Source organism: Mirounga angustirostris, unplaced genomic scaffold, assembly GCF_029215605.1.
Source record: "Mirounga angustirostris isolate CCGP_5_RB_7025 unplaced genomic scaffold, mMirAng1.0.hap1 SCAF_8, whole genome shotgun sequence".
Lineage (NCBI taxonomy): Eukaryota > Metazoa > Chordata > Mammalia > Carnivora > Phocidae > Mirounga > Mirounga angustirostris.
In genome coordinates, this window is record NW_026991716.1 from 56505967 (window position 1) to 56578055 (window position 72089).

The following is a 72089-nucleotide window of genomic DNA, read 5'->3' on the forward strand; positions in this document are numbered from 1 at the left end:
AAATAAATTGAACCAGTAGTTTCATATTCTATGTCCCATAAAATAATATCATAGTCATAAAAACCACTTTTACGTAAGTTTTCCAATTGTCAGGGACATGCTCTAACTCATTTTATAAAGCTTGCATAAACTTGATTCTAAAAGTAATGAGGACAGTATAAGAAAATTTAAAAACTAAACTACACATACTGATGCAAAATTCTAAACAAAATATAAGTCCAAGAGAATAAAGCAAAATAGATTACCATGAAATAGGTTTAGGTCACTAATACTGACCTGGTTTAACACTGGAAAATTATTTTTTTGCTTTTATTATATCTTTTATTTGCAAACTTCCAACAATTTGAAGTTTCATGGTTAAAAACATCAATCCTATATCCTTCCAGCTTTAGGAAGTTGCTCTTACTAATAGGACCTTTTTAGCAGACCTGTTTTCTTCTCTGTCATTTTTTGTTTCCAGTTTTATTGAGGCATAATTGAAAAAAAAACACCTTATTTTTGATGCAAAATAATATTAGTATTACTATAAAGACAAAAAGCACTTATTTTTAGAGCTTAGCATCTATTAAATAATATATTATTCTATATGTTATATGTGTAAATCTGGGTAATACGGGAATAGAAGGGAAATCTCTTAACTGGATAAAGGTTATCGGCAAGAATCCCACAGCAGTATCACTTTACATGGTGAAATATTTCAAAATGGTAACATTAAATTAGGAATAATATAACAGAAATTGCTACCATCACTTCACTTCAAAATTTTATTTCATGACCAATCCAATTATAAAGAGAATGAGAGAAGAAAGTTTTGAGGACTTTCAGGAAAGCATATGATATGATCCTCTATATAAAACACCAAGGAAGTAAATACACACACACACACATAAATAGTATTATAGTATATTTATACATATATAGTATTATAGCTAAAGGAGTTTGGTTAGCGTTCTTAGTACAATTCAACATGCTAAGACCAATTGCCTTTCTACACATCAAGAATAGCTGGGTAGCAGAAATTTTCACATTCTTGAGAAGAATGTATAAATACAAATGTGTACAAGACTTTTATGGAAAAATAAAAACTAACGGAAACAGTAAAGAAGACCTAAATCAATGGAAATATATGCACACTAAATGATTGGAAGACTCATTATATTAAAAATAAAAATTATCTTTAAGCTGATATATCAATTCTAAAAAATTCCAATGAAATTTTCAATAGGTATTTTGTAGAATTTGAAAAGCATGTAATGAAATATATATGGAAAGGCAAACACTCAAGACTAGAAAAAATGATTTTTTAAAAAATACATTACCTGAGATGAACAAGGAAAATATGTCCCAGCAAATATCAAAACATAAAAAAAAAAAAAAAGCTATCTATGTAAGATACTGTGATATTACTTCAGGAGTTTCTTTTTAAAGAACTAGGAACAGAACACAGCTCTATTACTGAATGAATATGGATGGGCAGATTAGTAGGAAAATTACAGAATATTTAATAAGTCATGTTGGGATAATTGTGTATCCACACAGAGATATAAAATGATATAGAAGTGTTTCACATTCAAAAATCGATTCTTGGTAAATTAAATATGTACATGTGAAATGCAATAAGTTAAACATCTTTGAAACATGGGTCTTGGTTCTAGATAGCATAATATTTCTTTAAAAAAACACAATAACCAAAAAGAATAAAAAGCAAAGTTGTTATGCTGCAATGCATAAAAATCAAGGCACAGCTAGAGAAAATTAAATGGCAGTTGTCAAATTGGTAGAAGATACTTTTTATTCACATATAACCAATGGGAGAGGGGGAGGACAAACTATATTTATTTTAATTTATTTAGTCTTATGTGTGGGGAATAAGGAAATTAAAATATATATTTATTTACTTATCACCTATTAGTTTTAAGTTTTATACACAAAATTCTATGGAAAAATTGGCAAAGTACATGAAGAGGCATTTCAAAAATGGTATCCATGTATGGTCCATATAAAAATTAAAATCTGCATTTTTCTCCAGGGAACTCATAACTACTCTTTTCGTAGGTGTTGGCAAAGCAATGGAGAATTTATTCAATAAGCTGAGGAGAGAAGTTCGTGTGAGCCCCTGAAGATTCAATATGTGTGTTCCTGGCACACATGCAACTTATTCTTAAGGTTGTTTTAACATAGGCATTAAGGATCAAGAAATTAGATTCAAATCCTACACATTTATTTGACTTTTCTAACAACATAAGCTCATTATAAATTCAAGAGTATATTTAATCCTCTATGGGATCTTCTTGCATATTGCCCATGCTTGTCATTAAAAAAGCAAACATACTTCAACATACTTCAACATATCTCATTTTCCTTTGTTCATACAGCATTCAGCTGACTGATTAAACTATTATGTCTATATTTCAAATAATTTTCTAAAGCTATGTAAAAATAAGTCCAATACAATAAACTTATAACTTCAGTTTCTCTTATACTAAACCAACTGGATCATGACAAACTCAAACTTGACTAATCAGAATTTGGGGGCCATTATTCTTGGATTATATATGTTGTTTCTTGTTGCACCTTCCTTTACCCACTTAAACACAATAAGTTCTATGTACTAAATGTTTATGTCCAAAACTCATGTTGAAGTTCCAATCCCCAAAGTGAGTGTAATTGGAGATAGGGCCTGTGAGAAGATGATAAAATTTAAATAAGGTCATAAGGTTGAAGCCCCTAATCCAAAAGGGCTGGTGCTCTTGTAATAAGGGGAAGAAACACCAGAGCTCTCTCTGTCACATGTGAGGACATAGTGAAAAGGAAGCCATCTGGAAGCTAGGAAGAGTCCTGACTAGGCACAGAATTAGCTGACACATTGATCTTGAACTTCCCAGCTTCCAGAATTGTAAAAAATAACCTCCTATTGTTTAAGATACCCAACGTATGGTATTTTGTTATGACAGCCCAAGAAGACAAATATAGTGAGTAGTGAGTACTTAATGGTTTTTCTTTTCTTTTCTTTTTTTCTTTTTAAATATTTCATTTATTTATTTGAGAGAGCACGAGTAGGGAAAGGGGCAAAGGAAGAGGGAGAAGCAGACTTCCTGTTGAGCAGGGAGCTGTATGTGGGGCTCGATCCCAGGACTCTAGGATCATGACCTGATCTGAAGACAGACGCTTAACCAACTGAGCCATCCAGGTGCCCCACGAGTACTTACTTTTTAAAAAAAGAATAGGTCAGTTATAAGCATCTCCAGAGAGATATAATCATTCTAGCAACTTGAAATAAATATAAGACAAATTTATATGCATTAAAAAGCTTTCCAAAGTACAATTTTAGCAGGAGAAAACAGGGAATGGAAAACAGTGTGTTTGCACAGAAAATTAATACATATATTCATAATATGTCCCTGGAAAGATATCCAGAAACAGTTCCTGTCTCCCAGGAGAGAATCTGCATAGCCAAGAGACAAAGAAGGAAGTTCTCACTCTTTACTCTTCTGCAACTTTTATTTCTTTTCCATGTGAATGCAGAGTTCACTCAAAAAGGTAAAGCTACATAAAATTAAAAGGATTTTTGTATATATACAACCATGTAAATATTACATATAGCTATCACTATGATATTTTACAAATAAGCCAGAATATAATTAATTCAGTAAGTTCATCTCACGCACATAAGGCGGATGTATCTAACTTGCATAGGTCCTGGAGAATCAAGCACACTAGAAAATCTATATCCTCAGGAAAAAACAGTCCAATAGGAGATTATTTGAAAGCCAACAAGTAAATCCCAATATTAATTCAGCAAATGTGGAATGTATGTAGTAAGACTTCAAATACTCTATTTGGGGAAAAATATGGGTATGAAATAAAAATGAATTAGACCCCAAAGAACACCATAAATATTATGCAGTGGTATAAAATATGGCTGAGAATGCACTTTTTAAAGACTTAGTATCCAAACAAAACTTACTGTGTCTATTAACTGTACTAGTCTGAGGTCAATGGAATTTATGGAAAAAATTATAAAAATTATAAAAGTCATTAAGAGACTCGTAAGATTTAAGATGATGAATGTAAGAAATCATCTTTTCTTTGAAAGCCTAATTCTATAAAATTTTAAAAATGAAACCATATAGTGGTAGAAAAAATTTTAAATAGTGTTTCTAAAGTCTTCACATTGTATTCTCTAAAGCAATCAAACAAAATCTGATCCTGTTCTGTTGTTTGAATGTTACAGTTTTATATAAAACTAAAGCTAAATGTGACAGTCCATACAAAAATGTATAACAAATGACCAAATACAAAATTAACCTTGATTCCATTACATATATATTTCAAATTAATATAGCTAATGCGCTAACCAGGAATTTATAGTATTAAATAATTCAGCCTAAGATTTTAAGTGTCATGTCTCTCCCCAATAGAGATATTAGAGATCATTTTATCCTGAGGTAAGCCTGAACTACAGATAATATATTAATATCCCAATATTTCAACCTGTAAGCATTAAAATGTCATCTAATGAATTTTGTGGTTAAATATAATTGGATATATTTTAATCTATTCAATTGCGATTGAGTAATTTTGGTACTTTATTCCAAATTTTTAAAAAGTAATTTTTTCATGATAGATTACTTAAGGAATTATCTAACAACATAATTATAAATTAATATATGTTATTAATAGCTTAATCAAAAGGATAGTAAATCGATACGGGACTTCTCTGCAACTTCACTGTGGGTCTAATCAACAATATTTCATTTAGCCACTGCCTTCTTCCACCCCATCCTTCAAATATATGAAGTAGCTCATGTGAACTAGGACTGACTGATTTCAGGAAGAGTTTTAGGGACATGTGATTGAAAAGGTGCTACAGAAAGAAAGACACAAAAGGAGAATCTCTGAGTTTACTGCAATTATTTTACTACTAGCTACTTACAACTTAACCAATTCAAACAAAAATCAAGGCCATATTAGTCCTGTTTCTCTCCAACAAAAAATTGAATAAATAAAGATCTTTAAACTATATTGGTCAGAATTATTCTTAGTAGGTGTCAGAAATGTCAGAGTAAAATTTCTGCCAAGGAAAGATAATTATCAACCTGCAATGCTAGTTGTGCCAGTCAACGATGGAAACACAATGTTTCACAGAGCTTTCTTGGAATCTTTAATATTATTGTTAATTACTTTGAATAAATTCTGTGAACTTGGTTCTTTAGGGATGCTCCTATTAACCAAAATTATTATTTTTTTATTTATACAAGCAAATAACAATTATTTTCACTTAAAGACTCTGTACATATTATGCTCTTATTAGTAAAGTTAGTAAATGTTAAATGTTTATTAAAAATAAGATAAAATGTGTTAAAATACTTTTATTAGCCAAACAAACTAGTCATATAGCTATTATTGTGTATATGGTATATCAGGCTTTTAATGCACTATCTATGCTTCCTCTTGGTGATTTTTTTTCATAAGGCTTTCAAAATCCAAAAGCTTGAGAATACTTGATCTTTTACTAGTATTTCAATGGAAAGTAGCTATGAAATTACTTTATTTGTACAAATACTTTGTTATCTCACAGACTTGTGGAATTACATATTAAGACTTTGCTAATAATGCCTACCAGGGAACTTAATAATTAACAGCACCTCAGTTTTAAGATTCTCCAATAAATTTTTAAATTCTCCTTTAGTGGTTTATAGAGCTTAAGTAGCTTAGCTTTCAAAGAATAAAAACCAAATCTCATGATAACTGTATTCATTTCTGCATACCAATTTGTGCTATGGAAATGTGTGAAACTAATCTCACTTTAAACTGAGAGAGCTAAATGATTCTTCCCTATCATTGAAAAGAATATTAAAAATGATCTTTCTCCTCCCTCAACAAATGCAAACTCACTCTTCCAGCACCATCAACATACCAGCATGATTATTGCAGAAAGAAAGGACCCCATTTAGGCTATTCCAACAAAGTAATTTCTCATAGTTGGAATATCACAACCAAGGAATTTGGAAGACTCCTATGCAAACAAAGCAGATTACATCTGGAATAAATGGAAGGAAAAAAACATCTAGGAAATTTTACATTTATGGAAAATTTCTTTCTCTTTTTTGCTTTTTGATGATACAATTACATAAAAATGTGTACTCCTGGCTATTTAACCTGGACACTCAAATTATAGTAACAACAGCTAATTTAGCAATAGTGTACTACTTCATTTAAACATAATAATGGGTAAAGGACGGTATTATTGATCCCCATGTTAGAGTTACAAAAATGAAAGAATACTGAGTTTACATAGCTTTTTTAAAAATTAATTGATTATTTGAGAGAGAGCCGAAGCGGGGCGGGGGGGGTGGGGAGGGGTAGGACCCTGAGATCATGACCTGAGCCAAAGTCAGATGCTTGACCAACTGAACCACCCAGGTACCCCAAGTTTACACAGCTTTTAAGTGACAAAAAAAAAAATAGAATCTAAGGTCTCTAACTCAAAAGTGATTGTTTGTTATGGCATACTACCTACAATCATTTTCATTCTTTTTTGCTTCCCTTCTAGAGGAAAATCTAGGTTAAAATACTCTAGATGTAAAGTGGAGGCTCAAGTCTATTTATTTTAACATTATTTTCTCTTACACTAATTTGCCATAAGAGCAATTCTATAAAGGAGTATTAAATATGAAAGTCTAAGGGATAGTTTACATTTGTGATATATTTATGTTATATTTGCAGCAAGGCAACTACTATGCTTCTCCTTCAGTATTGATTGTTTTCTACTAATGGTCAATGCTTGGCTGTTGTGTCACAGTCACCTAAAGGATTCAAAAACCAAAGGAAAAAGGCAATTCTGATCCAGTGTTCACCTATAAAGCCTCATTAGTTCCTTGACTGCTGTTTCACTTGAATAACTTTGGAGTCCTATTTATATTAATCTCTCCACAATTTAAGATTAATAACCACACACAAAAAAAGTGGAACTTCAACTGCCAACAAATCAACCACCGGTATATTAATAACATGAACCCACTGCTATAATGGCCTTAAGTGGTCAGTCTGTTCAGTAATTAATGCAATTGGGTTTTCCTATTCTTGCCTTTAACTGATGGAGTTACTTACTGTTAAGATACAAGTAGATTTCTATTCATAGTCAACCACACAAGTTAACAATATTATACTTGGTTTTATGTTTTACACAAAAGATAATTTTGATGGATTATTAATATCTTGTGAGTATAATACTTAGAAGAAAAGTGTAATTTCAGACTGCAGAAGATAGAAATGGGACAGAAAACTTCTTGATCTTGCTTACATACTAAAAGTAGGAGGTGTATTTCAGCCAGCTGCTCAAATAGAGAGAAGACTAATAGAGGAATACCAGCCACTTCTGTTGACTACTCTGTCTCTAATTAGCGATGTGGATTTAAATAACTCACACAATATCTCTGCATTACAGTCCTACCACCTGGAATATAAGATGGTGGTTTTAGATCTTTCGTTCTTTACTAGAACAATTTTGCCCCCATGGGACATCTGGCAATGTCTAAAGACTTTTTTTTTTTTTTTTGGTATCACAAAAGGGCTGGGGTGGGAGTGGGGTGGGAGGTAAGGGCTAGAGATGCTGCTAAAGGTTCTATACTACTCAGGATAGCCTCACACAAAAAAGAATTATCCAGTCTGCTGTTCTGAGATTGAGAGACTCTGGTTTAGATGGTATTTATGATCCCTGTATCAATGATTTTAGGCTGGATTCCTTAAATTCTGCAACAGAGGGTACAGCAAAGGGCTGGCATGACTCTTTACCAATTAGCTGTGTTTTTATTGGTGGTTGTTTTGTCAAACCAAAGTTTTCTTCTTTTTTTAAATTTAAATTAGCCAACATATTGTACATCATTAATTTCAGATGTAGTGTTCAATAATTTATCAGTTGCATGTAACAACGATGTGATGCTCATCACTTCACATGCCCTCCTTAAAAATCAGTGACTTTAAGATCAAAACTTTTTGCCAGAATCTGTATAAATTAGCTTCAAGTTAATTATTCTTTGAAAGTACTATCTTAAGGCTAATCTTCCACTTTCCAGTGTGGATTTTTGTGGAAGGTTGTATTCTTTTTTATTTTTTATGATATTTATTCAGTCTTACAAAAAAATGTATCTCATATTACCACAGAAGTATAATATGAATATTATGGATAATATGTATTATATGTATTTTTTATAATCTGCTTCAAATTATTTCTAAAGTGTGAATAATATGTATATCTTTCACATACACATACACACAAATACCACTTATTTATAAATATATATTAAGAATTAAGCACTGTAGAAAGATATACATATGCATATCTGTGTATACATATGTAAAATATGAAACTGTATCTGTTAAGATATACTGACCTATCAATATCCTTTTGTGGAGATTTTATACACATACACACAATATTTGATTTCATTCCTTTACCTCTGTCCCCAAAATATGTAGATTTATAATTTCAATAAAAATACAATTTTATTCAAATTATATTTGTATTTCATGTATCTGTTCACAGCTCTTACAGAATATTTTATAAAATGGAAATGTTGCCTGTTGCTATTTCCTTTACTGAAATTCTAAATTTGAAATAGTCTAAAGACCATCAGGAAAAGGGAAAAAAATGCCTCTAATTTCTTAGCAAATGTTTAGAATAAAACATTACTTTCATAATTCAAGATTGCCAAAATGTAAGTACATGAAATGGCTCACAGCGGGAAATAAATGTATACACACTTAAGTAAGCCACTACATTTGATCATTTTCTGTATTTACTGGGATTATAGCTCTTTTGAATGATTATTACTAATTTATTCATCTCTGACAGAGCACAATTATTTATTTAAATGATGAATAAAGGAAATAACACGGACTGGCTCATTTTCATGGATGACTGAAGGAATTTAGGACTTGCTTCAAAAATCCTCAGTTCATGAATGTAGGTTGTATAAAAATAGATTGATAATGTTAATAATAAACAATGTACATTAGAATATTTACAAAATAAGCAGAATTATTCTTCATGTAAAGAATTTGAAGTTAATAAAACTAATGTTAATTATAGAAGTACATAATACAATGAAATTGAGTATTATTTCAATTACAGTTTTTAATGTACTCTTTGAAGCAGAAATATTACCATATTCTTTCTCATAATGAGAGGACAATTTAAAAATTTTTTCAGAACATTAAGATTATCTTGCATAGAGACTACATTCACATGACTGTATATTATTTCAATGATGAATGTATGTTACCTAGAAAAAAATACTTTATTATACAGGGAGATTTTAATAATACTAAACTTATATAAGAATCTTAATACAATTTTTGTTCCAATAACTAAAATAAAAGCTTATTTTTATTTTGTACTTCACTTACAGGGGAAAATGTTAAAAGATTTAATAACTACTCAATATGAATTAGCCCCTTACTAAAATATTCTTTTAGAAGGAAAATCAATATTTAATTAATAATTTAGTGTTATGCTGCCAATCCATTTTTGGGGTTTTTTTTGTTGTTGTTGTTTTTATTTTTGTTTTTTTCAGGCTCTATTTTGGGAAGATCTAGAGTTCCTTGGTGACTCTTCAGGAGGGCCTGCATTAGAAAGAATTAGGAGAGTTTGGTTGGATGCAGGGTCCCTATCCTGCTTTAATCCAAACAATTCTTCCTACAACTGTATACATTCTGAAACTCTGAAGAAGAGTTTGACTAAATACATTTATAGAACAACAAAAAATTGTCGAGAATTTAATATAATGTTATGCTCTGCTGTTACACTGATCTCTTGGTAAAGTAATACAAAACAAGCATTAAAAATAAAATTTGTTATTAAATTTTATAATTTCATAACCACAAGAGCCAACTTTTGAAATACTAGAGATAAGGATGTTCTGTCTTAAGCAACACAGCCAATGTACAATAAAAAGAGTATTCTTCAATGGAGAATATAACTGCATTTTTTAACTTGCTGTTCTTATCAGAGGTAAAAGTGATTTAAAAGAACTGTTGTACATTTGGGCAGAAATGCACACTTTACAGTGATAGGTTAAAATAACTGAAGAAAATGTGTAGGGAAGTATGGTTATTCCTTCTATAGATAAGAAGTGCATTTAAAAAGTTCAGGAAATATAATTTTGAGAGGAAAATATGTCTTACTAAGGGGAATAAAGAACTTTTAACATAAAAGATAGATCAACTGACATATTGGGTATCCCTGTGTACATCTGTCAAATTTTATTATACAAAAGCCTAAATTGAGGCATTACAATTTCTAATATAGGCAGGTTTTTCTTTAGTGAAGATGCATTTTATTTTCTAATAAAACACTTTGGCAATTTAGTACATTTTTTCCTTATATAATAAGTATCTTTTGGGGCACCTGGATGGCTCAGTTGTTAAGTGTCTGCCTTTGGCTCAGGTCATGATCCCAGGTTCCTGGGACAGAGCCCTGCATAGGGCTCCCTGCAGGGAGCCTGCTCCTCCCTCTCTCTCTACTGTTCCCCCTGCTTGTGCTCTCTCTCTAGCTGTCTCTGTCAAAAAATAAATAAATAAATAAATAAATAAATAAATAAATCTTTAAAAAAAAGTCTCTTTTAAAATTCAAGTTCTGAATTACTTGATTCTAAATACTTGCTTTTCTGTTTTTTTTTTTTTTCAAAGCTTACAAGAAATGATTATTAGAATTGAAGTGTTTAAGTACAAAATAGATTGAAGTTTACAGATAATATTCTACATTATAGATTACTATTGAGAGGATGATTCCGAGAGCAACAATTTGTAAGACTAAGCATTGCCACTTATTTACATTGTAGGGCAATATGTGTGGCTATGTGTTATACTATCATAATCTTCTGTCTTGGAAATAATCCTTGGGCTAATTTCATTATTTGTTGGAGTGTCCCCAAAATTCTAACACGAATTTTAATGTGATGGTTTTAAAGGGCCAAAATAAGCCTTTCTGTTGGGACAACACTATATGGAACTAAGAATTAAAAAGAAGACACAGAGGTACAGGTCTGTGACCTAGCCACCGCATCCCTCCCACCTCCCGCAACTCCAGCAACTGTGTTTGTTTCCTGAGATTAAGAAATCCTCATATCAGTGAGAGCATATGATATATATCTTTCTCCGATCGACTTATTTCGCTTAGCATAATACACTCCAGTTCCATCCACGTCGTTGCAAATGGTAAGATTTCATTCCTTTTGATGGCTGCATAATATTCCATTGTGTATATATACCATCAAAAAAAAAAAAAAAGAAGAAGATAGTAGGAAGGGAAAGATGAAGGAGGGGAATCCCAGTGGGGAGACAAACCATGAGAGACTATTGACTCTGAGAAACAAACTGAGGGCTCTAGAAGGAAGGGGGGTGGGAGGATGGGCTAGCCTGGTGATGGGTATTAAAGAGGGCAAGTATTGAATGGAAAAACAAAACAAAACAAAACAAAAAATCTAAAGGAAACTTGTGAAGGTGTTGCCGCCAGAAGGAAGATAACAATGAATTATTATAACATGGGTGTGTTGGTGAGGTCTCCTAGGATCTGACAGATCTTTACACCAGGGACATAATAAAATAACACTGAGACAGAAAAAAATAAAAAATAAAAAGAAGACACAGGAAGCCTAACTGTAAACCTCCATTCAAAGGTAAAACTGAGCATATTTCAAATTTTACAAACAATTACATTTTTAAAGTACACTATTAGTTTGTGTCAGATATAACTAACCCAGTACATTTGCATTTTTACAAAATAAGAGATGTGGATAAAGTTCCAAAATTTGAAATTACTCAGCTTTCATCATCAAAATTAAAGAAGACAGAATGATGACTTAACCATCTCAAACTTGAAGTGAAATTCATTCAGGGAGTGGTGTCCAGCTGGTTATTTACTTTTTCCCCAAGAAAAGACAGAGAAAATGGTGTTAAAATTCACTATTAAAAAGACATTCAGAGGAATGATTTTGGGATAATGATTAAACATTGAAAAACCTGATCCAGAAGGGAATTAAAGTTATGAAATTAGATAATGAAATTTCCCATCATGGCATCATCACATACCATGTGCCAAATAGTCAAGCCTCATTTTCTCTAAATTGTACATAATTTGTATTATCACATTTGTTTTGGTTTTCTTTGCATTTATGTCATAAATCTCTATACAATTCATCTAACATTTTCACTTTTTTGTCTCACAATTCATTATTCTTATTGTGCCACATAGTATAAAAGTGAAGATGCTAATGTAAGATGCCTTTTGTCCTTAGAGAGAACTCCAGATTTGGGCCCATCCTCTGGCTGAGAGGGTATCTGCTGAGCCTCTCAGAGTTGTGGAGAGGGCAGAAGCAGTTTTATGCCTTCGAGGTCCTAGCAAATTGGCCTCAATCACACTCACTAGTCTTTTCCTTCACTGATTTCTCTTAAGCTATTTTGGAACCTTCCTCCTGTCCGTACTGTGTCTTGGTATTCAAAACATAGTATTAGACACTCAGGGTTGTATGAAAAAAAGAGGAAGGAAGGAAGGAAGGAAGGAAGGAAGGAAGGAAGGAAGGAAGGAAGGAAGGAGGGAGGGAGGGAGGGAGGGAGGGAGGGAGGGAGGGAGGGAGGGAAGGAAGGAAGGAAGGAAGGAAGGAAGGAAGGAAGGAAGGAAGGAGGGAGGGAGGGAGGAAGAGGGAGGAACGAATGAACCGTTGATGAGAAAATAATGAGACTCTGTTTCTCAAAGCAAGATCATTCCTCTATTTCTGTCAAAGTGAAAAGCTCTTCCAAGAAGGCTTTCTGAAAACTACATTGACGCATTTGTATAAAAAGAAACAAAACTGAATTTATTATAATTATGTGTCCTTTGCAGTATTCTATAACCCTTAAACCTCACAATCTGCAGATGTCATGTTAAAGTACTAAAGAGGGATCTTATATAACTTTGATGTTATTGATACATTGATAGGGTATATATACTAAACTTTCTTTTTAAAGTAAACATATGATCTGGGTGGTAGTAAATTACTTTGTAACTTTAAAAATCACTAAATTAACTTTTTTTTCCAACCATGTGAGCTTCTCAGATGACACTCATTCTCCTATAAAAGTTTTTACTTCCATTTCCTCACTTCCTGATAAACTTTATTTTCTCCTTTCTCAGATCACTCCAATTTCCAGTAACCTCCTAAGTGCTAAGTGGAATGGCCTCTTGTTCTTCATGCCCTTTGACTTCTAGCAAGGTTTGCTCATACTGACCACCTCTGTATAGAAACTGATCCCTTATCCTTCTACATGGTATTCCAGGCAAATTGTGCACTTTTTCCACCATTCAACACACCAGACTCTCTCCCACAATGTGCTCTGAACAGAGAATACTGTTTTGAATTCCTCTCCTGTGACTCACTGTCCTTCTCAGTGCCTGCTCTCAGACTGTTTCTTCAGTCTGCAATTGTTCCTTCCTTCTTCACTTTTAGTTGAAATCCCATTTCTTTTTTTTTTTTTTTTTAGTTTAATAAACATTTATTCATTTAGTTGAACAACCTCTAACACAATATATATATATGGTTTAGGACCTCTTTTTGAGTGGGAAGGAATTTAGGTCTCAAGAGGTTTTGAGCCAGTTTTCTGAAAATCATTTAACTGAGCCTATGAACCCTGAAAAAAATAAAATAAAAACTGGCTCAAGGAAACCAGAAATTAGATTTTGAAATCAAACCATGGATTAAGTCAGCAAACTTAAAATTGGGGCAATTCCTCTCCTGTATTTCCTACACACTCAAATTCACCCTGGAAAACAGAAACCTCAACTACTGGAAGACAGAATGGAAACAGAATAGGTGGTACAATTGATTGGCTGGCAAGTTTATGGAATGGCAAAGATTTTGAGGGGTTTGAGTAAGGATGAGAAAAATGACTGTGGATAACACATGTAAGTATTAGATTGGAAACTATAGACTTGTATTGACACCAACTACATGACTTTTCTCAATGCCTATGGGAATGGATAAGGGGGTTGACCCAAGATGACTTAGGACTTGGAATGAGCAAAGATGTACTTTTAAAGTCAACCCTATTTTTCCCCTTAGAGTGGGTAGTGGATTCATAATGGTCACAAAGACCATGGATAAAGTATTTAAAATTCTGATCAAAGCCAACTTTAATTTTTTATCCTCACACTTAAAAGGTTATCTGATGGCCACCAGTTTCCCAATTCAAGCATTGGTTACTAGCTTACAAGTATTAAAGTCGTCTCATTTACCTAATGTTCAATTACCATCAGTTTTCATACAGACAAGAGTGAATACGATTAACTGACTGCTTTGTAGGAAATTCAGTATCCTACTGATCCCATGAGTCATGGGATAGAACCAGGAGTCTCCACATTTTATGTTAACTTCAATAGTACTATAGGGACCAAGGTAATTTTGCCTCAAGCAGGATTTATTTCTATTTTTAAGAGAACCCTCCTGTAACAGGTAGGTTTATTCAATTCTCTTTAAAAAATGGTGGCATTCTTTTATTTATTTATTTATTTATTTATTTATTTATTTATTTATTTATTTATTATTATGTTATGTTAATCACCGTACATTACATCATTAGTTTTTGATGTAGTGTTCCACGATTCATTGTTTGCATATAACACCCAGTGCTCCATGCAGAACATGACCTCTTTAATAACCATCACCAGGCTAACCCATACCCCATCCCCCTCCCCTCTAGAAACCTCAGTTTGTTTCTCAGAGTCCATAGTCTCTCATGGTTCGTCTCCCCATCCGATCCCCCCCCCTTCATTCTTCCCCTCTTGCTATCTTCTTCTTCTTCTTCTTCTTTTTTTTTTTTTTTTAACATATAATGCATTATTTGTGTCAGAGGTACAGGTCTGTGATTCAACAGTCTTACACAATTCACAGCACTCACCACAGCACATACCCTCCCCAGTGTCTATCACCCAGTCACCCCATCCCTCCCACCCCACCCCCCACTCCAACAACACTCAGTTTGTTTCCTGCGATTAAGAATTCCTCATATCAGTGAGATCATATGATACATGTCTTTCTCTGTTTGACTTATTTCACTCAACATAATACCCTCCAGTTCCAACCACGTCGTTGCAAATGGCAAGATTTCATTCCTTTTGATGGCTGCATAATATTCCATTGTGTATATATACCACCAAAAAAAAAAAAAGAAGAAGAAGAATCAGATAGTAGGAAGGGAAAGATGAAGGAGGGAAATCCCTCCTTTACATAAAAGGAATACTGGATTCAACCTAAAAATGTGGTTCCTAGTTAACACTTAAAGATTTGGATATTCTTCTATTTCAGTATCTACTTTAAATACTCTCCTCTTTGACATTTGCCCTCTCACACACTCAAGTACACACACCGGTACACCTACCCACACATATGTATGCACACATCACATCTTTGGGCAAAAAAATAGTTGATTCTTGTCTTGAGTTCTGCTTGTATTCTCACATAGAAATTTGTGTACTTATAAAGTGTATATGTATTTATTTATTTATCGTATGTATGTGCATGTGTGCATATTATATGTTATGTATTGTGTACACAATATATTTGCTACATATATTATACATATTCCCTGCTGAGCAGGGAGCCCTACACCAGGCTCAATCCCAGGACCCTGAGATCATGAAGCTGAAGGCACACAGTTAACTGACTGAGCCATCCAGGCACCCCTGTTTTAGTTGTCTTTATAAAAAGTACATATCAACTGCTTAACACCTGTTACTGTTTTTAAATGATTTCTTAAATATGCAAAAAGGTATCACACATAGAATCATTTCATAGAAATGAGCTATTTAAGTTAATTACATGTAAGGTATGCTGCTTGCTTAACTTTACCAACAATAATCACTAAATTTTCTGTCCAAATAAGGAATGGTGGGTGAAACTTTTAGCAAGGGATGTCTAATTGGATTTATTCTGTCATTATATCCGGATAGCATCCTTCTCTCCCCCCTCCCTCCTGCCCCTGTCTCTTTCATGCCCCTCCAAACTCCCACCTTGGTCCCTGCCTTTCTTTCCCTCTCCCTCTCTCCATTTTATTTTTCTTAGACTATTTGAATTTAGTGCTGTTGATCACTTCCTGATCAATCAGAACATCCCAAACATGTCTAGCATGGGATATTAATTTTCTGAGCCATAAGTCTTAATAATTGTAAGGCTGTATAATTCTCCTGAAATTTCTCAAAGGTCAGATTAAATAGAGAATGTTTGGGAATTGTATTGTTTATGGGGCTTTGTTTCCCTCCAAATTGCCATGAAAATTTATACCATTGGAGTTTAGTTTGCTTATTACTAGGGAATAGTTTTTCTATTTATGTGGCCCAAACAGTATTATCTCTCTGTATTTTCTAGGCAAATGCCTGGGTGTTTGTCTCAATCAATGATGTGCTTTTTAAAAAATGCTATTTGAGCTGTACACATGGGGGGAAAAAGTTCTAGTTTCTGACTGGGGAATGAAAATGCATTCACCCAATAAGCAAAAGCATACAGCATGACACATTCTGAGTAACATTATGAATTATCCCATGTCTGCAGGCACTGAGGGATTTTCTTGCATGATAATTTCCTGCTCTGTCTTGGTTACTCAGGCAGCACTTATGTATCATGTAGAATTTGAATATGAGTTCCAGTCCCATGACTACCTCATGTTATTGCTGCCTCTGACTTCTTCCCCTCCCCAACTGTCATCTATTGTGTGAGCAAGCTACTGGAGCTAACAAACTTTCTTGCATCTGACTTTGATATATGTCTAAGATATGGAAAAACTCCTTAAACTCTGTAAGCAAACAAACCAAGCTGTAGTTTTACTGAGCTGCCATGTGCTTATGTATTTAAATATCATTAGGAGTAATTTTAATCATCATTTGCAATATTTTAAATTAACATTTATAATACTTTTGAGAAAATATTCAGTACATGTCACTTTCAGTGTCCTTCAATATAATTATTAACAATACTAAAAATGAAATATTAACCCAATAAGAGTTATTTAACTGTTAAAGCTTTTTTTTTTTTTTTCTTTCTTGTTTAGGCATCTATTTCTGTTCTATTGTTGATGGGTCTTAATATAAACTTACAAATCAAGGATTTGCTTGGTTTCTGAAAAAAAAAGTCAAGATTTTTCTCCCAAAGCCAGTTACAAATTAAATGTAGATTTATTGTCATATTAGAAGCCCACATTATTATTTTTAGGAATTTACTACTGTTCTAGAATGCTTAAGAAACTAAACTAGGCTGTATACTATTTATAATTTTTAAATGAAATCTTTGAAAGTACGTAACGTTAATATGTCTAATGTATCAGAGAAACATGTTAATTTTTTCTTTGATGATCATGGCCCATCTTTAAACTTTGGTTTGAGGTTTTTTTGTTTTTTTTTTAATTTATGTCACTTTTGGAGTCAGTTATTTTAAATATATCTCATCAGAAAATTTGAAAAGCATATGGCTGAGAACAAAACATATGGTAAAATGAACTAAAAGTGTGCTGGGAATTTTTAAGTATATAACAAAGAAAAAATTATGTCACCATGAGTAGAGGCAGAGTTCTATTTTTTCTCTTACATTTCCACTTTGCTGTTAAGTGGGTTCATGAAAATGGTTCTGACCAAAGAGCTGTACGTGAACAAGACAAGTGTCAAATTCAGGCAAAAGCAACAAAAAAGAAGGCTAAAACATTCTAGGTGTCTAGTCTATTGCCACAACAACCAAGGAAGTAATGTGCTGCATGTGGCAGAACCTGCATCAACCTGAGGCAGAATCTCCACCCTGCTTACAAAAGACGAGCATGGTCGCAAAGAATCCTTTATTGTGTTTTTACTCAAGTAAACTTAAGACTATCTTGATTTACACAATGACATATCACAGTTTTTTTTCTTCCCTCAGTCTTGTCAAGAGTACCTCCTAAACCTGTCTTGAATCTATTATCTTCTCTTAATCAATTATTCCCTCTAAGTGCCCAGCCCTCTGAGCTCCTAATTTGCACTGAACTGCATATAATGCAACAAAGAATGAGCATCCAAGATTTTTGGAAATAATCATCTTTCTTTTCAAAGAGTAACACTAGAAACAGAATGGTTTGGTAACTATATAACTTATTCCTTTCATTGATGTGAACAGAGTTAAGTGTAAGAACAAGTATCAAGATCACCCTTTTATTTTTTATTTTTTTTAAGATTACCCTTTTATAAGACAGGGTACTTATGACATAATTCTTCCTTTCCAGACATCATTCTCTGCCATGTCACATCCTTCCCACACATTCCCCACCCCCCCAGTTTTTCCCACAAAGTGGAACTATGTGGTCCTGTTCCTAATGACTATTTACTTCATCTGCGTGTGTGTGTGTACACATGTGTGCTTTCCTCATTATAATGCCTTTCCATAAGGTGGGGGATCATACTGAAGGGTCCCTAAAATTAGAAGGAGTATAATACATCTTTGATCAAGGTCTTTACCTACAAATCAGATTTATTATGTGCTCTTGGCTACTCTCATTTACAGTATTGAAAGAATGCAAACCATTCCATATTTCTTTTTTCCCTCTTCCCTCTCTATCTCCATCTCCCTCACTCTTGCTTTATATGTTTATTTATTTTGCTTCTTTATTCTAAAGCTCTGATTAGCTTTTTTGAAACTCTGAATAATGCAAAGTTTTCTCTTGAATTAACTAGTTTAATCTCTTTGATTATATAGTCTCACACATTAGATGCATATACAGTTCCTACTGTCTGAAACAATTTTTCCCCTTGTTTTTTGCCTGGCCATGTACTACTCATTCTTTAGATCTAACGTGAAATATCCTTTTAGGGTGGAAAAATTCCCTGTATCCCATCTATGTTTGATCTAGCAGTTATATACTCATATTCTGCATTCTTAACACTTAACGCAATTGAAAATATAATTCTTTGTGTATTTTATAAGGAATTCTGGTATCCACCATTAAGTTGTAAGTTACATAAAAATTAATGTCATGTTTCATGGTCACTAACATATCTCCAGTCACTAGCAAGCACAATGCTATAATGAGCACATATTAAGTGCATGTAAACATGTGATATATTATTATAGTACTTCAAACTCAAAATTTTGAAAATATATGTTAATCATAATAACACCCAGCATGACTGTGTCAATTTGCATAGTCATGCTACTTACTAATTTTGCTCATTGTTTTTCAAAAATACAGATTCTATTCTATAGCTTTCAATTTTTAGGATTAATTTTATTTTTTATTTTTATTTTAATTTTTCTTTATGATTTTATTTTTTTAAGTAATCTCCACCTCCAACATGGGCCCAAACTCATAACCTTGTGATCAAGAATCACTTGCTCCAGGGACTGAGCCAGTGAGGTACCCCTTTAGGATTAATTTTTTTTTAATTTCTAAAAGAAAAGTCTTTTCATAACTTAAAGAAATAAAATTGTATCTGTTTAGAGATAACATGATCATAACGTAGAAAAAAACAAAGATTCAACAACAACAACAACAACCTGTTAAAGGTAGTAAACAAATTCAGTAAAGTTGCAGATACAAAAAATCAACATACAGAAATCAGTGGTATTTCTATATACAAACCACTGAAAACATAAGAAGACAATCCCATTTACAATAACAATGAAAAGAATACCTAAGAATAAGCTTAATTAAAGATGTGAAAGACTTATACACTGAAAATTATACACTGATGACTAAAACTTATACATTGAAGACACTGTTGAAGGAAATGTAAAGAAACTCTAGATAAATGGAAAGACAGCTCATGATCATAGATTAGAAGAATCAATATTGTCAAAATGTCTATTGTACCCAAAGTGATCTATAGATTCAATAAATACCCATCAAAATCCCATTGACATTCTTTACAGAAATAGAAGAAAAACAATTCTAAAATTAATATTTAACAACAAAAGTCTCCCAATAGCCAAAGTAATCTTGAGAAAGAACAAAGATGGAGGCATCACTCCTCCTTATTTCAAAATACAGTACAGAGACACAGTAATGAAAACAATATGCTATTGATATAAAAACAGACATACAGACCAATGAAACAAAACACAGAGCCAGAAATAAATTCACCCATCTACAGTCAACTGATCTTTGACAAGGACGCCACTAACACATGATGGAGAAAGTATAGTTTTTCAGCAAACGATGCTCAGAAAATTGAATATCCACTTTCAGAAGAACAAAACTGGACTCTTATCTCATACTCTATACAAAAATCAACTCAAAATGAATGGAAGAGTTAAATGTAAGACCTGAAACTGTAAAATTACTAGAATAAAATGTAAGGAAAAAGTTTCTTGCCATTGGTCTGGCCAGTAATTTTTTTTGGATACAACACCACAGGTAACAAAAGTAAAAAAAAAATAGACAAGGGGGGTTGCATCAAACTAATAAGTTTCTGAACAGCATAGAAAATCAATAAAGTGAAATGTAACATATGAAATGTAAGAAAATATTTGCAACCCATATATACAATAAAGGGTTAATATCCAAAATATATAAGGATCTCATACAGCTTGATACATAAAACAAGTAACCCGATTAAAAAAATGGACAAAGGACCTGAGTAGCCATTTCTCCAAAGAAAACATACAAATGACCAACAGATATAAGTGATGATGCTAATCACTAAACATAAGGAAAATGCAAATTAAAATCACAGTGAAATATCACCTCACATCTGTTAGAACAACAATTATCAAAAACACATAGGTAACAAGGGTTGGCAAGGATGTAGAAATGTTGGTGGGAATGTAAACTGGCACAACCATTGTGGAAAACATTATGGAGGTTACTCAAAAAATTAAAAATAGCATTGCCTTGTGATTCAGTGATCCCACTTCTGTATATATTTCTAAAGGAAATAAAATCAGTATTTCAAAGAGATATCTATACTCCTGTGTTCATCGCAGCCTTATTCACAATAGCCAAGATATGAAAACAACTTATATGCCCAATGAATGAATGGATAAACAAAATATGGTGTATATATACAAGGAGATATTATTCATTATAAGAAGAAATTTTGCCACATGAAATAACATGAATGAACCTGGAGGACATTATCTTAAGTGAAATAAACCAGACACAAAAACAAATACTGCATGATCGTACTTGTACGTGCAATCTAAAATAGTCAAACCCACTGAACCAGAGAACAGCAGGGCAGTTACCACAGACTGGGAGGAGTGGGTTAATGGGGAGATTTTGGTCAAAGAATACAAAATTTCAGTTATGCAAGATTAATGAGTTCTGGAGATGTAACGTGCAGCAATGTGACTATAGTTAATAGTATTGTATTGTATACTTGAAATTCACTAGGACAGTGGATCTTAAGTGTTCACTGACACACACACACACAGGAAATTGTAAATATGATGGTTTGGTTGTGACAATCATTTCACAATGCATAAATATAAATATATCTTATGGGCGCCTGGGTGGCTCAGTTGGTTAAGCGACTGCCTTCGGCTCAGGTCATGATCCTGTAGTCCCTGGATCGAGTCCCGCATTGGGCTCCCTGCTCAGCAAGGAGCCTGCTTCTCCCTCTGAACCTCCCCCCTCTCATGTGCTCTCTGTCTCTCTCATTCTGTCTCAAAAAAAAAAAAAATCTTTAAATATATCTTATATCAAAATATCAAGTTGTTCACATTAAATAAATACAAGATTTGTCAATTATATTTTAATATAGATGGGGAAAGGCATTATCAACTATTCTAATAGTACTCAAGGACTTGGGTCAAAAGTGATGCAATGTAATTGATTAATTTTGGATTTATTAAGTTAATGACTGACAAATCATAACACAGTCTATGGTTGAATTTTTTATATTTATAGTTATTTATAAATTATCACTCAGATGTGTACGTGAAATGTGTACATTTTCTTTTTTTTTTTTGAAATGCGTACATTTTCTAAAACTTAAGAGTGCAAGTTAATATTTTAGATGAGGTAATTTTTAGGAAACTAGACATTTTAGTACCACCTTCTTAATTTTCTTGTTTTAATGCGTATTATTTACCTGAAATACAGTTACCTTCAGGTGAAGATAGTAACAGCAACAAAAAGCACAGTGAACCTTTCTCATTGGCAGGCATGGGGAAGTCATTTGACATTCATTATCTCATTTAATGCTTACAACAACCCAGTTAGTAAATGCATGAGGAAACGATAGTTCTAATTAGGCACTGAGTACTCAATAAAGGGCCAAACTCAAATGACTGAGGTCTTTCCATGATGCACCATTTCCTCACTGAATTAAACCCAAATTAAAATTCATATATCTTTGAAATTTATATACGAAGCCAGGAGAAATAAAACTAAGAAGAATGATTGTTTACTTTTATTAAAACTCTTTTCTCAATGTTATTGACTATGACATGTTCACAGGTAAAATCAGTGAAGCCTTGCATGGGCTTTATCACTCTTCTCTACCACACAGCACATTACAACACAATAGCATGAAGACCGAGGCTTAATCCTACTGATTTACAGTGATTCCAGAGATAAGAGTCAATGTTGGAGATATTATGCAAATGAATCAGAAATGAATGCACTTAAATTAATCCCTAAGTATAATAAGAAAGAACAGGAGTTAATTTAACACAGTCCAGAAAATCCTATTTCTATTTTTGATTTCCAATGCACAACGATTAAACTTGTACCTTATTAAGAAGTCCATATGTAAAGTTTCAAGAGATTAATGTCATCTACCCTTTTAAAAACTAGTTGTTTCAAAAAACCAAATTTGTGTGAACTATTTTCAAATATTTGTGTAGTAATAGCTATTTGTTAGACATAAATGGAGAAAAGTAAGTCCCTATTATTCTGTTGGTTTGCAACCTCGGAGTTCCCTGAGGAAAATTCAAAACTGGTCTCCATGCACGAAGGGCAAGGAAAGATGGAAGAAAGAGGCAGATCACCCCAGATCAATAGGTGGCAGGTTTAAAAAGCAAAGAACTTACATACAAGGCTTATCTTGGGTAGCAGTGGACTAGTACATATCCACACCCAGCTGCCAGAATTGTAAAAGATTATACAAAGGGATTAAGAGGGGATAATCATGTACTCAGTCCAGATGGCCTCACAACACATTATTTTTTCAAGGCTACAGCCTTCAAATGACTCCAAATGTGTAAATGGTGAGAGAAGCACATATTCCAAGGCCAAGAACAGAGTAAGGCGGACCCTTCAACCAGTGGTCATTACCTCCTGATGACCTCCTCCAACATCTTCAGAGACCATCTTAAAAGACCAAATTGAGACTCATTGCTTCTCTATAATCTTCTACTACTTCTCTAGCTAGTAATTTTCTCCTTCCTTACACGCCAATTGAATCATATAAGCTAAGAGTTGGGAAGCAACATCTTAGGGCACTGGTTTTCAATGCTACTACATATTAGAATCACCTGGAAGCTAGCAAATACAGAAAGGCTGAGGCCTCACTTCAGAACATTTAAGTCATAATTAGATGGGGCCAGGATGTGTTTAGTTTGCAAAGTTCGTCATGTGCTTCTATTATGCATACTCTGATTAAAAGTACTCTTGGGGCACCTGGGTGGCTCATTTGGTTAAGCGACTGCCTTCGGCTCAGGTCATGATCCTGGAGTCACTGGATCGAGTCCCGCATCGGGCTCCCTGCTCGGCAGGGAGTCTGCTTCTCCCTCTGACCCTCCCCCCTCTCATGTGCTCTCTCTCTCTCTCTCTCTCATTCTCGCTCTCAAATAAATAAATGAAATCTTTAAAAAAAATACTCTTAAGAGTTGAGTAATCATCAACTTCTTGAGTTTCCTTAAAACAAATATGTTCTAGGTCAGTAATTTCAAATGTTAGCATATACTAGAATCACTGGGAAGAAGTGTTAAAACACAAATTGCTGGACCCCACCAATATTTCTGGTTCAGTAGGTTGGTAAAGGGGCCTGAGAATTTGTATATTGGTAAATTCACAGGTGATGCTGATGCTGTTGGTCCCTAGACCACACTTTGAAAACCCTTGTTCTATGAGATATAATACTCTGTTTAGATAGACTGAATCCAGTTCAGGGAGAGATAAATGAGTCAGTCCTACCTTATCAATATGGTCTGAAAGTGAACTTTTTCTTAGATGGAAATTTAAGTGTTGTTTTAAAAGAAAGAGAAAATGGATGGCAGACAAGCAAGGCTAATATCCACTAAAATTCCATCTGGCAAATCTTATTCTGTTTCCTCTCACCAAGCACAACATCATAGTGTTATGCTTCAGAGCTTTATGTTTCTGTTATGAGCATGCCAGTGTTTCCTATCTTGAAGATTTTAATTTCGCCATCCTCTCTAAAATACACTTCCCATCTCTGCATATCAAAATCCCATTTATCTACATACTCCTGTATAGGAAATCCCCATGTGTTCCCCAAGAGACCATTTCCTGATTCTCCCTGCAGACATTAGAAAGAGATCATTTGAAACCTCATAATATTTTGTCCTTCTCTTTGGGGAATGCTTTTTTCAGGTGTTATAGTTATTTTACAGTTATTTTACTTTTATAATTATGGTGAAATAATATTTTACATTAAAAATTAAACATTTAGAATATACCAGTGTCCTGAGCAGTTTTACAAATACCGTCTCTTTAGAGCACTATTAGTATTGTCATTTTACAAATGCAGAATTTGGGGCATAGTGAAGGTCAAATAACTTGGCCCAAGTAATTCAGCTGTTACGTAGCAGAGCCTGGATATATAACCTCTGAATACTAAGGTGCTTGACTCATAACAAGAAAATACAATTAATAGTTTATAACCCTTAGAACAACTTCAAGCATAGTGAAAGTGTTAGATTATTGTTAGCTATTATCATCATGATTGTCATTATCACTGTTATTATGTGATTACTAGTGTGCTAAGTACTGTACTATGAATTTTAATAGCTGTATAGTTGTATATAGTTTACTTCATTTTATCATCACAAAATTATATTCTCACAGCAGCCCTTTGAGATGGGAACACTTGTTATCCTAAACAACCTGTTTCATTCACCTAACCAGTAAGCACATGAGCCTCAAGGGCTGTTTCTTATTCATTTTGTATCCTGTGCAAGATTTAATGTACTGTTTCTCAAACAAGTTCTACTGAATTGAACTGAATTTGTGTATCTGTTTCAAATTTAATTATGTCACTTTATAGAACTTAAAGGCACATTTATTTTCCATTTCTTTCCTTTTGAATTTGTTTTGAATTTGACTTAACATCTCAGCTTGAAGTTATCAAAACAAATCTCAGGTAGTAATCACTCATGAAAAATGTAAGAGAGAAAACTTGTTCTCCCTTGTTAACAATTTAGCATTGAAACCTGTCTTTTCACCAGATACAGAAGGAATATATGTGTGGTAGGCAGTTTCTAGGATGGTCTCCAATGATCTCTGCCTCCTGATATTCACATTGTTGTATAATTTTGTCCCCTTGAATCTGTGCTAGATTTAGAGACTTCCTTTTCTTTATTTTTTGAATTTCAGTATAGTTAACATACAGTGTTACATGACTTTCAGGTGTACAATATAGTGATTCAACAATTTCAAGGACTTGTTTTTAATGAATGGAATATGGCAGAAGTGATAGGATTTTTACTTCTGAGAATAGGTTATAAAAAGACTGTGGTTTTAGTCTTGGCTGCTCAGTCTGGCTCTCTCTGGAACACCTCCCTCAGTAGAAGCAAGCAGCCATGTTGAGACCAGCCATGTGAGGAGGCCCATGTTAGAAGCAACTGATAACTGTCACCAACAGCAAGTGAGGACCTGAGGCCTGCCTGCAGTCAAATGAGTAAGTTTGAAAGAGCATCTTCTGAGGCCTACTGTAAGCACTGTTAGTGAGCTTGGGAGTGGGTTATTCCAGGCTAAAACATTCACTCCAACCTCATGAAAGACCTTGAGCTAGAGGAACCCAGATGAACTATACCTACAGACTGTGAGATAATAAATGGTCTTTGTTTGTCTGTTTGTTTTTGTTAAGGCACTTAGTATAGGGCCAGCGATAGATAATTATTCATTTATATTTTGGCTACATAATATATGTAAAATTAATTTTTGGAACTTAGGATAAACTTCAAATAGGGAGTTATACTGCTAAAATCAAAGAAGAACAAAGGCCTATATAACTGAATATTGAAAAAGACTTGATTTTTATATAAATATCTCATATGTTTAAACAAATAAATATGGTGACCTACCTAAACTCCCAAATTAAAGATAAGTACAGGCTCTACAAATGACAGGTTTTGATGTGCAGTGATGTTACCCTCACAAGGGCAATTCTCCAAAGCATACACCAGGACTAGTCAGAATAGCAACAGGAATATTTTTATAAAGACGCCTGATAATTTTCCCGAAAATACCACATATGTAAGCTGGTTTTCAATCAAGAATTCAGCAGAGTACCTCACTTTCTTCCTTTTTATTCAGAAAATTATAAATATTCATTTAAATTATTTCATATTTTAAAATTGATATGGATGAAAGAATATTGTTAAGATCTTATTCTATTTAGTGAGATGATAAGATTTTTGTTTCAGTAGTTCTAATAGGACACAGTCATTAATTAGGAAAATAATAGTCCTTTAAGAACTCATTAGAATGATGAGCTTCTGCTTTCAGCAAAAGAGAAGCCAGAAAATTGAAGCAGTTTAAATTTGATACAGATTCACAAAGGACCTGAAGTTCAAAATGAAATAACACATATGAACATTATACTAGAAATCATTGTATCCCAAACTAGTATTAAACCTAATAAGATATAAATAGGTATAATATTTTTAAAAACTGGTTCATGCTCAAAAATTCTGGTTAGATAGATTTGTTAACAGTAGGGCTCCCCAGTGCTTTAAATTACTAATACAAACAGTTAATCTCCAAGAGGAAGCCAAAAAACAGCACTCCCCGCCCTTCATTTCAGCATTGAGAATTTATGTGAAGGGTAAACAATTAGCCTTGCCCAGAACAATATTCTACAGAACAGTGCATTAGGAATGCTGTTATATATTTTAAGAAATTCATGGTATGCTATAAGAGGGTATGTATCACCTTTATCCACTTCCATTTTATCTCCCGCACTAGCATAGTACCTAATAGAGGAAGCTTTACTAGCGAATTACTGAGTGAATAGATGGGTAGATAAATAACCCAACAATATAAATTGGGCACACAACAATACAAGTTGTTGAGAAGACATCAGGGGATTCTTGTTCCATCCTTTTCCCTTGATAGTTTCTCACCACTTGAACTACTGGTCTCTGGAATGACAGTCATCCATTGCCTGTTGGTATTTATTTCAAAGTCAGCATGTCTAAACTGGAAATCAATTCTTCCATGTCCAGGATTTGACAAGCCACAAATCTGGATGTCTGACACCTTCCTCACTCTCCTTAGCTAATTTAGTTACCTAATCCTGTTCAGTTTTTCCTTCATCACTATCTCCAAATCTGTTCACTTTTTTCCACTTCCTCCACTGCTAACTTTGTGTATAATTTCTTTCTCTGGGTACTTCAGTAGTCACCCTACCTCTACTGTCTTTCTCAGACAATTTTCCCAGATGCCAGAGGGACCTTTCCAAAATGCAAACTAGAATCCTTCTTGCTTTAAATCCTGAAATGTTTTATCCAACTAGAAATTAAAATTTAAATAAAATCCTGAATGGTCAAAAAAAATCAACTACTTGATATTTTCATAGCACATATTATTTTCAATTGTAGTCTCACTTCAAAAAATGATTCTTTTCACCAAAAGCAATTTTAATGTTGAATATAGTTAATAATGAGAAGTGAGTTTGTATGAATCTATTAACTATTATCTATATACATTATGACTCTGTAATTTCAAAAATCTTCCAGATGAAGAAGAAATTAATAGTCTCAAATGTCAAGAAAATATGTAAAATACCCTTTAAACTTATTTATGTTTAAACCAAATACAGGGACTTTCTGAGATCCAGAAAAAATCTGAACAACTCTATTTAAACAGCAAATTTTAAGGAGCAAAGTGGTAAAAAAAAATTATGTATGTTTTATTCATGTTTGAAGAGCATTAAGTTTGGTCTTCATTATATATAATGTAATTATTTTAATGTCAAAGCACATGAAAGGTCTCCCAGCTTCTGATTAGGATATGGAAAAATGGAAAGATCAGCACTCCCACTTAAACAATATTAAGTAAAGCTGAAAAATCTACAAAATCAAAGCTTTAATTGAATCTATTGGAAAGCTAAGTTCACAGGACTACTAATATGACCAAAATTAAATAAAAGACAGGGACCTCCAAAGAGAGATGAAACATAAGCTCTGATTTCATCTTGTGGGCTGATCACAAGAAAAAAACAGGGCCAACATACAAGCCATGGCAAGAAAACTCAGCTAAAATTTGTAATGAATCGCTAAAAGCTGAATGTGGGCTCGAATAACAATATAATACTCTTGGGAATTACAGACACAAGGAGAAGTTGCACTCACTTGCAGGATCATATCTATGGACCCTCACAACATGCTGGGAAGCAAGAAGCACATTGTTATTTGATTGGAGCTTACTTCAGTAACTGTCAAAATTCAGGGACTTCTAATGGCCCTGGGTCCTGATTTAGTCCTATTAGCTTCCATCCTATCACTTCTCAGAGAAGTTTCATATTAATGACAACTGTGGTCTCTCTCCATCTTTCTGCTAGCATTTCAATATACCATCTCATCTGAAGTAACCATATCAAGGTCACTTCATTAAGCTTGGAGGCTCATGTAACAGCACACATGATCAAGGGAAGGGTATTTTAGAACAATCTGTCATGATTGCTGCTACTAGCAACATTAACCAAGATCTTTGGGTTCCTTGAAAGCTGGTGTCTGTACAACTTTCATTCCATGTGCATGGTACTAAAATCATTATAAAGACTGGCATGTGTAATCTCTAAGGCCCAGCAGCCAAGTGTGAAACTCTTTTACTACCTCCACTAGTTTTGTCAGAGGGTGGTGGTCACGGATTCCTGATATTTGGGAGACGACAAAAATCTCTGTTCTCTCCTGGTATTTAAGAATCTCTTCTTTTCTCCTCTTCCAGGGAAACTGATAAAATACTTTCAATACATTTAGGATTTTTTTCAAAGGACAAGGAGATAAAATAATATTAGACATGTCTGAAGAATACAATTCAATGATTTCTAACCAATCTTTATACTAGCTAGTATCCCCTGGGTCTGGGCCAATAAGATAATATGAACCAGGTAGTCACATAACATCTACATAGATGTGCTACCTACATGCAATAGACCCATCTACCTAACTCACTAAAACATAATTAATATACACCTTGTTTACTCTTTTAGCCAGCATACCTCATTCTAGAGAAATTTTGAATTATATCTTTGCTATTTCATGGAGTTCCCTTTACAAATTGCTTCCTAATTTCTGTTCAGTATATGAGTTTATAGGCTTCCCACCCAGTACATTCTCAACTGAACCAAGATCTGGAGCAAAATAAATAGTATGCTAGTTAGGACATGGTATCTGGAACAGAACTTCTTAGGTTCAAATTTCAGCTCTGCCATTTACTGACTCTGTTACCTTGAATGAATTATTTAACCTTTGTAGGTAGGTGTTCGGTGTCTTAGTAAAAATGTTTAGTCTCTCAAACACCCTTCTCTTCTTTCTGTCTGTCTCCCTAAAATAGTACCTCTTCAAAGGGGGATGGGGGAGAACCTATCTTATGAGATCTCATGGTGGTGGAGAAATTTAAAAAAAAAAAAAAAAAGGAGGGAGGTCCTTGAGTGCTCGCTATGTCCCCAGCTTCCTACAGTTTCAAACTGTATGTCAAGGACAGTTACGTCTTGCTGACATCTGCTAACAATGACTGCTGATTCTGTATTAGGTGTAAATCTCTCAGCTTAGAAAGAGTGTAAAAGTGATCATGGACTTATTTGGCTTCACCTCAGCTACTATTGCCACTGTCACTTATGTCATCTGGCTATGATCTTATTTTCCTCTAGCTGGAATGGGTGGGTGATTATTTCATAATATTTTGTGTAAGAAACTCTGACCTCCTACAAGTCCCCATAAGCCTCTTGATGAATTCTGTCTCCTAACTCACTCTGGAACCAAGGGTAGTTCAGAAAAACATTCACTTAATGCCTTTTCTGCCTAACCCTGTTGCCCTGCCAGGTAAATATGGCTGACCCCCACACCCATCACCAGTTGTTCAGGTAAACCTGTAAGGGGATCTTCATCCCAGACTCTTGGACTCTGGGCAAGTTTTCTGCCCAGTGTTAATCCTTCAGTGTATCTAACATATCTCATGGGTATAAATGACTCTTATCTTCTTATTTAGTCCTGAACAAAATGTTAACCATTAAGTATTATCTCCAGCATCATATTTGTATTCCCTTTGTAACTTAGTATGCCATGCCAACTCTATTCCCAAACAGATGTGCTGCAATAGCACAAGGCATGTGCTCAGAAATGTAAATGATAAAAGCACATACCGCCCTCATGTATGCGAAGGCCAAGTTCCTGGCAACTTGAAGATCTACCATCATAAACAAATCTCCAAGAAATGAGGTGGGTACCTGGACTCTAGCATTTTAAAATGTTGCATATGAACTTGTCCTCTAACTTTAAAATTAAAGAATAAGATTTATTGGTATTTATATAACTATATTAGTTGCATTATGTATGTTCCTAAAGTAAGACTTAGGATATATAAAGGAAGTATATTAAACAAAACAATAGTGGAAATTCTATCCATATCGCTATCCACCCTCACAGACTATTGTATGGAATTTCTCCTTTTTGATAAGCCATCAGAATTTTTGTTTTGCAAAGAAAACAATGACACTGGGATTTCAATATAATTTATATCACTTAATTTTCATTTCTGTGTATGTAAATTAGTGATTTCTTCCAAAACCTTATCATTTAGATAAAGTAATAGTAATAAAAACATGTCTAAACACAAGTTGCTTATCATGAATAATAAAGTTACGTAATTCAGAAGTTATAAATTCACATCCCAATTTAAAATTGGAAAGCTAATATAATTTATAGGGTTTCACAGAAACAAATTTATGATGGCTTACCTCTAAAGCATAGTCTAAATACTCTAAGATTCAATAACTTAAAATCAATTCATGATTAGTTTTAATTCCACGGCTGCATACTTGAACCGTACATTTTTCTCTTGGCAAAATTGTAACGATAGCAACAAAAAAAAAACTAATAATCTCTACAAAGAAAATATATGATATCAGTAATATAAAACAATGTAGTAAACTGTTATCAATCTCTGTACAATTGTCTAAATCCCCACGGCTACAGTCAATTCCGCTTCTTTTTTTCCCCACAGAAACACTGGTAGTACCAATAATATTACAGTTTGTTTTACCCCTTGTTGTGAGTTTTGCTAATAACTCAAAATAATAAGAAATGGGCCCTGTCAAAGTATTTGATAGATGGTAATTCCATCCAAGAAACATTATTAACGTTTTTTCACTGTGAGTCTATCAAATTTGTGAGATCTAAGATGGAATAATAGCTTGATATGAATTTCTCCATGAAATAAATATAGAACTGGTTGTTACTCTTCCTTGAAATACAGATTTGTAAAACTGCTGCTGGTTTTGAAAAGTGAACATGTGGCTAAACGTCAATTCTTTCTTGACCAATTAGGAGAAATAACATGTCAACATTGAGAACAATAGTGTGAGAAATAGTGACAGTTTTTAAACTTTCTAATTTATTATTTTTATTTTTTTAATTTAATTTTATTATGTTAATCACCATACATCACATCATTAGTTTTTGATGTAGTGTTCCATGATTCAGTGTTTGCATATAACACCCAGTGCTCCCTTCAATACGTGCCCTCTTTAATACTGATCATCAGGCGAACCTATCCCCGCAGCCCCCTCCCCTCTAGGACCCTCAGTTTGTTTCTCAGAGTCCATAGTTCCTCAAGGTTCATCTCCCCCTCCAGCCCCCCCCTTCATTCTTCCCTCCTGCTATCTTCTTCTTTTTTTTTTTTTTTTCTTAAACATATAATGTATTATTTGTGTCAGAGGTACAGGTCTGTGATTCAACAGTCTTACACAATTCACAGCGCTCACCATAGCACATGCCCTCCCCAGTGTCCATCACCCAGCCACCCCATCCCTCTCACCCCCTACCACTCCAGCAACCCTCAATTTGTTTCCTGAGATTCAGAATTCGTCATATCAGTGAGAAAAATATCAAAACATATCATTACTTTTTTTAAAAAGCTGGTTAATTAAACACAAATATCTATTTATTTGTTGTATTCTGCTTTCATTGTAGGCTGTATAATGCTAATATGAAGAAAATAGCAATAGTTCTGTTCTTACAGCCTATGCAACAACACATGGCAAGAGCACTTAAATGTCAAATCTTTCACTAGTCTGTCTTTAGCTGTGTAGGTGCATAATTTTGGATCAAATCAAATGTATATTCTTAAAGGATATAATTACATCTTTCATGGAGAAGTTCAACAATTTTTAAAATTTTGTCACTGCTTTATTTTTCCATTCCTCCTAAAACTTACAATTAAGTGGCGAGTCACTAATTCAAAAAGACTTGGGCAAAAGTATTTCCACTAGTACAAAGTAAAAGAGTACCACTATAGTTTGGAAAACACCCATCATTAAATTAAGTTATAATAGAAACATGCATTCTGCTCATGAAATGCATTTTAAGTCTTTACTAAAATTTTTTAATGATTTTATTTATTTATTTGACAGAGAGAGATACAACAAGAGAGGGAACACAAACAGGGGGAGTGGGAGAGGGAGAAGCAGGCTTCCTGCTCAGCAGAGAGCCCGATGAGGAGCTTGATTCCAGGACCCTGAGATCATGACCAGAGCCAAAGGCAGACGCTTAACGACTGAGCCACCCAGGCGCCCCAATTCTTTACTAAATTTGATCAGCTAAGTCTTTATAAGCAAAAATTTTCATTAATTAGTTAAATAATTCATAAGGCAACAAATATTTTCTGCATATCCAACATATGCATGCTATGCAAAAACATTCATTCATTCTTTCAACAAATATTTGATGAGTTTCTGCAATGTGCCAGGCACTGTTTTAGGAAGGAAGAATGCATGAATAAAGAAAAACAGTCTGAAGTTTTGGACCCTGTGGTATTTATGTTCATGTGGTTGAATACACTGAACAAGAAAGGGAAGATCACTTTTGTTGTGCAATTTACAGTCCATGGGGAGCGAGACAATAAATTAGGCAACACATAGTAAACAGGGTAAACACAGGTTGGGATCATCTGAATGAAAAGAAGGATGTGATACAAAGTAACAGGTATAGTTCCATTGTAGGGAAGAGACAGGAAATCCTCTTTGAAGTAAAAACTCTGTGATGTGACACACTGTTCAGTTTTCCCAGAAAAGTTACATTTTATATTTGGTGTGTTGACATTGTGTCTGATTATCCTCTGTTCCACTCAACAAATAATAAGAATGTCTGGGGGAGAAACAGGAGATCATTTGGAAGCATTAAAATAGGTTAGGCAAGGGATCACTTTCACTGGGTCTAGGATGATAGCAGACATGGTCAAGGAATGTAGATAGATATGACAAAAATACAGTAAAGAACTTTCCTTTTGGTCTAAATGTTTAAGCCATTTATCCATTTAAAATTATTAAATAACATTCAAAATTCAAATAGAATGATCCACCACTTCCTGCTTCAAGGGTTACAGCCCATTAGAAAGGGGCATATGTATAAGACATGCATGCAAATTAGGGTTACAGGAATCCCAGTGTAATTGTCATTGGGAAAGTGGACCACAAAAGGAGGAGAGGTCAGTTCTAGCCATGGAGGATAACAAGATTCACAAAGTGACACTAGATCTTGGATTTAGAAGTAAGTGATGGTCATTTGGGAACAGGGATATCTCTGTAGGCTTAGGAGTACTTAACACTGGTGAATAAAAAATATAATTTCTCTTATAAATCACCTACAGGATATTTTCCTGTAGACAAATATTTTCATAATATCACCTATTAACATTTCTTTGAACCTCATTTAACCTGAGAATGTAATCTATTTTGAAATAAAATAATGTGGGCTCTGTGAATTAACCTGGAAACACTTTAATATATATCATACTGAAGAATATCAATTACTATATAAATAATGCTGTGTTAATTTCAAATTAACCTGAGTTTTATTATCTGTTTCTGGTAAACCCCAGAGGTTTCTCTATGATCATCATTAAAAATCTTCCAAATAGGACATATGCATTTTAGATTGTACTTTTCTTTTTTTGTCTCAGTGTTTTCAAAGAAGTTTGTGAACGCAGCTTGTTGAATACAATTACGTTAGCAAACTGTGTTTTGGTTTTGAAGTACATTTTTGTTTTTCACTTTTTAAAATAAAATCTGTGTTTATTTTATTTTATTAAAGACAGCAGGTTGAAAAGCTGTCATACATAATGTTACCCATAAACTTTATATGCCAAAACTGACACTCAAGACAAGGACAAATCTAAAAGCTGAATGAATATAAAGTTCATGGTATTTATAGTAATTATAAGTTGAGGTAATTATGTGTGAAGTCTTTTTACACTGTGCTTTTTAAACAACAAACAGGGAAAAACTGGACTGCCAATGCACTAAGTTTCCTCTTCAACAAATACCAATGGTTGATTGGGACTTGTTCTGCTTTTAGTTAATAGTTATAAAAAAAAAAGTGTCTCTTTTGGACTTTCTTTAGGTAATTGGTAGGTGTTTTTGATGGCAGTTATTATTTCCTTCAGCTTAGCAATAAAACAAGAAGAATCTTATTCAACATATGATTACACTAGAATTATAGTTACCAGAAAATAAATAAGTAATTTTACAGTCTTGCTGTACAGACCATTTTAGGGCAGACTTAAAAGGCAGAAAACATAAAAGGGAAAAATCCATTCAACTAATTACATTTAAAAAATTCATATAGCAAAATATTAAAGAATTTAAAAAGAGAAAAGAAAAAGGTAAAGACATATGAAATATAAAGGGTTAAAGTCATTACTATAATCTTGCTTAGGTTCTGGTTATAGATTTGCATGTATTTGTCAAAACTCAGAAAATACACTTAGATTTGTACATTTCACTGTAAATTTTAACATTGTAAATTATTTATTTATTTTTAAGATTTTATTTATTCATTTGAGAGAGAGCAAGTGAGAGAGAGAGAGCACGTGCACAAGCAGGGGGGAGGGGGAGAGGGAGAGGGAGAAGCAGACTCCCCCTGAGCTGGGAGCCAGAGGTGCAGCTCAATCCCAGGACCTCAAGATCTTGACCTGAGCCAAAGACAGATGCTTAAGGGACTGAGCCACCCAGGTGCCCTTAACATTGTAACTTAAATTAACATATGGATAGGGTAAAGACTATATGTACTCATTTGTGCTACAGCACATTTAGAAAAATATTAGTGATAAAATCTAGGTGGTAGATCAACACTGTTCATTGTAAAAGACCCTTAACTTTATTGGATTTGAGACTTTCATAATAAATGTTGAAAAAATTCCAAATAATGATCTCTAATAAATATTATAACTGATTCCCAAGTATAAAATTGGTGAAGGGTACCACCAGTAAGAAAAAAAAAACAAACCAACAACACAAAATCACAATGGAGAATAAATACGTGAAAAAATATACAACTTCATTATTAATCAGAAAAGTATAAAATAAAAAAAATAAAATAAATATTAATTTATTCTGCTATCCTAGTAAAAAATTTTAAGTATAATACACAGTGTTTGTGAAGGTGGGGGTAGTCGGAATTATACATAATGTTGGTGTACATGTAAATTGAAATAACCTTTTAGAAATACTCCTTTTTGATGTGTCATATAAATAATGAGATTACATAATGATTCAGCAATTCAAAATTTAAAAATGCACTTTAATAAAAAAATTGGACACGAAGATATGCATCCATGCATCTGTGATTGTCAAACTGAAAGTATAAATCCTAAATATTCAACAAAAAGAGTTTGATTGAATAAATTTGAGTGCACCTGGGTGGTTCAGTCAGTTAAGCATCTGACTCTTGATTTCAGCTCAGGTCACGGTCTCAGGGTAGTGAGATCCAGCCCTGTGTCCGGTGTGGAGCCTGCCTAAGATTCTCTCTCTATCCCTGTCACTCGGCCTCTCCTCCCTTCTCTCTCTCCCCTTCTCAAATAAATAAATAAATAAATAAATAAATAAATAAATAAATAAATTGTGTACATAAATAAAATTCAAGTTTATAATCCTGTTAATAGCATTGATATTTATTTCTATTCATTAACATAAAAATATATCTATGCTTATTTTTGTGTGAAAAAAGCAAATTAAGAAAAATTATATTGAACATATATACAAATGTGTATGTATATGAGTATATATATATATACACATATATATATATATACACACACACACACATAAAGAAATGTCTGAAAATTTAGAGTAAAATAAAATTTGCTCTCTCTGGAATGCTATAGGATTGGCAATGTTTACTTTTTTTTTTTTTTTACATTTCTTTTTATGTATTTCAGTATTTTGAAAAGTAAAAATGAACATTATAGACCAGAAACAGAGGAAATGTTTCACATAAACTATGATAATAATATTCTAAATATATACTGAGTCCTTACAATTCAAGGAAAAAACTATTAACATCAATTAACTTTCTAAAAATATTTATTTAGATGACAAAATGGTAGGTTCTACAAGAAACAAAGAGCAAGAAATATGTAGTTCTTGTCTTGCAGTTGCTTCAAACCTGAATTCAAAAACAGTTTTTTAAAAAATTCTGAACCACTCTAGGGGCACCTGGGTGGTTCAGTCAGTGAAGTGTCTGCATTCAGCTCAGGTCATGATCTCAGGGTCCTGGGATTGAGCCCTGCCTCTGGCTCTTTACTCAGCAGGGAGTCTGCTTCTACTTCTCCCTCTGCCCCACCATCCCCGCCCTGCCACACAGCTCTTGTGCTCTCTCTCTGTCTCAAATAAATAAATAAAATCTTTTAAAAAAATTCTGAACCACTCTAGAAGTTACATTAATTTTCTAAAGTCATAAGTATGAAAATGATAGTGAAGGGAAATTATTTATTGATGTATATTTATATTATTATTCCAAAGTATATTTGAAATTACTTAAAACAGTTATAATAGCCTAAAGGAAGTGTTCAAGTTATATGAATAGAATACTATTTTCCCAAAGTCAAACTGTGAGGTGTGAGGTTTAATATTGTTGTGAAAGAGATAATAAATAGCATTTAAATGATACCATCTATTGGTTTGAAAAAGAAACTAAATCTCCTTTTAATGCAGTTATTCTATAATTCTATAGCAATTAGATCAATTTTGGACACTGGACAGTAGAATTAATTGTGCTTAAGATTCAGTATGGTATACCACTCAAAGTACAAAAAAAAATTGAATTTCTAAGATAAACACCCTCCCTGGCTGTACAGTTTCTGAATGATTTAATGCATTTAAAGATGCTTTGAGTGAATAGCATTTTAAGATAGTATTGACTCATAATTTTAATTAGCTTATTAATGCTGCCCAGCTATACCTAAACAATGTGAGTTAAAGTGATACAAAAGCTAGAAATCTAACTACAGAAATGCATGTATAAAATAGACAAGTTTATCTGTTTATTAGTTTCTAATATCTGAGTTGAATCAAGAGTCCCTAAAGTATTTTTTTTTTAGCCATTTTGAAACTACTGATTATTTTAAATGATTGAAGAAATAATAATGGGATATAATGTTAAAGCAGAAATAACAGGAATTTACAGCATTCTGAAAATAGGAGTGAAGTATGAAAGATTCATTCAGATAACTGAATAGCTGATAAAAAGGATCTCAACAAATGCAATTATTTTAGATTTTCATTTGTTTAGTATATTGTGGTTTAATTCCTGGTGGAACTTTTGAAATTAATGTTTTCAGGAAATTTAAAACCTCTCCCAACCACTTGCAGTTTAATTAGTTATCCGGCAACAAAGCTGTTCAAACTTGCCTCCAGAATCTCATTTATGAGATTTCACCTTGTACCAGATTTTTAGTTTCTCATGAAAATTGGCAGTCTTTGCACAAAATTGTTAAGGTGAAACAGTTGATTTCCATTACTTCTCTTTTCTATTCATTTTTTAAAACACTGTCATAACTGACAGAAACCACAGTTAACTTCTTTCCAAACTTATTCCTTCTCAACTTTTTCACCCTTTGTGCTCTTGACAACTCTGCAAATTTCATTGTAACAGATACAACTACTAAGATTCCTCTGTAACTTTCCTCACTCCTCCCTACTTTTTCTGTCTGATTGTTTATGCAGGGATTTCTACAATAATAGAATCACCCACGATATTATTTGCATTCCTTTTTATCACCTATTGAAAATTAAAATTTTGATATTTTAGAGGTCAGATGAATCAACACTCATCTTAGGTTTATTTTATTTTTCATATCCTAAAATATGCATTTTTCTCTGAGATAATCTATTTGGAATAAAATACAAAAAATGTATCTTTTATTGTTTATATTCTCAGGTTAAAGAATCAAGATAAAATTAATGCTATTTCATATTCATATTTTATATTCTATATTTACATCCTTAAATATTAAAAATTTATCATACTATTCTTTAAAAAATCTTGCTTTTGTGGGAGAAACATATTTTATAATATTTAAGATAGGTATATTCAAGATAACTAATAAAATCTAATATCAAAATAGTAAGAATTATATAAAATTGTATTTTAAAATATATGAATCCTTTAAATAAAGAATATTGCTACATTCTTCTGAATGTCCTAGCAGAGTTTCCTTTTTTTCACATGGAAAAAATATCCCAATTTCCTATCATTCTAACATGAGGTTCTCATTTAGTATAACATCATTTCATTTATACTGAATATCACCTTTCACTTAATCTATTCCATTATCTCGCACACTTGGAAAGATCTGAATTGCCACCTGGCAGAGTGTTATAATTTATATTTTAAAATCACTCTTTATCAGATATCTAATAGGGCGATTCAAGTTCATATTTCTTTGCAGCCAAAACACTGGTGTCAAAAACTTCTTTAAGAAATCAGCTTCTCTGAGGAGATTCTAACTACATCTTACTTTTCTGAATCAAATGCATAATATAAATATGTTAAATGTTCATAAATAAGTTATTTAAAATTAAACTGTTATGCCAGTAAAAATGTAAGCCTCATATCATGTATATAAATTCATCTTTTTTGATGAATTACATTTCAAATTTTGAGATGTAAGTTCACACAATTATACACAAAAATAGATTCATATCTTAAAAAACACAAAACTGTTAACACCTCATTTTTTTCTCTTTTTAATTTAAATTCAATTAGCCAACATATAACACCTCTTAACATTTCTGTGTTTTATTAAATATATACATTCACCACAAAATCTGCATTAATGTTAATTTCTATAGTTGTTTGGCTTTTACAAAATGTTATGGCTAACATTACCATAGCAAATTCTTATGAAAATTCTCTAGTGTAAATTTTCTTATGATTAAATTATATTTTTCCCCAAATCATTCAATATTTGATAGTAGGGATATAGGTAAAGATATTGATTTTAAACTATATGCTTTATGTTTTAAAAAGAATGGAGATTAAAGAATGAAATTTTAACTTGAAAATTTGTATACTGGATTCTTAAAGATAGATATTTTTACAGAAAATGTTGTCGAGGCTATGGAAAATAGTACAAACATGGTATCTGGTGGGTAGCTTTTGTTTTGTTTTGTTTGAGGGAAGAGTTGAGACAACAAAGGATATTTTGAAACAGAGAGGAAGAAGCTCAGCCAATATAAGGATCTAAAATGCAGTAAGGAGAGACAAAGTAGCCAAAAGATTAAAGCATACAGGTCAATGGTTACACCTCACTTCCCACTACTATCAGTTTTATGCTCCCAGTAACACTGGTCCATCTTTTCCTCATACACACCAAAAACATTATCTCAGGGCTTTGTACTTTCCTACAAAACACCTTGGTCAGTATGTAGTTTGTTTCCTTACTCTTACTCACTACAGTGTCCCACCGCATAAAAGATAGTAAGTGCTCCATAACTAGCTTCTGAAAGAATAAATGACTTTTCTCAAAATGGATTCAGGGCTCCAAACCAGGACTGTCTGTCTGTCTAAGAAGCCGTTTTTTGTTTGTTTGTTTGTTTTGTAAACTATTTTTTTATTATTATGTTATGTTAATCACCATACATTACATCATTAGTTTTTGATGTAGTGATCCATGATTCATTGTTTGCGTATAACACCCAGTGCTCCATGCAGAACGTGCCCCCTTCAACATTCATCACCAGGCTAACCCATCCTCCCACCCCCATCCCTCTAGAATCCTCAGTTTCTTTTTCAGAGTCCATCGTCTCTCATGGTTCGTCTCCGCTTCTGATTTCCCCCCCTTCATTCTTCCCCTCCTGCTATCTCCTTCTTCTTCTTCTTCTTTTTTTTTTTAAGAAGCCATTTGTTTTTAATGGGAAGATGGCCAAAGTTGCCTGTTGAGTTGAATTTTGTCCCTCCCCACTCCACAAAGCATAAGCTGTGATAAGACTAGGCTGCAGTAGTTTATTGAGAGTTATCATAGAGAGAAGATGAGTGAAATAGGGAAGAAGGAAAAGCCAAAGTAAGTCTAACCTCACACAAATGTGTCTACCAAAGTGAAAAATCCACAGAAGGCCAGGGAATGTGGTAGAGGTACCAAACATATCCGCTACATCTTTCTCATTTTCTAGATATATTTTATGTCCTAGAGTTGACCCACAGGAATCCAGGGAAAGCTCAAATTTCCAAATATTAAAACATTCTACACCCATAAATTTAAGCTTCCAATTTTTTTCACCCTGTTTTGTACAGCTATGACATGCTGTTTCTTTCTCCTTATTCATCTTTATGAATAAAATTATTCTTACAGTTTGACTTCAGTAAATTTCATCTGGGCTATGAATAAGTGGATAAACAATCCTATATAAAATTGATACTTAGTTGTCACTTTTAACTAAAATCAAGTTCAGTTCTTAATATTTAGTTTTTTGAATTAACTTCATATTTATTTACTAATTGTCTACTCTGTGTCAGAGACTACGCTAAATCCTAAGGTTCAGCATGAGTTAAACAGGCACCATTCCAATTTCCAAGAAACCCAGAGCCTATTTTTCTTCATACATCAGAATGTATGCACTCAGATTTGCAGGAATGACTTCATTTTTCCAAACACATGTATGTACAGGGATTATTTACCTACATTAGTACTGATACCAATGCAATCTAAAGTGAGGAGGACACAGAAAGACACAAACTGTGCTCAATAATTTAGTTACATTTTCATGTTTATGTTTTCTTGTTATGAAAATTTAAAAAGTTTCTAGAACTATAAATCCCCAGACCTTCTACTTTCTTCTATCAAGTGGTCTTTTTCCATTGTAAGTTTCCTAACCTACATGCTATTAAATAGAGAAGACTACTGTATATATAAAGGAAATCCTTCCATCTCCCCTGTTACTGACAATATCTTAAAATCTTCCTAACTGTATTTTATTTGAAACCTCTATAACTGTTCTTGCTTTATTAAAGGATTAATTTTCACAAAAAATATTTTGATGGCTGCAGTATTCAGCTTCCTCATGATCAAAGTCAATTCCAATCTTGCTATTTACTCACAAGCATAGTAATTACTTTTTTAAATATAATGCTTATAATAACCAAAATATCTCCCTGTGTAATTTATTCTTTTTTTTTTCCTAGCAAAAAGCTCATTAGCAGTCATGGGACTCAATAATGTTAATATTCCCTAGATGAATGATACAAAAGATTCATTATCTTTAAGCCACACTGGAATCATTGAACTGAATCATTTTATATCATTATAATTATCTTTCAAGCAATGTACTCATATAAATTTAACTAAATGCTTAAGTGGCCTATTGACCCAAAGGGCACTGTTAGTCTCTAGCTTGATAATTTAATACATTAATGCCCAGGAAATAATGCACACATTTTTATTGAAAAGTTTTCCCTGTTCTCTTTTGAATCAAATAGTTGTGTGGGTATAATAAGAATTTTGAAAAAAAAAATTAAAACCTTCCTTTCTTCTTGGCTACTCTCTCTCGATAGGTAGGTAGATAGATAGATACAGATAGATATCCTTCATTTATTATGATCAAGAATTGAGATGATTCACTCTATATAAGTCCATTTTCTGTATAATTGCAAATTAACACTTTAAGGATCATGTTTCCAACCAGTTTTGATGAAACTCTTCCTAATATAAAATATTAAATGGATTATTTGAAAGTCATATCAATTTTCAACCTCCAAATGTTGACTATAACATGTATACATTAACAACTATTTCTAATTTTCTCATGAAATATTTTGTTATTTTTATGTTAATTTTTCTTTATATCAGATAATTCCTTAAAGTCCTAAGTCAGGGTAAGCAGAGAAATACTGTTTTAAAAGATTCAGAATAACAACAACAATAACAAAACAACCTATTTTTTTTTGTAAAAATGACATTGATCAGAAACAGTAAATACTATATTCTCAATACAATAAAAAATGAACAACAACAACAACAAAAAACCTCTAAATTCCCTATTAAGACAAAGAAGTTCATGACAGCATGATCTCTATCACCTCCAGTGTTTCTCCACATCAGCTGCACACAGAAATTACATAGATCTTTAGAAAATATTAATGCATGGACCCTCATACCCAATAATTCTGATTTGCTTAAAATGTTGCCTATTCATCAGAATTATCAGAGATTCCCCAAATGGTTCTAATGTGTAGCCAAGAACCACAGTGGGAAATATCTCAGGAAGTATATGAAGAGAGGACTATAGTCTAAACAAATGAAAACTAGACATTTCTTTTAAACTTGTCACATTTATCATAATTCATTGTACTGATGCAGAAAATCTAATAATCATATATGAAACACTTGATAAAGGCCCTGGCAAAGCTAACTATCTTAATAATTTCACTAATGAAAGCAAAAAGAACATTCATACTATAAAATATATAGAATTATTTAAGTATATCTTTCCAGTATTATAAACAGCTAATAGAATGATAAAATAATAGAATGTCACTGTGCCTGGATTGGCCTGCCTTTCTGAATGTTGCTTAAACCATGTGCATATGTATATGACTACACTTAGGTGTATGTGTGTATGCATATATATTTGTTTATGTTTTTGCTACCTCAGTTTATTTATTTTTATTTTTTAAAAAAGATTTTATTTATTTATTTGAGAGACAGAGAGACAGAGACAGAGAGAGCACAAGCAGGGAGAGAGGCGGAGGTAGAGGGAGAAGCAGACTCCCCGCTAAGCTGGGAGCCTGACATAGGACTCAATGCCAGGACCCTAAGATCATGACCTGAGCCAAAAGGCAGACGTTTAACCACCTGAGCCACCCAGGAGCCCCTATTTTTTAAATTTTTTGAGTATAGTTGACATGCATGTGAAATATCGTTATATAGAGTCTTATATACAGTTATATATAAATCTTAGATCACTACAATTTGAATCAAAATACAGTTTAGAGCTCATGGAATCTGCTGAATTGAATTTCCTTGATACTGATTCAAATTATATGGTCCATCCAGCTGATTACTACTCAAAAGAAAAACAGAAAAATCCAAAATTTATTATGCACTGACTGAATTGATCCCTTTAAACTAACCTTTATTTAATAACTGTGTAGTGGAAAGAAAATATTTCACTCAAATCTCTGACCCCCTGCAAAAATAACACTGTAATTTAAATGATTGAATTGATGAGTTAACTAAGAAATAACTAAACACTCCACAATGTGTTATCATTTAATTAACATGTATTGTGGGTGATGATATTACATAATCAATCATCTTTATAGTATTAATCATAAATGCTTTATTTTCATATATATTACAGGAGGTACTTAATCTTAATTCTTGTGTATTATTCATTAGAACTTAAGATATATAAATGATATCACATAAAATAGTTGTTATTTTTGTAGGGAAAAACAATTGTTCATTGTATTTCCTTTCCTTTTAAATTCTTTTCTTTACTCAACGTTTTCTTGTTAGAAGAAAAGTTTATCAATTTTACCACAAATATTAGAAATATTTAGATGAGAATTCTTCTTGCGTTTTATGATGTGAACAAGCCCAATATGTAAAGAAAACAACAATCTTAAAATCTGAAGTTTTCTTTTTTTTTTTAAAGATTTTATTTATTTATTTGAGAGAGAGAGAGAGCATGAGAGGGGCGAGGGTCAGAGGGAGAAGCAGACTCCCTGCCATGCAGGGAGCCCGATGTGGGACTCAATCCTGGAACTCCATGATCAGGACCTGAGCCGAAGACAGTCGCTTTAATCAACTGAGCCACCCAGGCACCCTCTGAAGTTATTTCTAAACATCCCAACAGTCTCTCTAAATGAAATATATAGGGGTGCCTGGGTGGCTCAGTCCGTTAAGCATCTGCCTTCGGCTCAGGTCATGATCCCAGGGTCCTGGGATTGAGTGCCGCATCAGGCTCCCTACTCTGGAGGGAGTCTGCTTCTCCCTGTCCCCCTGCTCATGCTCCCTCGCTCTCTGTCTCTCTCTTGAAAAAATAAATAAAATCTTTAATAAATAAATAAATAAATAAATAAATAAGTATATGTGGGCAGTTCAGTTTATGAACAGATTTGGCTTTGAGGACATTAGGCTATCAGCCATTTACTTCTCTCTCATCAATTCCAATTTCTTAGCTTTATTATCAATATAATAGTACATGTGAGATATTACTTAAGTGTGAAGAATAAATATAAATATAATAAATTAGAAGCATCTGGCATATAATAGATATTCAAATATTGGTGTATTTATTGAATGAGTTAATTTCATTTAATATCATGGTGACATCTCAATGGATGGGGTTGGGGGACCTGGTTGAATATTTTCCAAGTAATCTGGTCAGTGACTGACTGTTCACTATAGTGAGTATAAATATTTAAAACGGAGAAAGTATCCATGATGTTGGAACTTTGTGTTTGAAACATCATTTTAAGTCTGGTGTGCTTGGATGAGATCATTTTTAAGTGGGAAAGTGAGAAAAAAATAAACCCAAGAAGATTCCGTATATGAGTATTAGCAGGAATTCAAATGACTGATCTGATTGCTAGACAATAGACTTTATTTAAATCTGTTCAAGGTAAATAGGTTCACATGATTTAGGAAAGTATTTTACAGGCACTATAAAATATTGGATAACCTGTCTTTGACTGTAAGCTGTATATGTACAGTGAAATGTAAGGGTCTTAGCAATCCTGTTTCTTAATTCAGTACTGATTTTTTCTCCAGATCATTATAAACTGAAAAAAAAGCACTACCTTGGCCCTGACATAACATATTAATACATTTTCACTTATAATTTGATTTCCTACTTTTATATCTTCAAATTTATTTTTTTGATATTGTTCAGATGGATTATGGTTATTAAGAAAAATTATTTAACATTAACCTAAATTAGTGAAGTCAGTAACTTTTGTGAACCTTTTTGATGTAGACAATTTTAAAAAGCAATTTAGTCACTAAAGATGGTGTCACTTGGTGTCCATGATTAGTGCAAATCCAATTGTTAGAAGTGCTAGTCTAATAGGATATACATTGAGATACACTTTTTAAAAAAAAATCACTTGTTTCAATTTCCATTGTCTTTAGGTTTATTTCATAGACATTACCAACATTTTCACCATTATTTGAAAACCCACCTAAATGTGTATTATGAACTGTTTTGGGAGATCTGGACCTAAAAAACAGATGGTGAGATACTAAAAAATTAGACTACAATATAAAAAATAAATTGTTCTAGCTATACCTTACTTCACTAAAACACACAAGCCTATCTAAAAATTTCTGTCTAATTAATGACTCTTATTATCTGGAATAAAAGCCTGCATCCACTTAATTGCTATATAGTTTGTGAAAATGACAATGTCTACAAGTATTTCCAGAAAAAATTGCCATCTGGCAATATCTATACCTGTGAGATGACCCAGAATAACTTGTACTTACAAATCATATAGGAATTATTGAAGTTCAATGATTGTCACGACTCACAAGAAGCTATGTTAAATCATAGATCATCATTGTCTTAGTACAAATGTCTATCTGTGATAACATGTGTAAAAATGAACTGAGTGTACTTAAAATTGATCCAAATGAGTTTTACTCTACCTAGGAAGAAAAACACTTATATTATGAGATAGAGAGAGTGACCATATTAAATGCAGCAAATATGGCAGATTTTTTTTTTAATGTCATTAACTAAAATCTTCTAGTGGAAAATGGTTAATAAAATACTTATGGCACACACTAATATACCAGCCTTTTAAATACAATCAGTAATCAAGTATTCTGTAGTAATTTTCAAAGATAGTACAGTAAGGTTTTATACAAATACACATGCTCATACACACACTCACACCAGTCCTTGAAAGAGAGAAGAGAATTAGGCATGATGTTTCTGATTGCTCATTATTTATTCAAGGCCACTAGATCAACTCTGTACTGTGTGGAATCATAAACAAAACTCTCTAGAATATATTAAAGGTGAAATTCATTCATCTTACTAGTTATTTCAAAAACCTGAAAAGTGTTGCTTAGTAACTAGATTGCAAGTAGATATTTTGCTGAATTCAACTAATTATTTTTAAATAAATGCTGGAAAATACTGTCTTTTCATTTTTCTCTACATTATTGATCAATAGCTTTCTTTATTTTAATTTAATTTAATTTTATTATGTTATGTTAGTCATTAGTTTTTGATGTGGTGATCCACGATTCACTGTTTTCAAGACAAGGTGTAGGTTACCATCTAGTTTTCATTTCTTGAGCAGGACTAGCAAGTAGTAACTGTTCATTAAGTATTAATTAATTTAAATGAATAATGTTTTTTTAGTTTGGGATAAAATTCTAGAGAATATATATTCTCAATATATATATTCTGCACATAAACACAAGTTAAACAGTGTTTTCACTGCCATATTTTTTACTGTCCTTTGGATAATAATGATTTTTTAAATGTTTCCCATAGATCAGATATATTCATTTACTTTTTTTAAAATCTAATTTTCTTCTAAGATATCCCTACAAATACTTCTCAGATATCATTATTTAGAGAAAACATGTCCCCAAATAGTATGAACAGAAATTAGTTTCACATTAATTCCTTGACATAAAATTGCTTTGAGTTAGAAAAAGGACAATGTTAATATAGTAGCATCAAGTATTAAAGATTAATTTTTTTCCAGATGTCAAGCTATATACAAAGCTGCAGTCACCAAAACAGTATGGTACTGGCACAAAAACAGATACATAGATTGGTGGAACAGAATAGAAAACCTGGAAGTGGACCCACAACTATATGGTCAACTAATCTTCAACAAAGCAAGAAAGAATATCCACTGGAAAAATGATAGTCTCTTCAACAAATAGTGTTGGAAAAACTTGACAGCAACATGCAGAAGAATGAAACTAGGCCACTTTCTTACACCATACACAAAAATAAATTCAAAATAGATGAAAGACCTAAATGTGAGACAAGAAACCATCAAAATCCTAGGGAGGACATGGGCAACAACCTCTCTGACTTAGGCTGTAGCAACTTCTTACTAGACACATCTTCAGAGGCAAGGGAAACAAAAGCAAAAATGAACTAGTGGGACTTCAAGATAAAAATCTTTTGCACAGTGTAGGAAACAATCAACAAAACTAAAAGGGAGCCTATGGAATGAGAGAAGATATTTGCAAATGACATATCTGATAAAGGGTTAGTATCCAAATCTAAAAAGAACTTACCAAACTCAACACGCAAAAAACAAATAATCTAGTCAAGAAATGGGCAAAAGACACGAACAGACATTTTTCCAAAGATGACATCTAGATGGCTAACAGGCACATGAAAAGATGCTCAACATCACTCATCATCAGGAAAATACAAATTGAAACCACTATGAGATACCACCTCACACCTGTCAGAATGGCTAAAATTGACAACACAGAAAACAACAGATGTTGGCGAGGACGCAGAGAAAAGGGAACCCTCTTGCACTGTGAATGCAAACCGGTGTAGTCACTCTGGAAAATATGGAGGTTCCTAAAAAAGTTAAAAGTAGAACTACTCCATGACCCAGCAATTGCACTGGGTCATGCAATTTACCCAAAGGATACAAAAATACTGATTCAAAGGGGCACCTGCACCATGATGTTTATAGCAGCATTATCAACAATACCCAAATTATGGAAAGAGCCCAACTGTCCATTGACCGATGAATAGATAAAGATGCGGCATATATATGAATGAGATAGAATACTACTCAGCTGTCAAAAATAATGAAATCTTGCCATTTGCAATAATGTGGATGGAGCGAGACTGTATTATGCTAAGGGAAATAAGTCAGAGAAAGATAAGTACCATATGATTTCACTCATATGTGGAATTTAAGAAACAAAACAGATGAACATAGGGGAAGGGAAAAAAAAAGAGAGAGATGTAAACAAACCATAAAAGACTCGACTATAGAGAACAAACTGAGAATTGATGGAGGGGAGGTAGGCGGGGGATGGGCTAAATGGGTGATGGGTATTAAGGAGGGCAACTGTGTTGAGCACTGGGTGTTATATGTAAGAGATGAACTCACTAAATTCTACTCCTGAAACCAATATTATGCTATATGTTAACCAGCTAGAATTTAAATAAAAATTTGAAAGAAAAAAGATTAACTTACAGTCATTGCATTTTTAAATAGCCAATTTCATGAAATTGTATCATAGTATAATGGAAGGTTAATACCTAGCTTAAAAAGTCATATTTTACTCTCTACGTTTTCCTCACTTTTCTAATATAATGCAATGGCATTTTTCCAGTGGTAATGATCACATAAAATGTTCTTACTCTTGGGGCGCTTGGGTTGCTCAGTCAGTTAAGTATCTGCCTTCAGCTGAGGGTCCAGTTCAAGCCCTGCATTGGGCTCCCTGTTAAGTGGGGAGTTTGCTTCTCTCTCTCCCTCTGCCCCTCCTCCTACTCATGCTCTCTCTCTCTCTCTCTCAAATAAATAAAAATAAAATCTTTAAAAAAAAGTTTGTATTCTGAGTTTATTCGTCAATTCATTCCTATGTTTTCATCATCTTTGATTTTGTTTTACTTCACTCATTTATTTACTCTCTAGAAATTCATTACTCTTGCAAATAATTGACCCAGTATTTAAGGCAATTGATGTGTTAATCAACCTCGCTTGCTTCAAATAATGAAGCGACAAGTTAGAACAATTTTGATTAATCTTACTAAGATTCAGAAGTTTTAATGTAACATTACTTGCCTCTGTGTTTCAACAAATAGTCCTTCATTTCTTAATAAAACTAAGGGAAAAGAAATATATATTTACCTTAGTTCATATTTTAAATCTAAATGGTTTCTGACCACAATGACTCAGTAATGCATATAGGCTTCTAAAAATGCTATTATTTCATTGGTCTACTTATAATAATTCAATATTGAACATGTACATAAACATTAAAACAAACAAAAAACTAATATACAGTTATAGGAAATGACTTCTAATATTAGAATATGGCTTTTTTAATGAATAGAGGCATTTTTATGCTCCGGCCTTCAGTTTAGGTGATTTTGAGTAACTTTAACGAGGTTGATTCTACAGATATTCATTGAACATCAATAGCATTAGAAAACTCTCTGTGACTCAGAAATGTTGACTTGGAGAAAAAGAATTTGTTTTATCACTGATTTAGACTTGATATTAATCCAGCAGTTTGATAATATAACATAAGGATTTAAAAATGAACATATTAATTTCTTTACAAGGGGCTCAAAAATTTCAGTTTGCTAATGACATTCAGAATGCAGAATGAAAAGGAATGAAAAAAATGATTTGTTATTTTTCAAGAAATATCCCTAGCACATATCTATAGGAAAAATGTTTAATGATATATGAATTTAAATTATATAAAATTAGTAATGCGCATCCTATATAAGATCATAGGCTGTTTTTTAGGATTTTCATTTTTAAATGTTTCCTCAAATGTGTCTGCTTTATTGAGTTCAAATATTATGAATCACCAAAATATAGATAATTATAGCATTCTACACAGAGAGGCTCACTGAGATAGTCACCAGGTATTTATAAAGCTGTGGTGTTAGACTACCACTTATCTCCCCTCGTGCAACTACTACTGCAAGTTGTAGAAGGAATATAAAAAAGCAAGTAGTTCCTAAGCTTCTAAGCACAAGAGAGAAAGAGGCCTATAAATTTAACTGAAAAACTTTTAAGGCTTATATCAGCAATAAAGAGATGTCTAAATTGAGATAAGAATGAGGCAGAATCATTTGTCCTTAGTCAACAATCAGGAGGGCCTCTCTCTTTCCCCCAGATGGTTAGTCTATTGTTTTCTTCTAAAAGGTTGGAAACCAAAGGAATCCCTTTAGAGATGAGAAATTCATAGTTTATTTGACTTTTTTTTTTCTTCTCCGTTCCTATAGGCAAGACTGAATACAGTTGCCTTGCATTAAGTTACCTATAAATTAAGTTTCCAACTTAAAATATCTTGAAATACACCAGCTTTTCATTACATTCCTGATTTAGAGATTTCGAAATTACTTTTGCTATTATATTCAATTGTCCTTAAGAATATCTTCTATTATTGGGGCACCTGGGTGGCTCAGTCAGTTAAGCACCCAGCTCTTGGTTTCCACTCAGGTCATGATCTCAGGGTCCTGAGATCCAGCCCCGCGTTGGGCTCTGTGTTCAGCGCGAGTGTACCTGAGATTCTCTGCCTCTGCCCCAACCCCCGCCCCTCCCTACTCTCTCTCTCAAATAATTAAATCTTTAAAAAATAGAATATCTTTTATTATTATATTATGAAAATAGTAGTAATAACTGCATTTCTTTTAAGTTTATTAAAATACCTTATATACATTATTTCATTGTAGTAATATTTTTTCATTTAGGTTAAGTACAACATTTTTATGAGATGGAGATGTTAGAATTACTTTTCTTTGGAATAGTAATGATAAATATTTAAAATGCCTGGTTTGAATCTCTGTATTGGAGAAAAATACATTACTCAATAGATGTCTACTGTGAGAATGTTTCAGATTTATTGGTATCTTGAGTAAATCAGGAATTAACTACATTTTTAATGAGTGTCCCTTACTAGTAGGAACCACTGTTCTGTTCTAATACCTTAACTGTGAGATTAACTGTGGCAAGCAGTAGGACTTACTTCTGATTATAGAACTGAGAGGAAAGAAAAGAGTTTGAGTTCTGGGCACATGAGCTGGTGCAGCTGATCTACAATCTTCCCTCTGGATAACATCCTAAAACTTAGCTATATTATTCTCTGTCTTTTCTTTTCATAGGACCTTAATAGAAAGCAAGGGGCAGCTGAGTCATTGTTAAGGAGGAACTAATATGAGAGATATTTTATAGTATTATTATTTAAAGATCAATCATATTCATGTTTAAATCCTCCATATGTCAATTAATGTTCAACCCTTGAAACTAGTCACCTTCAAATAAATGCAGATCTTTCAGGTGCCTCCATAGCTCAAAATAATTTGGATAATTTTTCAAGAATTATTTAAAATAAATTCATTTGTCTTGGTAGCCTAACTCATAAGCATAACTTCTATGAATTGACACTTACAGATTCTTAGTACAGCACTGCTGTGCCTTGGAGAGAGTCTGACACATAATAGGTATTCAGTAAATACCTTTTGAAAGAAGAATTGGAGAGAAAATGGGCTTTGGTGCCAAAAAGATATCTAATTTAATCTTGGCTTTGCCACTTAATCAATTTAGGATCTTGAGTCCACTCATTCAATTCACTGTTGACCAAATGTGTAAATATTTGTTTGAATTAAAAGGAATGCATATAAGTCTCTTATAATATGTCTAGCACACACAGACAATTAAATATACAATGAATATACATTCTGTTTACTTTTGGAGTAGAATGGGATAAAGGAGATCTATCTTTCTTTGTCCACTTCTTGTATAAGCTACATAATTCACCTTTTTTGAACATGGGCTAATGTTGACTGGGAAGCAAGGGAGTGATGACTTGGAAGTATGCTCTCCATTCAAGAATTAATGCTTATTATCTTTATGATATTAACCCACAGATAAACCAGGGATAGAACAGATACATAGATATTCTATAGGCAGATACTCTAATATAGATAGCAGTTGAATTAAAAAAAAAGGCTAATTAAATAACTCATAGTACAGTTTAAGATTTGAGATAATCTTCTTTTATCAAATCATGATATTAAGCATAGAAAAAAGACAGGTGGCAATATACACATCTCAAATACATACAAAAGCAATGAAAATTCCTTTGAGAGTTGTTGTCAATCATTGTAACATAATGTTTAATTTAAACCCAAACTGTATTTTAGAGTGCCTGGTTTGGCATTTGATATGGCCATGAGACAAGGAATGTCCGCAGTCTCTAGAGGCTAAGAATGACTCCAGGCCTATAGGCAGCAAGAAAATTGAGACCTCAGCTTTAGACACAATAGATTAATGTCTGCTAACAATCTGAAAGAGCAAGAAAACAGAAGGAAACAGATCCTCTCTTAGATACCCCAGCCAGTACCTTGACTTCCCTGGTGAGACTCAGAGCAGAGTAACTAGCTGAGCCCACCTAACTTCTGACCTACTGAAACAGTGAGATAATAAATTTGTGGGGGTTTTTTGCCACTAAATTTGTGGTAATTTGTTGTGGCAGCAACAGAAAACTCATACAGGCCTAATGGTGAATTCAGACAATTACACATTTCTATACTTTTTAATTGCTTTCTTTCAGATCCTTCGAATATGAAAACAGAAACATGTTAATAACTTTGTGTCTTTTCTCAGTTAACAAAATCAAAACTCTGGTGTAAATATGTTAATATAATACTACATATTTTAAGCAAAAAGAAGTTGTAAAATATTCTCATATAATTATAACATACATATTTCACATTTTTATGTTTACCTCGTAAATAAGATTTGAAAAGTTAGAGGTAAGTTTCTGAAAATTAAATGCAACTCTTTATATGCAAATTAAGAATTTGCATCATTATTTGAATGTCACTATTTTGTTTTAAATTTGAAACTATGCTGACAATGATTTCCATTTAACTCTGAAACTATCAAACAAGACAATTTTCTCAAAAGAAAGTTCTTAACGTATATCCTGAAAGTTAAAAGTGACAATTGTCAATTTGAAACTACACTTAGGAATTCTACTTTGCAGTACTCATTTGCAAATGTAATACTATTTTTCAGTTGCCAAAACTATTTTACATTTATTGAACTTTCCTGGGTATGTTCTAAAATTATTATTTCAGTACCTTTTAATGCAGGTTTCTCAAATGCAGCTTCCAGGTAGCAGCTGGCTGTCTTATAAGCAATCATGATCAAAATCACTGAGACCTGCACAGTGTGTGCTAGGCCAAGAGAGTTTCATATGTATCATCTCATGTATGCATTTTATATCTCCTAAAGCTATCACTCAAAGTACTTAAAGAGATGTCTAAATTGTCTAAGCTTCTAAGCACAAGAGAGAAAGAGGCCTATAAATTTAACTGAAAAACTTTTAAGGCTTATATCAGCAATAAAGAGATGTCTAAATTGAGATAAGAATGAGGCAGAATCATTTGTCCTTAGTCAACAATCAGGAGGGCCTCTCTCTTTCCCCCAGATGGTTAGTCTATTGTTTTCTTCTAAAAGGTTGGAAACCAAAGGAATCCCTTTAGAGATGAGAAATTCATAGTTTATTTGACTTTTTTTTTTCTTCTCCGTTCCTATAGGCAAGACTGAATACAGTTGCCTTGCATTAAGTTACCTATAAATTAAGTTTCCAACTTAAAATATCTTGAAATACACCAGCTTTTCATTACATTCCTGATTTAGAGATTTCGAAATTACTTTTGCTATTATATTTTTCAGTTGCCAAAACTATTTTACATTTATTGAACTTTCCTGGGTATGTTCTAAAATTATTATTTCGGTACCTTTTAATGCAGGTTTCTCAAATGCAGCTTCCAGGTAGCAGCTGGCTGTCTTATAAGCAATCATGATCAAAATCACTGAGACCTGCACAGTGTGTGCTAGGCCAAGAGAGTTTCATATGTATCATCTCATGTATGCATTTTATATCTCCTAAAGCTATCACTCAAAGTACTTATAGTCAAGTTGTTCAATTCTGAGAAACTTTTAAGTTCTAAGATCTTTCTGATTCTCTGGTCCTATTAGATGTTGCTCAGCAAGTCAAACAATGATTCAAATCCTTTTGGAACATCTATTTCTGGCTCAGACCTTGTCATCTTTTAGGAATTAAAACAGTGTGGCTGCCTAGAGTTTGACTGCATCCTAAGGCCAAGACCATACTCTTTGCTTTTTTTGTTTTTATTTTTTTGTCTCCTATATTCATTTGGTAACCTCATATCACTTGGAAGTCTAGAAGGTACAGAAGCCTCGACAAGTACTGTAAAGAATTCACATGCATCCCTTCAACAAGAGTAAGAGTGTATATAGGAAGAAACTGAATAAGCATAACTGCAATCTACTCCCTATATACTGAGTTAATGTTTAAAAGAACTCCTGTTTCCACAATTCTATACTTATCTCAGTGCTCAAGATAAGGCTACTCTAAATCCCCTTCATCTATTTCATATACTCCCACCCACCTCCCCTCTGGCAACTATTAGTCTGTTCTCTGTATTGAAGAGTGTGTTTTTGTTTGTCTCTTTTTCCTTTGTTCATTTGTTTTGTTTCTTAAATTCCATGTATGAGTGAAATCATATGGTATTTGTCTTTCTCTGACTGACTTATTTCACTTTGCATTACACCCTCTAAGTCCATCTATGTTGTTGCAAATGGCAAGAGTTCATTCTTTTTTATGGTTCAGTAATATTTCATTGTATATATATACTACAACTTCCTTATTGTACTGTACACTTGAAAGTATATAACTGTATGTTACACTTCAATAACAAAGTAAATAATAAGTATGTTTAAAAAATAAAATTAATAAAGTTATGTATCCATAAAAATAAATAAAACAAAAAAAACCCTTATTTTTTTTCTAAATCTTTTTCCCTTCTAAATATAGAAACCAAGTATTTGGCTAAAGCTACCATAGGCTAGAGGAATACATAGATCTGAATAAGGAGTACATTAAAGCTACAGAACAGGTATGGAGTTCTGAGGACACAAGTTCAGTAAAAGTGAGGAATGACTAATTTAGAAAATAATAAATATAAAGAAACAATAACAAATATCCCAGCCCAAAGGTGAAGTTAACAATAATGGCGGTAATAATAATAACACTACAAACAGGTACATATTGACCATGTATGTGCTCAGTACTGTTCTATGTGCTTTATTGATTCATGAAAGCAGAGCCCCCAGCTGACTGGCAATAAACATATAATATAAAGGAAATAAATGAAACATATAATGTAAAAAAAAAAAAAAGAAAGGAAAAGGAGAACAACCTGGAAATATTTGTTAAAAATCACAAAGATTTCCAAGTTGTTCTCCTTCTTCTTTCTTTCTTTCTTTCTTTCTTTCTTTCTTTCTTTCTTTCTTTCTTTCTTTCTTTCTTTCTTTCTTCTTTCTTTCTTTCCTTCTTTCTTTTTCTTTCTTTCTTTCTTTCCTTCCTTAGTTTATCCTAATAATAAATATTATAAGACATTAGTGTTGTTGTAATAACAACAATAAAATGAATAGCATATACTTGAGGGCTGAACAATAAGCAAACAACAAGAGAACTCTTATTAAAGACTGTAAGGATGGCAACTTGTATTATGCATCAGTGAAACATTTGCTAAAACTCTCACTTGTGGTATCTGGGAAAGCAGAAAACATCCCAATGAGCTTGTAGTGTTAGGCCATAAAGTTGGAGAAACAACAAGTTAGGAAAGCCAGTTTGTAATGATTGTGTTTGTAATGGTGTTACAAGAAAGAGATGAGAAAGAAAGGTATTGACTGATTTTTAAACAGGAATATAATGGAATAGTTTAGAATTTTAGGGATGTGTAATGTCAGACAAAGAAACTTTTAACTGCAAACAGTAGAAGATAAAATTGTGAAATTATTTAACCAAATAAAGTCACTTAAAATTCAGATCCACAATAGAGATAAAATCAAGGGGGTGTCTGTCACACTCACTGTGAAAACTACTGAGTAGGTTAGTTGAATAAATGGCTTAGTGAAAAGGGAATGGTGGTGAGGCTGTTCTCTAGAAGCCTGGAGGGCTCAAGGTACCAAAAACAGAATCAAAAGGTAAGTCATACTATTAAAAGAAGAGTAGGTATGATAACTAGAACTTATTGGAATCACAAAAAAGACTTAAATCTTTAAGGAGGTTGTTCCCTTAAGTGATCCATTTCTCTAAACTAAAAGAGATTGTGACTCTTTTGAGATTTATAGTGATCCCAACTATCTGAGGATGTGAAAAAGGCTTTAAAAACAAACTATACAACCTTCACAGAAAGCAAAAATCCAAAATTTCTTCTTTTGATGTCATAAAAAAAAAAATAATGGAAAACTAGGGAACCGCAAGAGGTCAAACCCAAGGAGCATAGAGAACAAGGTATTAGGTTGCTAATTCCCAGAAGTAGAATCAAGGTCTACTTAAGGAACCCACATCAGCTCCAGTTTAAGTGCCCCTCATAACTTCTACACAACTGGATTTCAGAATTGCTACTGACCAATGACCTTGTATCTCCTTTCCTTCTCATATCTGAATGTTCATTGTGGTTATCCTGATTCTGCTTCACCACTCGGTGCTCATCACAACAAGTGCACTCTTAATCCCCATCACTTATTTAACCCATCCCTCTATTCCCCTCCCCTCCAGTAATTATCAGTTTGCTCTCTATAATTAAGAGTCTATTTCTTAGTTCGTCTCATGAAGAGCCATTTATAAAGGATAGAACAACCTGTGTATGTTTGTTTATTCACTCAAAAAACATTCAATCACGTCTTCCATATAGTGAGTATGGATTAGCTAAATGCATCTCTCTTTTTTCCCAAGGCCCCAATAAAAGTCTGGCAAAGTAATAACAGTAACATGAAAACTCAAAGAATTGTGACAACAGCAATTGAGACATTTCAACACATTCTTAGAAGATCTAAAGTGAGTGTAGAGGGTGGTAACCATTTAACAGAGCCAAAGATGGTGACACCTGGGATTCTTCAGAGCGCAAACTAATGGACCATGAAACGCTCTGAACCAGGAAGCAATAGTTGCATTGGAAAGCAGGGGATGAAACAGGACTCTGAAAACACAGAATCGGTTTTGTTCCTCAGGACTCATCCTTATCACAAGTGTAGAGATTCACTTGTTTTTGAGATCAACGTTTTATTGGCTAAACAGATATGAAGCAGAGGTTTCAGACTTGAGTACACAAGTAGAGCTGAGAATGAGACAAAAGGCTAAAACCAGGGAGGTTTAACGAAAATTGTTTTGTCTTGCTCAGTTTCTTCTTTTCACTCATCATCTGTCCATATTAATATGTCTTGTGGAAGAATCTGATCACCTGCCTCTAAACTAGCAAGTATTCTTCCCTTACCTGTACTTCGATATTTTTTGTCTGTGTAATAAGTGAGAGAAATAACAAATGGAGCAGTAATGAACCTTCAAAATTGGCAGCATAACTTTAAGAAACTCCTTCAAAGCCTTCCATAAAAAAAAAAGAGCAAAACCAAACAAAAATCCTAACAGTGATTGACATATAAACATTCTGCAAATGAAAATAAGTGTAAGATCAAATGGTAAAATAGTACATTGCTATTTATAGAATAATTCTTTTCCCCATTCCATTATATTTTAAATATATGAACCCAAATGTCATATTGGGAAGAAACGTTAATGAAATCTCAGCAGTTGAAGCAGTAATGAAAGGGCTTCAACACTCAGGAATCCCCTAAAATTATATTCTATTATATTTGCATTTTCATAGTGATAGCTTTCATAAGAGCATCCCTAAATGAATTTCAAGAATTCCTGGATAAGAATTAGTGTTTTTTTTAGAAAGATTTTAATAACACAGGATATTTATGAACTATGTATATGGTTCAAATTGCCATTAAAGGCAAGATCAGCTACTTTTGTGTCTGTCTGAAAGTATTTTACTGCATTGTCATTCCCAAGGGATATTTTCAAGACATATGCAATTCAATATTGAGAGTTTTGTTGCTGTTTTCCTATTTTTTTGTTTCAGCATGTTCATAATATTTCTCTGCTTTCTAATTTTTACTGATGCTATTGACAAGTCACCTTTCAATTTAATATTTTCCTTTGTGCTATTAAAAAGATAATAAGACTTTTCATTGTGCATTTAAGAGCTACCGTTTCATTATGATGCTCCAAGTTATGGATTTATTTAAATTTTTTTAACATTTTATTTATATATTTTACAGAGAGAGAGAGCACAAGCAGGGGGAGCAGAAGAGGAAGAGGGAGAAGCAGGCTCCCCGAGGAGCAGGGAGCCCGATGTGGGACTCGATCCCAGAACCCCGGGATCATGACCTGAGCCAAAGGCAGATGCTTAACCAATTGAGCCACCCAGGTGCACCCAAATTTCTTTTTCTTAAAATTACTTATAAACCTTGGTTATGTGGATGTGTCACTGAACATTTCTGTAAATTATCAGCAGTAATCCTTTCAAATATTATCTCTGACCCATTCTTTCTCTTCTCTCCTTCTGGGACTTCAATTTAAATCATGTTCTATTTTCTCACTCTGTCCTCTATATTTTTTTTATCCTTTTTTGTACTTTCCATCTTTTTCTCTGCCATGCCTATGGTGGTTTTTCACTGTGTAAACTTGGTTGAACTAGAAATACGCGTCCAATGTATGCCTCCCTGTAGACCTCCCAGTTGTAGCCGACTGAAAGATGAATCGTACACGATTCGGAAGGTAGAAAGAAGCAACAGCTGTCACCTCTGTTGGTTGTTGTGGGGGTAAGCTGTGAGAAATAGAAACAGCAACTCTCCAAGAAAGAGATTCAACATTGACCACACTTTCCCCTCACTCTCCATTCACAGTTGTCTTCCGTTGGCTTTTTGGCGTTGTTGACCAACAGGGACCTCAGGCCCACCCAGATGCATTAACAGCACCCTGCTACAGACTCCCCAGGGCTCCCTCACTGACTCATCTGGCAGTCAGCCAGAGCTAGTTTCAGAGACTCTCTGGCAAGTTCTGATGTGTCCTCCTGTGCCAGTGTTTCAGAGAGGAGGCTGTTCTGTTGGTGTTATTGTTGTTGCTTTTCTTAATCTTCTACCTTACCCATTCTGACCCTTACTTACCCAGTGTGTTCCATACTTGCGTAGTTTTACTGGGATAACAAATACCCTATTCTCTAGTACTCATAATGGTTCTGCTTCCCTAACTGAACCCTCACTGTCCCAGGCACTATTTTTCTTCACTCTCTGTAACTTCATTAACTTTCCTTTCTGCTGTATGTAATTTACTATACGGTCTACTCTTTTTTTTTTTTTTTTTTTTTTACATTTTACTTATTAAATTTTTGAGATCTATATATTCTTTACATCCTTTTTCACATCAGGAATGTCACTCTTTCATATCCTCCTGTTCTTGTAGATATACTCAACTTTTGTTTTTGATTTAAATCTTTAACCAAAGACACTTAATTTTTGCTGCCCTGACCTCTTGGGTTCTAATGGCCATTCTGGCCTCAGCTGGGTCCTATATGAACTCCTAGATATGGAGTAACATCATGAAAAGAGCACAAACTTTAGAGTCTGACTCAACTGGGCTAGAATTCAAGCTCTGCCCAGTGCTGTTCACCTGAGAGCTTGGAATATTTTCTAAACAATAAATAAGTTCTAGTCTGTCTTATCCCACTAAAATGTAAACTCCTTAAGGAAGATATGATTGATTATTTCATCTACCACTGAATTTATAGTGCCTAGAAGAGTTCTGAGCATCTAGCATGTGCTTGATAAGCATTTGTTCAATAAATAAATGACCCAGAAAGGATAGAGCTATTTTGTCTCCTGTATCTGATAATTCCAAGAGGACATATTTCTGGGTTTGTTTCTTTTGTTGCTTTGATTTTTGTTGGTTCATGCTTTTAGTGTGCTTTTCCTTTGTGGACCTGGCTATCTTTGATGTGCTAAGCATTGCACTTTAAATATTACATGCAGGGATAATTTGAGGACTATGATAAAAGAGGACCTTTCTCTAAAGAGAATTTCTGATTGCTTTAGTCCATCATTAGGGACATTACCTGTCCTCAGCCACATTAAACACTGTTGAATGCTTCAGGTTACCTAAAGGATTCAGGCTTTTAAAACTAGACCTTAACTCAGCAAGGAGGTCAGTCCTTTTCTTGTATACCTTTTCCCTGAAGGTATATTCCTTAGTGTAACTTATTGTGGGACATTTTCCTGTTAGATGTCTTCCTTCATATAGTCTGGGCTTTGTTTTATATTCCATATGCATAGATCTGTCAAAATAAATGTTCACATTTTCTGCATTCAATAAGAACTTCTCTTGGTTCCAGTTTTTCATTCAGTTTTACCCTAGTAATTGCTTCTTTCCTCATTAGATCGTCAGTGTTTTCAAGACTTTTTTCAACATACACTTTGTCCATAATTTTAGAAATTTTGAGTAGGAAGGGTGGTCCTTATAACCTGACCTGCTATTATGGGAAACACTGAGTCTACAGAAGATATCTGCAAGAAAAACTTAGATTACAAATATTGACATCACTTGCAAGACTCAACATTTTTTACAGATTTCCTGTTATTCTAAAGAGAGGATTTTTTGAAGACTATAGCATAAGTTATATCCTGAAAATGTGCCCAATCTTAAAAAATAAACACATATATATGTAAAAACACACATGTACATACACACACACATACGCACAGCCTTATATATAATAATCAAAGCTAAAAAGAAGCTGATTACTAGGAATCATGAACTTTCTTGTTTACTTTTCACCAAACATACAATTATCATCATATATTTAAGTGATAAATAAAAAAGAAATGATTTTATAAGTTAAAACTGATGCCAGGAGATATAAGGATCATATGCTAGTTTTCGGCAAATACTTATTTGATCCATGAAAAATTGATAAACATACAAAAAACTCTATTTGTGATTCCCTCAAAGTAATACCCCATTCTTTTGTTCATACTATTGATGCGTTCACTCCTTTCTCCTAATTGGAACTATTTAGTTTATCATTGTGAGATTCCAAGAATTCAGGATAAAGGAATGGTTGTTCTTACTCCATTGTTAATAGCTTTGATGTAATGCTGCATTTGAGCCCCATATAATTTCTATCATTAGTGAGAATAAGACAAAAGTAGTGAACCAAAACACCTGCAGATTACAACAGGTAGAAGATAATGTATTAGTTTACATAGAAAAATAAAGAAAGTCAAAAGGGTTGAAAATATGAAAAAAATCTCATTAAAAAAGTAATTCTAAAATGAAGAGTAACTGCATAAAATATCAGTTAAATATACAGTACTAACTCAAGAATTATTTACAACTAGCGTTAATTATATAGAAGTGAATCCATTTGCCAGAAATAGCATGTTTGTGTTTTCAGTGTTTTATCTGAATATTTTTACAGCAGAACAGTCAGATATTTATTTCACTTTGATCCTAGACCTGAAATGTATTATAGATCCTAAGTGAGTTGGAAATACTGTAGGGATTATTGCAGAGTACTTTGTGTGGCTTTACTGTCATTATGTTAAAGGTGAACAGGATCCTCTGTTTCACCACTGACATGGACAGGCAAATATGAATGAAAAATCACTGTTTCTCTGTTCCTGCATTTTTAGACAATTTTTGTTTTTGTTGAAATCCAAATTTATACAAGTTTGAGGAGAGTATTTCTTCTGGGGAAACCAAGTATATAATAGTCCAGGCTGAAGCTAGGTATAGAGCAAAGACAGCTCTGCATGCTGAGAGCCCCTCATGTCCTCTCATATTTGCCTGCCATTCTTACTTACTGTTTCATTTATTTTTTTAAGATTTTAGATCTCTAAAATAGTGCTTTAAAAATGCAAATATAATGCCTAAATGGGGGTGTCACTGACTTCATTATCATTCATTAACACCTTAGCAGGAATCATTTTATCACATTAGTTTGCTTTAGAGAATTGAGCCAGAAGGAAATGGGACTCAGTTCAGATATGTTTTGAAAATGAGAATGGTGGGCAGCACTATAACAGAGTTCTCAACAAATTTAAATAAACTCCTTTTTATTTAATATGTCTGAGTGACGGGCGCCTGAGTGGCTCAGTTGGTTAGGCGACTGCCTTCGGCTCAGGTCATGATCCTGGAGTCCTGGATCGAGTCCCGCATCAGGCTCCCTGCTCAGCAGGGAGTCTGCTTCTCCCTCTGACCTTCCCCCCCTTTCATGTGCTCTCTCTCTCTCTCAAAAAAATAAATAAAATCTTTAAAAAAAAATATGTCTGAGTGACTACGAACATATATAATGGCAAAAATTATTGAGAATTCAACAATATTTTAAAGCTAGCAACTGCAAATTGTATTGGAGAGAGCCACTCCTGACAGGATGGAAATAGGAGAAGCCAATCATTTTCCAAGGAAAGGCTTTGCATGCTTTTACCTAAAGGAACTGTTTTAAATTATATCAGTTAAAAAAAAAAAAAAAGGCAAAATGGACTAAAATATATTTGCTATTTGCTTTTTTTTTTTAATGTTATTGCCAGAAAATGCAGGCTTTTAAGTAAGACTGGGTTATTTCTATAGAATAGAGGAACTTAATTTTCTTTGGAGACAATGATTATAAAACTAGTATTTCTGTGCATACGTATATGACACTAACTTCCATTATCTTCCCATATCACATTTCCTGAGTCTCAAATCTATATTTAATTTTATTCTATCTCCATTTGTATGCCCTATAGATATTTCACACTTAAACTTTCAAAAGTAGAATTCATCATTTCCACTCTCCAGTCTCAAACCTACTCATTTGTTGCAGATATAAATGAAAGCTATGATAACCACTAGAGGATACAAGTCAGAAACTTGGAAGTCTTTTTTTCTTTCCTTTTCTCATCAGGTCTTTGCTTTCTAATTCACTCTTGAATCTATCCACCTTTCTCCTTTCCTGTAAAAACTACCAAAGTTCAGGCTCTACTGATACCCAGTTGGGAATGCAGTTGCAGCCCTTTAACCAATCTCTTTAAACATACTCTTAGTTCTCCAAGGTCTATTCTCCATGTTTTATATAAAGAGTAGCTTTGGGACAATAAGATATCATTTTTACTTTACTAAGAGTTATATATAAGGAAAAAACAGTTCATTATATCATCATCTAAACATTCTCTGTACTCACAAAATTTAAAAAAAAAAGGGAGGAAATGTGAGATAATGCAAACCACAAAAATATATCAAATGTAAACTGAAAACCTCCCTTGAGCCACTCCTCTCAGTTTTTCTCCATAAATAGGTATCAAATTTTGACATACTATTATCTCATTGTTTTATAATTTCCTGTTTATTTCTAATTGTCTGTGGTATCCAGCTTCTAAACTGGCTCCTGATGATCCCAGCTTCCTAGTATTCACTCTGTATGCTCTCTTTGAGTGTGGGCTTTACCTAGTGACTTGCTTCTAATGCACAGAGTACAGTAAAAATGATGGTGAGCCACTTTAGAGATTAAGATATAAAGGGCCATGAGTTCTGTCTTGCTAGTATACTCTCTCTGGCTCTTTCGCTTGCTTACTCTACAAAAGCCTTCTGTAGAAACCAACATGTGAAGGAACTGAATGAGGGCAGTTTCTGGCCATCAGCCAGTGAAGAGCTAAGGCCTCAATCCAAAAGTCCATAAGGAACTGAATCCTGCAAGCCAGAACATGAATAAACTTGAAGCAGAACCTTGTCCAATTGAGCCTGGACTACAGTCTTGTAAAAGACTTTTAGACAGGATATCCACATAAGCCAGACCTGGATTCCTGACCTAAAAAGTGACAAAATAATAAATCCTATTGTTAAAATCACTGTGGGTCGAGATAATTTGTTATGCAGCAGTAAATAACTAATACATATTGAAAACTCCTATAGAAAAAAAAAATCTTGCTTTACACTAAATTTCTAGCACCCATCTTATTTGGATGAAATTAGGCAAAACAGATAACTTGTTCTCTTGATATACATAGAATTCAAAGAAGGAGAAGCAAAACCTATAATTAAAATAGCTATTAAACATTTGTGACTTGAATTAAAGAGAACTGGAATGATTTGAGGAAAAATAAACAAATAAATCATTGTAAAAATTTGATTCATGTGAAATGGAAGAAACAATTTTGCAATATTTTCTGCTCACTAAAGTGTGCAGATCCTACTAAATTATCCTACTGATATATACTAAATATTTACTTATATACTAAATATACACCAGTGTATACTGGTGTTATATACACTGAACACCAATATTGAGTTGTAGATGCAAAAGTAGTTTTATAGTTGACTCTGGAAATTGTATGGCTTGGGAAAGAGAGGGAAAATAGTTATTGAAGCAATTTGGGTGGAAATGTATTGAAGATAGAGAGGATAAAGAATGGAAGATAGGAAAAAGAGAAAGAGATAATTTCCTAGAGAAGCATAATGGGAGTGATATTAGATGGTTTGTTCATATCATTTTCCTAATATTTTGAAGTTTTTTTTTTTAATGTGTGTACAATTCACAGAATGGCCTGATTCCACTTATGAGTGGTTAGTACAAATATAGACAGCACCTGTACAATCGAGAGACAATTAATAAGCTTAAATAATTCAGTAGGAGGTGGAGCTCTGAGCTAGAGGTCACCACACAGAGAACCTCAGAAACTTAAAGACATCCTAGGAAGAATATTGGACTTTTCCCTAATAGTGTAGTAAAACTTTCAGTTAATGTCATCTAGATTTTAAGAGCAGGAAGGACTCAGATATCAGTTACATATATTAACAAGAGCCTTGTTAAGTAAATCATAAGACTGTACTGATGATAAATCCCTACATTTTAAATCATACAGGACCACCAAAATAGTAGAGACCACTATAAGTATTTCCAACAAGAGAACTTTTAATTTGTTCACATAGATGATAGAGAAGCTGAAAATTAAACAAGAGAAAGCCACTACCAATCCCAATTAGGAAGGATAAAATGAAGAGGAGATTTAACTTAAGCCACTGGTCAGTGTTAACATATATCTCCAAGGGAGGAGCAAGATAGCAGAGGAGTAGGAGACCTAAATTTCGTCTGGTTCCAGGAATTCAGCAAAATAGGGATCAAACCATTCTGAACACCTACGAATGCAACAGGCGATCAGAGAAGAGAATAGCAGCAATTCTGAACAGAAAAGCAACCACTTTCTGGAAGGTCTCTTCTGATTTGTTTAGTGTATATTTTTCTGGGGTCACTGTTACCTGTTAGCATTCTGTTTTCATTCATATATTCTCCTCTGGACAAAATGATAAGACAGAAAAAATCACCTCAAAAAAAAGAACAAGAGGCAGTACCGACTGCCAGGGACCTAATCAATATGGACATTAGTAAGATGTCGGAACTAGAGTTCAGAATGATGATTTTAAAGATACTAGCTGGGCTTGAAAAAAACATGGAAGATATTAGAGAAACCCTTTCTGGAGAAATAAAAGAACTAAAATCTAATGAAGTCAAAATCAAAAAGGCTATTAATGAGGTGCAATAAAAAATGGAGGCTCTAACTGCTAGGATAAATGAGGCAGAAGAGAGAATTAGTGATATAGAAGACCAAATGATGGAAGATAAAAAGAAGCTGAGAAAAAGAGAGATAAACAACTACTGGATCACGAGGGCAGAATGTGAGAGATAAGTGATACCATAAGATGAAACAATATTAGAATAATTGGGATCCCAGAAGAGAGAGAGGGGCAGAAGGTATACTGGAACAAATTATAGCAGAGCACTTCCCTAATTTGGGGAAGGAAACAGGCATCGAAATCCAGGAGGCACAGAGAACCCCCCTCAAAATCTGTAAAAATAGGTCAACACCCCAACATCTAATAGTAAAACTTACGAGTCTCAGAGACAAAGAGAAAATCCTGAAAGCAACTCGGGAGAAGAGATCTGTGACCTACAATGGTAGAAACATTAGATTGGCAACAGACCTATCCACAGAGACATGGCAGGCCAGAAAGGACTAGCATGATATATTCAGAGCACTAAATGAGAAAAATATGCAGCCAAGAATACTATATTCAGCTAGGCTGTCATTGAAAATAGAAGGAGAGATAAAAAGCTTCCAGACAAACAAAAATTAAAGGAATTTGCAAACATGCAACCAGCCCTACAAGAAATATTGAAAGGGGTCCTCTAAGTAAAGAGAGAGCTTAAAAGTAACATAGACCAGAAGGAACACAGACAATATACAGTAACAGTCACCTTACAGGCAATACAATGGCACTAAATTCATATCTTTCAATAGTTACCCTGGATGCAAATGGGCTAAATGCCCCAATCAAAAGACACAGGCTATCAGATTGGATAAAAAAAAAAACAAAAAACAAAAAAACAAGACCCATCAATATGCTGTCTTCAAGAGACTCATTTTAGACCCAAAGACACCCCCAGATTGAATGTGAGGGGGTGGAAAACCATTTACCATGCTAATGGACACCAAAAGAAAGCTGGGGTGGCAATCCTTATATCAGACAAATTAGATTTTAACACAAAGACTCTAATAAGAGATAAGGAAGGACACTGTATCGTACTTAAAGGGTCTATCCAACAAGAAGATCTAACAATTGTAAATATCTATGCCCCTAACATGGGAGCAGCCAATTATATAAGCCAATTAATAACAAAAGCAAAGAAACACATTGACAACAATACAATAATAGTGGGGGACTTTAACACCCCCCTTACTGAAATGGACAGATCATCTAAGCAAAAGATCAACAAGGAAGTAAAGACTTTAAATGACACACTGGACCAAATGGACTTCACAGATATATTCAGAACATTCCATCCCAAAGCAATGGAATACACATTCTTCTTTAGTGCCCATGGAACATTCTCCAGAATACATCATATCCTGGGTCACAAATCAGGTCTCAACTGGTACCAAAAGATTGGGATCATTCCCTGCATATTTTCAGACAACAATGCTTTGAAATTAGAACTCAATCACAAGAGGAAAGTCGGAAAGAACTCAAACACATGGAGGCTAAAGAGCACCCTACTAAAGAATGAAAGGGTCAACCAGGAAATTAAAGAAGAATTAAAAACATTCATGGAAACAAATGAAAATGACAACACAACTGTTCAAAATCTTTGGGATGCAGCAAAGGCAGTCCTAAGAGGAAAGTATATAGCAATACAAGCCTTTCTCAAGAAACAAGAAAGGTCTCAAATACACAGCCTAACCCTACATCTCAAGGAGCTGGAGAGAGAACAGCAAATAAAGCCTAAACCCAGCAGGAGAAGAGAAATAATAAAGAGCAGAGCAGAAATCAATGAGATAGAAACCAAAAGAACAGTAGAACAGATCAACAAAACTAGGAGCTGGTTCTTTGAAAGAATTAACAAGATTGATAAACCCCTGGCCAGACTTACCAAAAAGAAAAGAGAAATGACCCAAATCAACAAAATCATGAATGAAAGAGGAGAGATCACAACTAATACTAAAGAAATACAAACAATTATAAGAACATATTATGAGCAACTATATGTCAGCAAATTAGATAATCTGGAAGAAATGGATGTATTCTTAGAGATCTATCAACTACCAAAACTGATCCAGGAAGAAAGAGAAAACCTGAACAGACCTATAACCACTAAGGAAATTGAAGCAGTCATCAAAAATCTCCCAACAAATAAAAGCCCAGGGCCAGATGGCTTCCCGGGGGAATTCTACCAAACATTTAAAGAAGAATTAATACCTATTCTTCTGAAACTTCCAAAAAATAGAAATGGAAGGAAAACTCCCAAACCCGTTTTATGAGGTCACCATTACCTTGATCCCCAAACCAGACAAAGACCCCATCAAAAAGGAGAATTACAGACCAATATCCTTGATGAACATGGATGCAAAAATTCTCACCAAAATACTAGCCAATAGGATCCAACAGTACATTAAAAGGATTATTCACCACGACCAAGTGGGATTTATCCCTGGGCTGCAAGGTTGGTTCAACAGCCACAAATCAGTCAACGTGATACAATACATTAATAAAAGAAAGAACAAGAATCATATGATTCTCTTAATAAATGCAGAAAAAGCATTTGGCAAAGTAAAGCATCCTTTCTTGATCAAAACTCTACAGAGCATAGGGATAGAGGGTACATGCCTCAATATCATAAAAGCCATCTATGAAAAACCCACAGCAAATATCATTCTCAATGTGGAAAAACTGAGAGCTTTCCCCCTAAGATCAGGAACATGGCAGGATGTCCACTATCACCACTGCTATTCAACATAGTATTAGAAGTACTAGCCACAGCAATCAGACAACAAAAAGAAATAAAAGGCATCTGAATTAGCAAAGAAGAAGTCAAACTCTCACTCTTTGCAGATGATACGATACTTTATGTGGAAAACCCAAAAGACTCCACCCCAAAACTGCTAGAACTCATGCAGGAATTCAGAATTCAGAGTCGATCCCATTTACAATTGCACCCCAAACCATAAGATACCTAGGAATAAATCTAACCAAAAAGGCAAAGAATCTATAAACAGAAAACTATAAAATACTCATGAAAGAAACTGATGAAGACACAAGGAAATGGAAAAACATTCCATGCTCATGGGTTGGAAGAACAAATAGTGTGTAGATGTCAATGCTACCTAGAGCAATCTACACATTTAACGCAATCCCTATCAAAATACCATCCACTTTTTTCAAAGAAATGGATCAAATAATCCTAAAATTTGTATGGAACCAGAAAAGACCCCGAATAGCCAGAGGAATGTTGAAAAAGAAAAGCAAAGCTGGTGGCATCACAATTCCCGACTTCAAGCTCTATTACAAAGCTGTCATCATGAAGACAGTATGGTACTGGCACAAAAACAATCACATAGATCAGTGGAACAGAATAGAGAGCCCAGAAATGGACCCTCAGCTCTATGGTCAACTAATCTTCGACAAAGCAGGAAAGAATGTCCAATGGAACAAAGGCAGTCTCTTCAACAATTGGTGTTGGGAAAATTGGACAGCCACATGCAGAAGAATGAAACTGGACCATTTCCTTACACCACACACAAAAATAGACTCCAAATGGTTGAAAGACCTAAATGTGAGACAGGAGTCCTTCAAAATCCTAAAGGAGAACACAACCAGCAACCTATTCAACCTCAGCCGCAGCAACTTCTTCCTAGAAACATCGCAAAAGGCAAGGGAAGCAAGGGCAAAAATGAAGTATTGGGACTTCATCAAGATAAGAAGCTTTTGCACAGCAAAAGAAACAGTCAACAAAACCAAAGGACAACCGACAGAATGGGAGAAGATATATGCAAATGACATATCAAATAAAGGGCTAGTCCAAAATTATAAAAACTTATTAAACTCAACACCCAAAGAACAAATGATCCAATCAAGAAATGGGCAGAAGACATGAACAGACATTTTTCCAAAGAAGACATCCAAATGGACAACAGACACATGAAAAAGTGCTCAACATCACTTAGCATCAGGGAAATCCAAATCAAAACTTCAGTGAGATACCACCTCACACCTAAAATTAACAAGTCAGGAAACGACAGATGTTGGTGGGGATGCGGAGAAAGGGGAACCCTCCTACACTGTTGGTGGGAATGCAAGCTGGTGTAGCCACTCTCGAAAACAGTGTGGAGGTTCTTCAAAAAGTTGAAAATAGAGCTATCCTATGACCCAGCAATTGCACTACTGGGTATTTACCCCAAAGATACAAATGTAGGGATCCGAAGGGGGACATGCACCCCAACGTTTATAGCAGCAATGTCCACAATAGCCAAACTGTGAAAAGAGCCAAGATATCCATCGACAGATGAATGGATAAAAAAGAAGCGGTATATATATACAATGGAATAATATGCAACCATCCAAATGAATAAAATCTTGCCATTTGCAGCGACGTGGTTGGAACTGGAGGGTAGTATGCTGAGCGAAATAAGTCAATCAGAGAAAGACATGTATCATATGACCTCACTGATATGAGGAATTCTTAATCTCAGGAAACAAAATGAGTGTTGCTGGAGTGGTGGGGGGTGGGATGGGATGGGGTGGATGGGTGATAGACATTGGGGAGGGTATGTGCTATGATGAGCGCTGTGAATTGTGTAAGACTTTGAATCACAGATCTGTACCTCTGAAACAAATACTACATTATATGTTAAAAAAAAAAAAAGAAGAAGAAGATAGCAGGAAGTGAAAAATGAAGGGGGGGAATTCAGAGGGGGGGACGAACCATGAGAGACGATAGACTCTGAGAAACAAACTGAGGATTCTAGAGGGGAGGGGAGTGGGGGGATGGGTTAGCTTGGTGATGGGTATTAAAGAGGGCACATACTGAATGGAGCAACAGGTGTTATATGCAAACAATGAATCGTGGAACACTCCATCTAAAACTAATGATGTAATGTATGGTGATTAACATAACATAATAAAAAAAAAAAAACCTATCATGTGAACATATCCTGAAGGAGCTGAAGATGTTGGACACTGCTCAATGCAAAGAGGAAGGTATGAGGGTTGGGTATCCTATATTTTCTATTTCTTTCATTCTTTCCTATCTGTGTTTTCCATTGTTCCAAACCACCAGAACCAGATGATTGGGTTGCCTGGGAAATACAGAATTAGCACTCCTGTCAAATAGAGCAGAGTAGGGGAAAAACAAAGAACAGATCAAGTACATCCAGGTTGGACATAATTTATATATAAGGAGGATATGTCACTAAAAAACTTCCAGAAAAAAAAGTGAATCTAAAAAGTATGAATTAGCAATGAAGATAAAATTGCCACCAAACAATTTCTCCAGCAGTAGCTGTGATATACGCTGATTTCAGAGCTCACTTAGGATGCCAGCTCTTTTAAGGAAATTACATTTGGAGAGCCATTTAATTCTATGTAAATACACACTTCATCTCATATCCCAACTGCATTGCTATATCCCTCATCTTTTTTTTTTTTAAGATTTTATTTATTTATTTGAGAGAGAGAATGAGATAGAGAGCATCAGAGGGGGGAGGGTCAGAGAGAGAGGCAGACTCCCCGCTGAGCAGGGAGCCCGATGTGGGACTCATCCCGGGACTCCAGGATCATGACCTGAGCCGAAGGCAGTCGCTTAACCAACTGAGCCACCCAGGCACCCCGCTATATCCCTAATCTTTAATCTGATTCTGGAGCAGCCTAACTTTTAAATTTAACTTAATTGTAAGAATCTTCCAGATATAAAGCAACCCAGTATTGAACTTCATTGTTGAATTGTCCTTCCCATTCCAAGATCTGTTCATGCTCAGCACTATATATCAGAGACAGGTGAACAGAGTCAGATTTTTGAGGTAGATTAAGACTGGTGAATTTAAAACTTCCTATCCCTTATTCTAAACATCTTGCTAGGGAATAACCAACTACAATTATATTAAGTGCTTTGGTAAAGTTAAAAAACAAAAACAAAAACAACCCCACTTCCACCTCCTTCATCTTTTCTGTAAGGACTAGGAAGATAACTTCCAGTGGTAAAGACAGAACTGTACCTTCCTCCTTCACATTTGAGGTCAATATAGTCACTACAATCTAAGAGTTTTCATCTTCATTTTCCACGATGGATATCTAACAATTCCTCACACTTAAGAAAAACAAGTTTCACTGGTATTAAAGTCACAAGATGATTAGAAATATTTCTATTTATTTTTGTTTTTAACATTCCACTAAAATACAAGTTAGTAATAAGTTGACAGGAC